At 42.0% G+C, this 71,809-nt stretch overlaps 2 protein-coding genes across 3 annotated transcripts; both read left to right on the forward strand.

Annotated features, from left to right (window-relative positions):
* The first annotated feature begins 4,269 nt into the window (after positions 1 to 4,269).
* Positions 4,270 to 34,411, forward strand: EXO1 (exonuclease 1). Of its 2 annotated transcripts, XM_066236368.1 has the most exons (14): positions 4,270 to 4,445; positions 4,757 to 5,231; positions 6,001 to 6,174; positions 10,037 to 10,156; positions 11,956 to 12,079; positions 13,417 to 13,554; positions 15,232 to 15,444; positions 16,819 to 17,006; positions 17,639 to 17,735; positions 20,435 to 20,660; positions 23,996 to 24,242; positions 25,578 to 26,307; positions 30,636 to 30,832; positions 33,832 to 34,411. In XM_066236368.1, exons 3-14 carry the CDS (start codon positions 6,014 to 6,016, stop codon positions 33,971 to 33,973), a joined length of 2,583 nt encoding a protein of 860 aa, XP_066092465.1. In that variant the 5' UTR covers positions 4,270 to 4,445; positions 4,757 to 5,231; positions 6,001 to 6,013; the 3' UTR covers positions 33,974 to 34,411. The 2 variants fall into 2 exon arrangements, with proteins under 2 accessions (XP_066092465.1, XP_066092473.1); XM_066236376.1 differs by lacking the exon at positions 13,417 to 13,554.
* A 19,012-nt stretch (positions 34,412 to 53,423) lies between these two features.
* On the forward strand, positions 53,424 to 54,731 carry BECN2 (beclin 2). Its single transcript, XM_066253497.1, has one exon. It carries the CDS (start codon positions 53,424 to 53,426, stop codon positions 54,729 to 54,731), a length of 1,308 nt encoding a protein of 435 aa, XP_066109594.1.
* The last annotated feature ends 17,078 nt before the right edge of the window (positions 54,732 to 71,809 follow it).

Below are 71,809 nucleotides of genomic sequence, written 5' to 3' on the forward strand. Positions count from 1 at the left end.
CTTGCCACACAAGGACAGCTCTTTTCAATCAATGTGACTTCTTTGTTCAAGCTGAGCCTCTCCATCTTGTATTTCTCCTCTGGCTGTTTTTTTTTTTTTTCTTTTTTTTTTTTTTTTTCACTTTATCAGTGTATTGATATCTGTTTCATTGTTCCAGGTTATATTTCACTGAGTTTTTCAACAGAAGTGTCCCTTCCGGCTATCTCGTGAATGGGATGTCCTCCAGCAGCTTGCCACCTTGCAACTATTATTCTGATATCTGATTACAAGTCACAGCTTGCTGCTAAAGTAAAAAAACCCATATCCATTTTGTGCCTCTGGTATGACCAATCCCAAGCTCACCAGGAAAGCAGATAACATTTTCTGAACTTTGTGTATTTTAATTAAAAAAAAAAAAAGTTGAAGCATTGAGATGAGGAAGTAGCTTCAGGCCATGAAAAATTGTGGTAATGCTGAGAATCAGTAAAAAGGCTATTGCTACACCAAAAGAAGGAGGCGTACCTTCCTCAGCCTGGACATTGGGCCCAGATTGTGGGACGTACTACAGATCTCATACAAAAATAAAGAGTTTGCCTGGCTGTGATTACAGGGGCCTTGCCCAGCCATTCACTGAGCACTCACCTGAGAATATAGCTGTGAAGGCCAAGGTTAGAAAAAGATATCTGTGGACCCAGAAATTCTCACTGGAATTGTATCTACTGCCTTCCTGATTCTACAGCTCCATCACAGCCAGCTCCCAGCTGAAACTGGGTGTGGCTCCTCCTTTCCTGGGTCTGCACTGTTCACTGGGTGACACCACTCCCCCTTATATGTCATTGAGAAGAAGAATACAGGCTTTTGGAGTGAGGCAGACCTAGGCCTGAATCACATGTGATCCCCATCACTGAGTAGCCTTAGGATATGATAAGCTTACCTACTCCTCTGGGCTTCAGTTTTCTCTTCTGTAAATGGGGTGATAAATTTTGAGGAGTAAATGAGCACACACACAAAACATGGTAGATTCTAAATAAAAGTTGTTCCTTCTCCTTTTTCTTCCCCTCCCCCCAAAAAATTTTTTTGAAGGAGACCAGTAAATTGATTACTTTGAAAATGTTAACATGATATTTCCCTATAGATAAACACATATAGTAGTCATCAAAGCACAGACTCAGAGGCCAAGCTACCTTGTGTTCATGTCCCTTTGTAGAGCAGCAGTTTGTTTTGTTTGTTTAGTGAGAGAGAGAAAGAGATAGAGAGAGAGAGGGACAGATGGGGGCAGACAGGCTGGAAGGGAGAAAAATTTCATTGGAGCATCTTAGTTGTTCATTCACTGCTTTCTCATATGTGCCTTAACTGGGGGGCTACAGCAGAGTGAGTGACCCCTTGCTCAAGCCAGCAATGTTGGGCTCAAGCCAGCGACCTTGGGCTTCAAGCCAGTGACCTTTGGGCTCAAGCCAGTGTCCATGGGGTCATGTCTATGATCCTGCACTCAAGCCATCAACCTCGGGGTTTTGAACCTGGATCCTCTGTGTCCCAGGCTGATGCTCTCTCCACTGCGCCACCGCCTGATCAGGCTGTAGTGCAGCTATTTTATTTGTAAAATAAGGATAATAAATTCATCAACCTCACAGTATTGTTCTAACTATTAAACAAGTTAATAGTTTAAAACATACAACAAAACTGAAACATACTAAATGCTTTCTAAGTGTTGTAATTCAGGAATCTCATAGTAAAAGTGATCATTTAGATAGTGATTTTTTTTTTTAGAGAGTGAATATTATTCTCATATATCAATCCCCTACAAGAGAGTTTTCTCAAATAACAATGCCAGTTTGTCCAAAATGTATATTTTAGGTCCAGCTTTATTATTTTTTAGAATTAAGTTTTATTATTTTTTAGAGATATCATACTGTGTAAATGAATTACATAGTTTTTTTTTGTTGTTTCAAAGAAAAAAAGAGAGGCTTGTTAAAATAATATTTCCTCTACAGTAAGGAATGAGAACCAACATATATTCTTTCTGCAACTTATGTCCTAGATTAATTAAAAAATTCTATGTTAATACCTTTTTGTTTGATTTGACCATAAAACAACTTTACAAATAGCTATATTACTCAGAGCTCGCTGAGAGAGAAACTCCAGGCAAAGGCCCGAGAACAGCAGAGAAGTAGGTCATGGGTATTCAGTAGAGGAGCATTCCAGAAAGAAGGAACAGCTCATGCAAAGGACTTGGGTTTGGAGAGTTCCTGGAATGTTTAACCAATGGCAAGGCACCCAGTGTGGCTAAGTGGAAAAAGAATCATAGGAGTTTGAAGAAACATTCACAAGAAGTTATAAGAATGTTCATGAAAGCACTATTAACAATGGCCAAATCCTGGAAACACAAAGTCATCTGTCAAGAGCAGAAAGGATAAATTATATTTCTATAATACAATTCTCCATAGACACAAAAAAAGGAAAAAGACTATAGGTTTTCTCAATAACATGGGTAAATCTTACAAACATAATGTCAGGTAAAAGAGGCCAAATGCTAAATAATGAAAACTGCATGATTGCATTTATACATACTTTACAAATAAGCAAAGCAGTTAGAAGATAGATTATAATTCCGGTATCTTTCAGGAGGAAAAAGACATTTGTTATTGGAAAGGGAGACGGGTCTTCTAGGTGAGCTGAGAGGAGGTAATGTGGTGTGTTCATTTTGTGGTCACTTAGCATCCGTGTACCTTTCTGTACATGTCTTACATATCTATTTTTAAAAAGAAAAAATATTCAACAGTAAATGGGAGAACTTGAGATGACAAGTACAGACAATTCTTTCAAGAAATTTTACAAGAGGAGCTGAGAAATAAGACAATAGCCAAACATGTATTTTTTTTTTTTTTTTAGTTCTTTTCCTTTTTCTTTGGGATGGTATCTTTTGTCCTTTTTTTTTTTTTTAAGAGTTATTTTAAAGATGAGAGAAATGACTGTTTTTGAAAACTCCACTTAGTCATATTTGGCATGAAAAAGAAACACCTGTCCCATTATTTATTTAACAGGTTTTCTTTACATTGACATATGTAGAGAGAGTAGTCAAAAGAGGAACATTTTTTTAAAAAGTGTGTTCACTCCTTCCCCTTCAATTCCTTAAATTGAGTCTTAATTTATCATCCCTGCCCATCTCTGGATGCAGGGTATATTTTGCAGTCTTGCCTAATTAAGGTTCTTGCCAAATTTTTTTCTTTTACCACAAACCCCTAAGAAAAGAGGATAGCAACTAGGTCTAGTGTTATGAGGACTGGAACCCTGGCCCCAAGTGGCCACCAAAGTCCAAGGTGGCTTTAAAGTCTGTGCACCTAAGAACCATTTGTAATATTTCCCCTGACTTATCTCAAAGATGAGCAAAGCTGCAGCCAAGGTAAAGGGGTGAGGGCAGATTTTAATCAGTAATGCTATTGCAACAAGAAAAGGGTCCAGAGTGAACTGAACTCAACTCCATTGTACAAAGATGAATAGGAGATTTAAAGACAGTATGAGGGATTAGGGGCTCAGTAGTTAGGGAAGTGAGAAGTTAGAGGGAAAAGTGAAGCCCAGCTGGTATTGCTAAGCGTCACTATGGGACTTAAGTTCCTATACTCTTTCTTACAGGAGACAAGAGCCCTATCTTAGGGTGTTGGCTGGAACAAACAGTAAATTCTTCTGTCAGCCTTGAGTTTTCTCCTGCAGGCACTGTAAGAGGAGGCTAACGTCATCCTAGGGATGTGGCTTTGAGCTGTTACAAATGATGTTGGTAAGCTTTTCAAGTCTTTATAGTCCATGGTTGAGGTGTAGTTGGGAAAGAAGAGGGCCCAGAAAAGCTGGGGCCAGGAGAAAATCTTTGTCACTTCTCAATTAAATTACTTACCAAGCGCAACCTCTCCTCCTACCCAAAGTTTACAGGAAGGGTGCAAAGACTATTACAACTCAGGCTGCATCTCCTGTTTCCCTGGAGCCCCTTTTATAGGTTTTAAAAACCCCAACACAGCTACCAAGCAGAGCTCTGTTCAGCAGCCCGTAAATTGAAACTGCAAGTTAGAAAAGAACTACAAGTTCCAGCAGCCCCGGCGAGAGAAAAAGCTCCCGCCGGGCGCCGTGCCCTATTAGCTATCTGCTTAGCTCCTCCCGCCGCTTCGCAAGGCTGCGTCCGGTTCCGGCTGGCCGCGCACTCGGATCTCAGAGCGGCGGTCGCGTCAAGGGAGGCAGGCGTTCCGGGAGGCGGGGTCGCGTCGCGGAGTTGCGCTGACGTCACACTTCCGCTGGCGAGCCTTCGGCTCTCCCGCGCAAATTGAAAGACCGGGCCTTTGCAGCGTTTCGTGGTACTCGCTTCCGGTGCTGCGGCCGAAGGGAGCCAGGCGAGGGGTTTCGGAGCCCCCATCCGCTGCTCTCGAACGGACGGGGCATCCCTCCTCGGGAAGTGAGCAGAGCAGGCTGTTCGGAGGCTGCAGGTGGGTTCCTACTGGTCCCCGCGGGGCCGGTGTCGCGGTGGTCTCGACCCTGCAGCAAAGCCCGAGGGAGCGCGGCAGGCGCCGCCTGCGTCGGTTCGTGGCGTGGGAGCGTGTTTGGTCCGGAGGGGACGTGCTTGGCTGGGCTAGGCTGCTGATCGTGAGCCGGGGGGCCGCTCCCGCTCCCTGCAGACCACCCTGCAGGGCCGGGCCCCGGTTGTCCGACCGAATCTTCCTGCAGAAGCTAGCAGTCCCGTTTTTACCCGCTGTCTCCCGTCTTTTAAACGTTGACAAGCGTTTTTTTCTTATTGCAGATCAAAGACAATGTGTTTTCTGGATTGGGCTTACAGGCCACTCCTGCACATCTCCGCGACCAAAGAGGACAACGCGGTGATGTGGCCGTAATTACTGTTACCTTGGGGGCTTCAGGGGATCTACTCAAAGGATTTGTGCCATGTGGCACTCGGTCGTGCTCACTCTGCTGAGATATTCGAGGATATTTTCCTAGCGCAGAAGATGATGTATTTCACGACATGTAAACGATGTTAGTTTTCCTGCGAGTGCAAGAATACTCTTTTTAGGGACATTATCGGAGAAGTAGAAGAGAAATTGTTTATTCTCGAACTGTGGCTTAAAGACCACCTGCGTCCCAGTTACTGACTGTGATTAAAATTCAGAGTCCCCCCACCTCACTCCACAACTTAGGCGTGGAGTTGAGAATTTGGGAACTGCTGAAATCTGAGAACTGCTGGACTAAAGCACCAGAACTTCTCTTCAGTTATCAACAGGGTAAGGCTGACTTCTGATCCTGTGCGTGTGCTTTCTTCCCCATCTCCCAAATTTATTTGTCAGCAGAGATTAAGGTTACAAGACGCCAAGCAACACTGCTCAGTGCCCATTACTGTCTCTTCTCATTGTGAGGCGCTAGGGGGAGCTCCACACTTTCTGTATACATAGAAAGGGCTTTAGGGGTTGCAGCCTGGATGGAAGGTGGTGGGAAGCCAAAGCATTTGTTCTGAAGCATTATACTTTTCAGGTTGAAATACCTACTTTTCTACAAACTGTTTTGAGTTTCCACTCCGGTGCTCATTGACATGTTGGCCCTTCTAATGCCTATTTAGAGAGGGTGTGTGATGTCATAGCAAAAACAGTTTTGCAGATTTTATCAATTTTTTTTTAAGAGAGGAGAGACTCATACATTTTTAGCACCTCCATGTATCTAGTACTGTGTTAAGGGCTTGGAATACTCATTATAATGCCAAGTGGAAAAATTCTTTGGAAACGATAAACATTAAGGAATGATCAGGTGGCATTAGAGGTAGTATTAGGGTTTGGTATAAAAATTCTAGACTTTGGAAATTGCTGGGCAGGGAAAAACTCAGTTAAAATACTTTGAGAACAATGATGCTCAAATATCTGAATAGAAACAGGTACTTTTCAGTTTCCAGGGCTCATTTTTTGAAAGAAAAAAAGATTCATTTTTTTTTCTAAAAACATGGACAGAAATATATTTGCTTTAAATATTGTTGCTTTCTGTTTCTCTTTTCCTATCTTGTAGTTAACTTGGCACAATGGGGATACAAGGATTACTGCAGTTCATCAAAGAAGCCTCTGAACCTGTCCACATGAGGAAGTATAAAGGGCAGGTTGTGGCTGTGGATACATATTGCTGGCTTCACAAAGGAGCCATTGCTTGTGCTGAAAAACTCGCCAAAGGTGAACCTACTGATAAGTAAGTGTGGACTTCATGGTTAATTCCTTGCCAATGAAGAGTGAGACTTAGCCCTGGCCAGATAACTCGGATGGTTAGAGCATCATCCCGAAGCACAGAGATTGCGGGTTCAACCCCCAGTCAGGGTACATACAGGAATAGATCGGTGTTCCTGTCTCTCTTTCTCTCTGTCTCTCCCTTCTTCTCTCACTAAAATCAGTTAAAAAAAAATAGAAAAGACTTACAATGCTTTATTTCAGAAAACAATGGTTTTCATCCAATGCCAGGTTTATCAAGAAGTGAGAGTATGTGTTTTGAACATTGCCGAATCAGGAATGATTTCCCTTTTGTGATATAGGCCTAGTAGTTATTTGGAATAAGCTAGACCAGTGGTTCTCAACCTTTCTAATGCTGTGACCCTGCAATACAGTTCCTCATGTTGCGGTGACCCCAAACCAAGAAATAATTTTGGTGGCTACTTCATAACTGTAATTTTGCTACAGTTATGATTCGGAATGTAAATACCTGATATGCATTATATATTCTCATTGCTACAAATCAAACATAATTTAAACATAGCGATTAGTCATATACATATTAATTATATACTAAGAAATATTTATTACTAATGGACCTCCTTACCTAGTGTATTGAGGCTACCATTCCGTAAATAGCTGCTTAACTAATGGATCTGTTTTTCCCAGATTAGTGGCAAGTTTTCTATATAGAACAGTGTGAACTACATCATAGGCTACACTGCAGTTTCTGCACAGCATGGTATCTTTCAGGGCTCTTTCACACTATAAAGCAGCGGTTTCTGCGGTAGAATCCACATCTCATTTACTTCAATGGGAGACCCGTGGATTCCGCAGAAGAGAGATCCCCTATATGGCAGAAATGACAGTTTCCGACACATTTCTTCCTCTCCTATTCAAGTCAATGGGAGGCCGCAGCAGATTCCGCTCAAATATAGAGCATGTTGCTTAATTTTTTCCACGCTAGAACTTTTCCTAGAGCAGAAAAATTCCAAAGGTGGAATCCGCCACCCCCAATAGACTTCTATAGGAGGCAGATCTTTTACACTGCAGAATCCGCACAGCAGATTCCTCAGTGTGAGGCCTCTTTCAGTCTATTGGGGGTGGCGGATTCCACCTTTGGAATTTTTCTGCTCTAGGAAAAGTTCTAGCGTGGAAAAAATTAAGCAACATGCTCTATATTTGAGCGGAATCTGCTGCGGCCTCCCATTGACTTGAATAGGAGAGGAAGAAATGTGTCGGAAACTGTCATTTCTCCGCCTCTTATTGAAATCAAAAGGAAGCTGCGGCGGATTGTGTGGTAACCCAAGATTCTCAGGAGCTCTCTTCCACAAAATCTGCCGCACTCCCAATGAAATCAATAGGAGGCGGATTTAATGCCGGAAACCGCTGATTTCAGCAGTTTCCTCATTCAGAATATGGGAAAATAGTGGGAGATATAGTAGATAATTATACATTGGGGAACAGTGTGAACTACATCTTATAGTGGTCTCTTATAGTATAAGACCGATGTAGTTTATACTTACACAGTGTTGTGTGTATGGTGTGTGTACTGTTTTTACATTATTAACCTTTTTTACACCAGCAGGCTGTCTCGCAGGCTGTCTTGGCTCTCCGCCTCCTAGGCTTCTGTCCTCCGGCGCTTGCTGCACCCGCCCACTGATGACGTCAGCAAGCGCCGGACACACGTAATTCGGACACACGTAATTCGCTGCTATGGAGGAGCAACCGCGCTGCTATGGACTGTGGAACGTGCCCCCGCACTTCCCCCGCCCCTGGAACGCAGGTCCATAACGGCGCTGCTGCAGACGGTAGCACGGCTTCTCAGCGGCTAAAGCCATTGGAAATATGTATTTTCCCATGGCTTTAGGCGACCCTTGTGTTTTGGTCGTTCGACCCCTGCCAGGGTCGCGACCCACAGGTTGAAAACCGCTGAGCTAGACTTTGCCAGTGATGGGCAAAGACTAAAGGTCTTTTTTATTCTTTGTCTAAGATAAACTTTTTAACAATATTCTGAAAATCCATAGTGAAACCAGACTACTACCTTCTTAGGTATAGACAACACTGCTAAGCCCTGTTATCAAATATGCCATTTGCTTCACTTGGGGCCAAAAACAGTGAGACACATTGATATCCAATTATAATTCTGTGACTTCATTTGAGGCAAAATTAATGTCCTCTTTATTTTTTTAAATAGAAACTTTAGAAAAACAAGCACAATTTTTGCACACATTTTCCATGGGGATTTGGGCACTAATTATGTATTTTCTTTTTTGCAAACTGTAATTTATCTTCTAGAAGAAAGGCTAGCTGATCTTAATGTGATTTACTTAAGCAATAGACAATAGGTAAAATGTAGTAATCATGTTTGTTTCTTAGAAAGAAGGGGGGAAGTCTTGAATATTTTGGGCTTTCAGGTCAGATTAATTTGACCAGTGCCCTGTGACAGTGTGAGTTCGATCTGAAGGTGTCCACATGTCTGCCTCCCCAGCCATTTTGTCTTTAAAATTCATTACAATTTTATATTTGCTTTCTCCTATTTTTGCATGATATTTAATCAGGCCACCATGGCTGCTCTGTAGACCAATGCAGGCTCATTGTTACTGGTTTACAATAAAAAGAAAAATGGGGACAACATGGTGAGTCTTTCATTAAGAAGAATATATTTGAATTAAGTGATTACTTTTTAAGATTATACCTTTTTATTTTGAGTTAAAATACCCTTTTTTTAATGAAATGATGGGAGTTGTAAATGTAGCTGCTTTTGTTAATTGCCTTGTCAGCATAAAAAACTAAATGTGATACATGATACTGATTTGAATCCTGGACTGGGACAGATTGTAGCAGTGCTGTGTTGGAGTTTATGGGACACCATGTCCTTCCAGTTCAGTGACCCCACATTGGAGTTTGTCCTTCATTACAGAATATTCATGCCAGGGAAGTTGACATGCTACAAATCAGGTGCTCCTTGCCCCCAAAATTGGTTATTGAACATTTACCAGGACATCATTGATTATAAGAAACATTTTGGGGACAGCTGGACAAATTTTAATATAGACTGTATATTAGAGGATATATATATATTTATTTATTTATTTTACAGAGACAGAGTCAGAGCGAGGGATAAGTAAGGACAGACAGGAACAGAGAGAGATGGGAAACATCAATCATCAGTTTTTCATTGCGACACCTTAGTTGTTCATGATTGCTTTCTCGTATGTGCCTTGACCGTGGGCCTTCAGCAGACCGAGTAACCCCTTGCTCAATTGAGCCAGCAACCTTGGGTCCAAGTTGTTGGAGCTTTGCTCAAACCAGATGAGCCCATGCTCAAGCTGGTGACTTCGAGGTCTCGAACCTGAGTTCTCCGCATCCCAGTCCGACGCTCTATCCACTGCCACCGCCTGGTCAGGAAAAGAGGATATTTTATTGCTCTTAAATTTCTTGTGTGTGATAATGGTATAGTTGGAGGAATTGGGTACTTACTGAACTATTCTTTCAACTTTTCAATAGATTTGAAATTTTTCCAAACCAAAAAAAGAAAGTGGGGGGAAAGGCAAGATTTTGAATCATAAAATGTTCCAATGGAAGGGCTCTCTAAGCCTTTTAATCTACAGATAAGAAAGCAAGGCTTTGAAGATAAAGTAACTCATTGAACGACATATAGCTCATTAGGATCCAAGGCAGAATTTGAACCCAACTCTAAATTAGTTTCCATTTCCTATGTAAAACATTTTCTTAAAAAAACAAACAACCTGTTTTCATAATTTGTCTCATCTGGTTTTAAAAAGAGCAAAAGTATTAACTTACAAGATGTAAAACACTTAAATAAGTTTTCTTTATTTTCATAGGTATGTAGGCTTTTGTATGAAATTTGTAAATATGTTACTATCTCATGGGATCAAGCCTATCCTTGTATTTGATGGATGTACTTTGCCCTCTAAAAAGGAAGTGGAGAAGTCTAGAAGAGAGTAAGTCATCCTCTGTTTAATCTCTGGCTTAATTGCATTGAGGTTTGATGCTGTAGTTTGTATAATACCAATTTTTAAAATTTTAAAAATTGGTGGCTTGTCCCATAATCTACTGCATGGACAGATTTTCTTAAATTTTCCATGTGTGCTATAAAGGAATGTGCATCCTCCAATTATTGAGTGAAGATTTTTCTGTCTAGTAAATCAAGACTATTGATTTTAGTATCCATATTTTTTATATCTTTACTGTTTTATTGGTGGGGAAATTTTTTTTATATGTGTCTTAATCAACTACTGAGAAAAGCATGTGAAAATTTCACCATGATAGCGAAATCTTAATTATCTTGTAGCTGTGCCCATTTTTTTGTTGTATTTTTATTGAACTTATTTTGGTGACATAGGTTAGTAAAATTATATAAGTTTCAGGGGTACAATTCTATATACATCATCTGTATATTGTATTGTGTGTTCACCACCCCAAGTCACCTTTCATCTCTCCGTTGTTTGCTTTATTTTGAATCTGTTTTATTGGTTGCATTCAAAGTTTAGAATCTTTATTTTTGTGGAAAATTGAAATAATATGTAGTGACTCTAGTTATGCTTTTTTGTTCTGAAGTCTGTTCTGTCTGACATTAGTACAGTCATAACAGCTTTCTTTTGTATGTTTTGACTGTCTTTTTTCTGTTTACCGTTGGCATTACTAAGTCATTAGTTTTTACATTTGTCTCTTATAAAGAACACATTACTGGCCCTCTTCCCCTCCCGCAGCCAAGGCTCCATTGGAGCAAAGATGGCCCGGGCGCTGGGGATGGCTCCTTGGCCTCTGCCCCAGGCGCTAGAGTGGCTCTGGTCGCGGCAGAGCGACTCCCTGGAGTGGCAGACCATCGCCCCCTGGTGGGCAGAGCGTAGCCCCTGGTGGGCATCCCGGGTGGATCCCGGTCAGGTGCATGCGGGAGTCTGTCTGACTGTCTCTCCCCGTTTCCAGCTTCAGAAAAATACAAAAAAAAAAAAAGAAGAACACATTACTGTATTTGTTTTTTATCCATTCTGTCAATCTTTGCCATTTAAAAAATCTTTTGAATGGAGAATTGTATTCCTTTTACATTCATCATTAATTACTAATATATTTTAATTCATTGTTTCTCTTACTTGGTATTTTACATTTGTCTTGCTCTCTTTTTGTTTTGGGGGTTGTAACTCCTATCATGCTCTTTTGCATATCCTCTCTTCCCATTTTAAAAATAGTGGTACTACATTGTCAGAGCACGTAGCTATATGGCTCTCTCTCTTATTTATAGTCTTGATTCTACAAATAACTGTATATTTTATGGTTATTAACAGTCCTTATGTCAGTGTCTCTCATGCTATTTTAGTTTTTCTGAAGTTTGTTCTTGAACAGATTTCACAGAGAAGCCCACAGAAGGGATATTCCTCGAGTTCTCTGTATGTTGATCAAGTCCCAGCCTTTGTACTTGAAAGTTTTGATGGTATAAAAACCATGACTCCTATTTTCTTCTTAAGTGTCTTACTTAATTCATGTTCTTTTGAGACAAAATGTTTTCGTGGGAAAGCCTGAGAAGCTGAGGTGTGTATTATAAATGAGTGTTCTTTTTGTCTGAGAAGCTGAGGTGTGTATTGTAAATCACTGTTCTCTTTGCCAATAAGCCCAAGGGATTCTCAGGGATCTGGTGTGCATGTTCAAATGAGTCAACATTTTTTTTTTATTCTAGGAAAATGTTTTGAGTTAGAATTTTATTATAGTTTCTTGATTCAGCCTCTGAATATTTTTCTCTTTGCAGAAGACGACAAGCCAACCTTCTTAAGGGAAGGCAGCTTCTTCGTGAGGGAAAGGTCTCTGAGGCCAGAGACTGCTTTACTCGTTGTGTCAACATCACACATGCGATGGCCCACAAAGTGATTAAAGTAAGTCAGCTAAAAATTAATACCAGAGTAATGAATGGCTAAGTTTATGTAAGCTGGTTAGAAGTTGGTTGTTAATGGGAGAGCAGGAAAATGATGGTAGACCTGACCTGGAGAGGGCTGATATTAGAGGAAGAAGGAATGGAGGAGTTGAATGGTTTCCAAGGAACAAAGCCTAAGGAAGAAGCTGAGCTCTCCCTTTTTAAAGAAACTGCATCTGCATGTCCAGTAGCAGGGAAGGGGGACATTGCTGGAGGTTCAGCCCCACTCACTCTCATACAGTCTCCATCATTTCCTAAACCTTCCGTCCTGGACGACTCGGGGATCTCTCGAACCAGCTTCACTGATTCAGGGACCCGACACACTTCCAGGCCACCTAATCTGCTCTGCTTAGAAACATCTTTTTTGTTACTATAAACATTAGTGTCCATGGGTCTACAGTTCCAGCCCTCACTCCCCTTTTCAGGCTTGTGTTCAAACTGCTGGACGGATAAATGGGAAGATAAATACAGAAATTCAATTCTGTGATTTATCTATGTCAGATAGACTTTTGTAGCCTGACAAGAGAACCTGTTGATTTTATGGGGAAAATTGATTGAGAAATCTAAACATTAGTCTTATATACTTTTGGAGCATAACCATTCTTAAGATGGAAGCTTTCTATAATTGCAATAATTAAATGTTGTAGCTTGAAGTTATTGCTCCTCCCCATCCCCCACCAATGTATAGCAGTATTTCTTCCCTTCAAATTTATAAATTGATTTTTTTTTTTTTTTGTATTTTTTCGAAGTTAGAATCCGGGAGGCAGACAGCCTCCCGCATGTGCCCGACCGGGATCCACCCGGCATGCCCACAAGGGGGCGATGCTCTGCCCATCTGGAGTGTTGCTTTGTTGCAGCCAGAGCCATTCTAGCGCCTGAGGCAGAGCCCACAGAGCTGTCCTCAGTGCCCGGGGCCAACTTTGCTCCAATGGAGCCTTGGCTGTATGAGGTGAAGAAAGAGAGAGGAAGGAGAGGGGAAGGGGTGGAGAAGCAAATGGGCGCTTCTCCTGTGTGCCCTGGCCAGGAATTGAACCCAGGACTTCCACACGGAGGTCCGACGCTCTACCGCTGAGCCAACTGGCTGGGGCCTATAAATTGATTTTTAAAAGACTTCTTAGTGGCTATATGATCCGTTCAGTACATACAAAGACTGAAAGTAGAGAAAAGCATGCTTCAAAGGAAATGATTTTTGAAAATAGTATTGTGCATGTTGAGGCGGGTAATGAAATGGATTTGAGCCAGAAGTTGAGTAGCTCTGTCCAGATGCTTTTCTGCGGGCTGATTGCTCCTCTCTCCCAGGCCGCTCGGTCCCAGGGCGTGGACTGCCTCGTGGCACCCTATGAGGCCGATGCGCAGCTGGCATATCTCAACAAAGCTGGCCTTGTGCAAGCTGTCATCACAGAGGACTCTGACCTCCTCGCTTTTGGCTGTAAAAAGGTATTTAGCCAATGTAAATCCGAGAGCTCAAGTTTCCCCTTTCCTGTTAATACCTGCAGTTCATATCTACTTACAATGTTAATTGTTTTTTCTAAAGTGAATAAAAAAGGCTTTGCCGCTTGGCATTCTTATAATATGGGTGCTTTTTCAGAGAGCCCTTAAGGTTAGAGTGTTTTGTTTTGTCCAAATTATTTATTGTCCAAAATATAAAATTACTAGTATTGGGCTTTTTTTGGGTTTTTTGTTTTGTTTTGTTTTTCTGAGGTGAGAAGTGGTGGGAAGGCAGACAGACAGACTCCCACATACGCCCGACTAGGATCCACCCAGCATGCCCACCAGAGGGTGATGCTCTGCCCATCTGAAGCACTGTTGCTTTGTTGCGGCTAGAGCCATTCTAGCACCTGAGGTGGAGGCCATGGAGCCGTCCTCAGCGCCTGGGCCAACTTTGCTCTAATGGAGCCTTGGCTGCAGGAGAGGAAGAGACATGCAGAGAGAAAGGAAAGGGGGAAGGGTGGAGAAGCAGATGGGCGCTTCTTCTGTGTGCCCTTACCAGGAATCGAATCTGTGACTTCCACACGGAGGTCTGATGTTCTACCACTGAGCCAACCGGGCAGGTCCTAGTTTTGTTTTTTAATAATGATAACATGTGCTTTATATTTTTTAGTTAGATTAGGTAAATAAATTGACTTAAATGGTATTGTGTATAAAACTATTTAATGGAAAGTTTTATGCTGTGTTAAGGGGGAAAATTAAGATACCAAAGTAGAGGGTGATCTCATATTTGTTAATACTTATGTTTATATTATCTATATATTTCATAAATGACTAGAAGGATCTATGTCAAAAGGTTAGTGCTGGGTAACAGTGACAGGTGAGAGATCTAGGGCAACTTCTGTTTTATTCCTCTTGAATTTGTGTTTTTCAAATTTTTTATAATGACCATGTATAACTTTAAAAATAAGAAAAAGGGTTACTTTTTTAAAAAGTAATGGTGGAAGGTAAGAGGGAAGTGCTTTTTATATGAATTGCTGTTGATCGCCATAACAACCCTGTAATGTATCATAAGTAGAAAGTCAGGAGGTACAGAAAGGGTGCTCCTAGGGCCAAGGCACAGCCTGTGCTTCAGCTGAATTTATCTGCAGGTTTTTTGTTTTGTTTTGTATTTTTCTGAAGTGAAAAGCGGGGAGGCAGAGAGACAGACTCCTGCATGTGCCCAACTGGGATCCACCCGGCATGCCCACCAGGGGGTGATGCTCTGCCCATCTGGGGCGTTGCTCCTTTGCGGCCTGCGCCATTCCAGTGCCTGAGGCAGAGGCCATGGAGCCGTCCTCTGCGCCCAGGCCAACTTGCTCTAATGGAGCCTTGGCTGCAGAAGAGGAAGAGAGAGAGAGAAAGCAAGGAGAGGGGGAGGGGTGGAGAAGCAGATGGTCACTTCTCCTGCGTGCCCTGGCTGGTAATCATACCTAGGACATCCACACGCCAGGCCGATGCTCTGCCACTGAGCCAACCAGCCAGGGCCTATCTGCAGATTTGATGGTAATTACCCACCCTTTGTGTCTCACCTCTCATTGTTATGATGAAGAACAAGAAAGATTTCTTAGAAGTACTGCAATGGATAGTATAATAAAAAATGAAAATGGCCCTTGTAGTTATTAAAAATTTCTTTTTCTTTTGAAGGTGATTTTAAAAATGGACCAGTTTGGAAATGGACTGGAAATTGATCAGGCTCGGCTGGGAATGTGCAAACAGCTGGGGGATGTGTTCACAGAAGAGAAGTTCCGTTACATGTGTATCCTGTCCGGCTGCGACTACCTCGCTTCACTGCGTGGGATCGGGTTAGCAAAGGCCTGCAGAGTACTGAGGATTGCCAATAATCCAGATATTGAAAAAGTAAAAGTCCTTTACCAAGTGTTATACTTGATTTCAGAAGCATGAAGACACTTAAGGGATGTTTAAAATACTCTAGGATAGAAAAAAGGCTAAAACATACCACCTTTTGATTCCTGTCGTATTACTCAATAGTAGTGGTTCTCAAACTTTTGGTCTCAGGATCCCTTTGTACTCTTAAAACCTGTTTGCGGTGATAGTTTTTATTTATATGGATTATAGCTTTTGACATTTCCCAAATCAAATTAAAGCAAAAGTTATAATTCACTTAAATTTAATAAATTCATTACATATTAACAAAAATATATTTTTATGAAAAATTGCCATGACTTCAACAAATGGAAATTGTGAGAATAATTGCACATTTATGTAAATCTTTCTAGTATGGCTTACTAGAGGACAACAACTGAGTTCTCATGTCTTACTTCATGCAGTCTGATGCAACATTTATGTGTCGTGGAGGCTCGGGCAGGTGCTGAGTTACCTTACATCACTGCTCATACCTTAGAAATGTCAGCGTACATTAAAGAAGCCTGTTGTCTCCACATTGGGCAAGCAGTCCTTTAAAAGCCATTGGAGTCTACAGAGCAGAATTCCATCTTCTGTTTCCAAAAGTACGAAGTGTGAGTCCTCAGGGCTAGGAGTGGTGTGGTATCGGAAAGAGCTCTAAATTGGGAGACAGTAGCAGAGCTCAGAATAGAGCAACATGCCTTGAGCAGTCTGACTCCACGTCACTTCAGTTCCCTGGGTCTTCCCTTTTCCATCTGTGAGTTTGATAAAAAATATTTAAAACCACTTCCAGCTGTAATTATGCATGACTTGGTTAAGTAGGAGTTAGATACCAACTTTGCTTTAGAAATACAATCTAAGAATACTTAGGGTTTTTTCATTCTCAAATATGTTGTTTGTTTGTTGCCTTCTGAATGAAGGCGACTTTGAGAGTGAAGAATATTTATCTTAAAGTTACACTTGGCCGTATAGCTCAGTTAGTTGGAACGTTGTCCCAATACGCAGAGGTTATTGGTTCTACCTCAGGTCAGGGTACATACAGGAACAGATCGATATTTCTGTCTTTCCCCCTTCTCTCTAAAATCAGCACATAAAAAAAATAAGTTACACCTAGAAATAGAAACTTGATGGGCACTTTTCATTCTTTTGTTTTGTAGTAGAAAAAACAGAAAATACTGTTGTAGAGACTCAGAACTTTAAGTGATGTGACAGTTATGTTTGCTGGTAGAGGTTTTTAATGTTGATAAAAGCAATTGGTTTTTCTGTTTTCTCTCATCCTTCTCATGTAACCTGACTGGTCCTTGGGCCAGTGCATTCTGTATTCTTTATTTGCAGATAACTTGTAAATATTTTTGCATTTATTATTAGGTTATCAAGAAAATTGGACATTATCTCAAGATGAATATAACAGTATCAGAAGATTACATCAAAGGATTTATTCGGGCCAACAATACCTTCCTGTACCAGCTGGTCTTTGATCCCGTAAAGAGGAAGCTCACCCCTCTGAATGACTATAGAGATGACATTGACCCTGAAACGCTAAGCTACGCTGGGCAGTATCCTTTCTGAGCCAGAGTGGTGGAATCAGTAAAAAAAAAAAAAAAAAAGAAAAAACTCACTAATTGTTTTTTGCTTTCTTTTTCATAGTTAAATGTGTATTATTAATTTTAATTACCATGCTAATGAAAATTTAGAGCAACATGTTGTTTATAAATCTGAGGCTCATTTGTTATCACTTGCTGATTACTTAGACTGACTTGATAGGAACACACTGAGAGCAGTCACTTAAGAATCTATCCCAAAGGCAGCACGTAAGACTTACTAGAGGGCATTCTGGGCATGTGAGGACTCCAGCGGGGATGCCCTTCCCACAGCTACTGCCACATTGCCTTGGGCAGGACATAGCCCTGAGTCACTCAGGTGGGGACCAGGACTTTCTTGTCCGTCTCTCTTAAGAGGGAGTAGTGATGACTGCAGCTTTGCCTTTGAAAACAGCCAGCTCCTGTAGTGACAAACAGATGAGTAAATACTGTGGTTTCAGTAATGCTGAGTGTGGAAGTAAGTAGGGTCCTTGGAAGTTATAAACCTGAAAATTTTCTATGACAATAGAATATATTTTTCTATCTTAATACAGTGTTATTTCTTCAGTTCGTAATAGAAGTATTTTTCCTTAATTTTACCAACCTAGGTATATTGATAATTCTATAGCTCTTCAAATAGCACTTGGAAATAAAGATATAAATACTTTTGAACAGATCGATGACTACAATCCGGACACTGCTGTGGTAATATTTTACTGGCCTCCTTTCTCAAAGCACGTTTTAGTTGTGTCTCAGGAACTGTGACAAAAGGCAAATCTCTCTTTAGTAAACATCTGTAAGCATTTCTATATCCAGGCGCTTTGCAGAGTATAGATTGAGAACAACTTGATGCTAGAGAAAATATATCTCTTAGAACAGGGGTCCCCAAACTGCAGCCCCCTGAGGCCATTTATCCGGCCCCCACCGCACTTCGGGAAGGGGCACCTCTTTCATTGGTGGTCAGTGAGAGGAGCACATTGACTATCTCATTAGCCAAAAGCAGCCCCATAGTTCCCATTGAAATACTGGTCAGTTTGTTGATTTAAATTTACTTGTTCTTTGTTTTAAATACTGTATTTGTTCCCGTTTTGGTTTTTTTTTACTTTAAGATATGTGCAGCGTGCATAGGGATTTGTTCATAGTTTATTTTATAGTCTGGCCCTCCAACGGTCTGAGGGACAGTGAATTGACCCCCTGTGTAAAAAGTTTGGGGACCCCTGTCTTAGAACATCGGTATTTTGGTTAATTTCCTTAAATTAAAAAGTGACTGCATTGTATATTATCAAACCTCTAGACTTGAACATTTCATTTGACTGTACCAAGCATTTGATGCCTTTTTTTCTCATCTCACCCTGTTTGGCCTTTGTCATTTGGTATTGGTGAAGACCCAGACCTAGAAACACTTTTCTTGAGATTACCAGTTGGTTTTCACTCATTCATAGTTCAGCAAATATTTAATGAGCACCCCTGCTGTGTTCTTTAAACCCTTTCCTGTTTTCTTCTACTTTTTCCCAATTGTATATATCCCTTGTGGTACACTCTTCCACCATTCCCTTTTCTGTTCATATTTTTATTCAGACTGTTCTCTCTTCATTCATATTTACTCCAGCCCAATCTTTAGGCTGTGTGACATCCACATCATTCTAAGTGTCTTTTTTTTTTTTTTTTAACAGAAAGAGAGTCAGAGAGAGGGATAGATAGGGACAGACGGACAGACAGACAGGAACGGACAGAGATGAGAAGCATCAATCATCAGTTTTTCATTGCGACACCTTAGTTGTTCATTGATTGCTTTCTCATATGTGCTTTGACCATGGGCCTTCAGCAGACCTAGGAACCCCTTGCTCAAGCCAGCGACCTTGGGTCCAAGCTAGTGAGCTTTGCTCAAACCAGATGAGCCCGCGCTCCAGCTGGCGACCTCAGGGTCTCCAACCTGGTTCCTCCGCATCCCAGTCCCACATTCTATCCACTGTGCCATCGCCTGGTCAGGCCGAAGTGTCTCTTGAATCTCTACATTAATAACTTCTGGTAATCTTAAATCTCTCCACAATCAGAGTAAACCTCATTCCTCATCAACTTTCCCTAATAACATTTCTATCTGTTTTGTCTTTTTAGCACTAACTGCTATGTAATTTTCTAATTTTTCCCAAAAGAATATAGTCTTCATAAAGGCAGGGGTTTATGGTCTTTCATTGCTAAGTTCTTAGAAGCAGGGAATATATTTTATTTTTCTTTGTACCCTGGAACACTAGCTAAGCTAACTATGTTTAACATGCTTAATAAATGATTGGTAAAGGACTGAATTAATGAGCAAGGGTGAGAAGCATGGATTGGACTGGGAACTATGAGAAAGAAGAAACTGCCAACCGGTATGACAACCGAAAGAAGCAGAAGGACTTAGCAGTGAAAGCAAGCCTGCTTGTTGCTAGCACTTCTGGTCTGAGAGGATGAAAGAGATCATATCACTCAGTGTTTTTCAGCCACTGGTCCTTGGACTAGTTCACCAGAAATCTTTTGCCAGTCTGCAAAAGAGTTACCCACCCTGATGTTATATAAGGACTATAGACCTAGTAATCTTAGTTGAGTTCGCTTATGCTCTGTGTGATTTGTCCCTTAGCAGTCCCCTAAATAATTCTCCTGTTTTCACCGGTCCTCAAGTATAAAAAGGTTGAAAACTACTGATGTAACCGACATTCATTTACTCAACAAGTAAAGATGATTCCAAGTATGGGTTCAATATAAACTCATGTTTTGTAAACTAGATTGTTTTGATTTGACTCGACCAATTTCTAGAGGTGAGATAGTTGATTACTTCAAATACATAATTTTATGGTTTTAATCTTCAGGGACTTTGTAAAGGGCATGTAAATGATCATTTAGAGCAGCGGTTCTCAACCTCTGGGTTGAGACCCCAGCGGGGGTCGAAGGACCAAAACACAGGGATCACCTAAAGCCATCAGAAATACATATTTTATTTAAAGATGTATTGTATAATAAATATGTATTTTCCGATGGCTTTAGGCGACCCCTGTGTTTTGGTCGTTCGACCCCCGCTGGGGTCGCAACCCACAGGTTGAGAACCATTGATTTAGAGGCTTATTGCCAGGTGATTGTTAAACTAATTAGTACTGTGTATTGAAATAATCACTTAAACTTTAGAAGTACTCTTTTTTATTTATTAGAAGTGAGCTAACAAGGTCATTTGACCCTCATTAGAAGACAAACCTAAGAATACAAGACACACTTAACAGAAAAGTAGAAAACATTATTAGAGGACAGATATTTCTTCGAAAAGCTGTTCTTTTTAAGGGTAGTTTAACTACTTGCTTAAACTTTATGTTAATACAAAGAGACATAAAGTGACTATTTTTCTTAAAGTAATCTTTATTCTTTTACTATTTTAGCCTGCCCACTCAAGAAGTCATAGTTGGGATGACAAAATATGTCAAAAACCATCTAATGTTAATAGCATTTGGCATAGGAATTACTGCCCTAGACTTGAATGTAATATTATCCCAAATGCTACAAGACTGAAGGAAAATTCAAGTACTATGGGCATCGAACAGGTGATTAATACTAAAGGGTTAAATCTACCAAGGAAGCTGACCGTTGTGAAAAGACCAAGAAGTGGTATGTATTTTGTTTTTGTGAAATACATTGAGAATTGGTCACATTGAAGAAATCTTTGCTAAACCCAAGGTCACTAAGACTTTTCTCCTGTTTCTTTCAGGGCTTTTATGGTGTTAATGCTTATATAATATTTAGGCTTTTGATTCATTTTGAATTGATTTTTTTTTTTATGTGGTGTGAGGTTAGGATCCTGGTTCACTTTTTGTATATGGTAATTCAGTTTTCCCAGCAGCGTTTGTTAAAAGGATAGTCCTTTCCCTAGTGAATTGCCTCAGCACACTTTTTGGCAATCAGTTGACCATTATGCATGTGGCTCTGTCTCTGATCTCTTATGCGGTGCCATTGGTGTCTCTTCTGTCTTTATAATAGACACCCTGTGTCAATCACTGTAGCTTTATAGTCAATATTTAAATCAAGTAGTAGAGATCCCATAGGGTTTTTGAAAAATTGTTTTGGCTAGTTCTTTGTTCTGCACATTTCCATTTAAATCTTAGAATCAACTGCCAGTTTCTCTCTTTTATTAAAGCCTGCTGTGATTTTGATTGGGATTCCATTTACTCTGTAGATCAATTTGGGGACAGTTAACATCTGAACAATATTGAGTTTTCTGATCTATTTATTTAAGTCTAAGTTAAGTCTTCAGAACTTTATAATTTTCTCTGCACAGGGCTTGCACATCCATTATAAAATTTACCCCTATATTTAAATTTTTTGATGCTACTGTGAATGGTATTTTAATTTTAATTTCTAGTTAGTCATTGCTAGTATATAGAAAGAATTGATTTTTGTATTTAATATATCAATCTTGTATTCTGCAGCGTTGCTAAATCCACTTTTGTAGACTCTCTAGGTTTTTCCATATAAACAGTCGTGTTACCTACAGTGAAGACAGTCTTGGTTCTCCTTTTCCAGTCTGGATGCCTTTTCTTTCTTTCTCTTGCCTGCTGGAACCTCCAGTGCAATGTTGAATGAAGTGCTGAGAATGGAATACTAGGTATTGGGAAAAGTTTTGGGGTTTTTTCACCATAGAACATGTTTAGAAATAGAATAATTGTAATTTCTTTCTTCTTTCCCTCAAACAGCTGCATGAATGAATACAAGACTAACAACAAACAACAAAACAAAAGCCTTTGTAAATTTGTAGTTAATGCTTTTATTTTTTAAATTTAGGTATAGATTATACATGTCATGTTCAGCCAAAATGTCCTGATTCCATAGGAACCTAAATATTTTTCATGCTAATATCTCTGAACCATTGTTCCCACTCCAAAATAGGAATGAAATTGCCTGTTTCACAAATTTTTATGTATGTGTATGTATAAGATAATGTATGAAAAGTACATGTACATAGCAGGTGCACTAAACATGCTCGTTCCTTCCTGCCGTCCTGCCACCATCCACATGGCCTCTTCTTTTTATGTAGGGGCTTATTAGTACGTTATGTCAGACTATGCTCTTTTACATTACAACTTTGCAATGGCTTGTGTCCTCTGGGCGTACACAAACTCAAAAACAGAACAGCCTGAGTTGAATCCCTCTTTTAGGGACAGCCCTTAATGTACTTAGAGACAGTCATTGTGACCCTCCTTTATTTCTTTTCAAACTAAAGTTCCTTAGCTCTTCCAGGGCGAGATTAATTGTATAACTCTTACAGTGGGTGACTGTGAGGAGCTGTCCACTTACCACGGAGCACAGTCAGTTTTTAGAATTGTGACCCTATTTCAGTCCTTTATCCAGAGGCTGATTTTATCATTGCAGGTGAAGATAGTGTTGGCTTTTATTTGCATTCTTGTCATTTTGCTGGCATTTACTAAGCTTATAATCAAAATTCACCAGTTGCTGTTAAACCGGGTACAGTGATGCTTTTAAACTTAAATGCAGGTGAAATTATTCCCATTGAGGTCATCTGATTCATTTGTATTCTTGTCCTGCCCACTAATTCTTTTTGTTTTTGTTTTGAATATTTGTATATCTTCTCATATGGGTATTACATATGTTAGCTAGAAATTTGAGAAGTGTCACTTTCTATGTCTTAAAGTTTTGGTTAAAATGTGTTTGTGTAATAAAGTTGAACTGAATCAGAGCAACTATGGAAATCTAAAGCACTATGGAGAGGAGACCTCCTTTCACACTAATAATCGCCAATAGTCTTTCAGGGCTGTCCGACTTGCTGCTGATCCACAAACTAATATACAATAGATTGTAGGACAATACAAGGGACCCTGAGTGTCTCACTCAACTTGGGATATACTAAATTTATGGAATTCCCCAGAATAGCTACTCTAAGCTTATCATAGAAGGAAAGTGAGCTTAGTCTGGCATGGCTTCTTGTTGAAGAGCTCCTACAATGCCCAGGAGACAAAAATCAAATTTACTGCTCTATAGCTTTTTAAAATTGGAGGTATCATCTTGTTTCTTGTATTTTGGTGCCCTCAGCTATTTTACTGACTTTTCAGAGTGATGAGCATTTACTCCAGTGTGAATGGATGCTGCTCAGACTAAGAGTTAGTTGAGCTAATTTGAAGCTCCTTATTGCCATCTCTAGGTTCTGGCCTATCTCAGGCTGGAGCCTTTGTATTATTCAGTGTTTGATTTATTCTAATACCACAGAATACAATTGCCACACGCAGTCTCCTAGGGCCCCAGAGCTAGGTGGTGAGGTAAAAGCTACAGCGCAAATTACTGCTATCTGATAATCAACATATACCTCAAAAACTTTATCACATAGTGGTATATATAAATAGCTTCTGGTTTTACTGGAGCGTTTTTAAATCAAACACTAACCCTGGCCAGGTAGCTCAGTTGGTTAGAGAATTATCCCAATACATCAAGGTTGCAGGTTTGATCCCCCATCAGGGCACACACAAAAATCAATCAATGAATGCATAAATAAGTGAAAACAAATCAGTCTCTCTCCCTCTCTTCCCTTCCCTTTCTCCTCTCTCCTCTCTTTCAAATCAATAAATAAAAGCATTTTTAAAAATCAGACATTAATTCATTATATATATTTACATGTAAAGTCCCTTAAAATTGTTTTTTTTTCTCTTTATATTCAATATTACGCCTTTAGTATAATGAGTATATGACACTTACAGAATTGATTGTGTCCTGAAATTTTGGTTTAGATAGTTTCATGTAAAATTATACAAATAACTGATATTAAATCATGGAAATTGTGAAACACACCTATCCTTGGGTTTCCTTTCTGATGCATAGTTAAAAAAAGAAAAAAGAAAGACTTCATCCTAGGATCAAGGACAATGGACTGTGAAGTTAAAGCCAAATCTCTAACTGTATACAAATAAAGATTTATTGATAATTTTGTTTTTATTTAGAGGAGCTGTCAGAAGATGATCTGATAAATCAGTATTCTCTTTCATTTACAAAGAAGCCTAAGAGAAATAGCTGTAAAAATAATAAACCACTGAACTCTTCCAAAATGTTGATGTCTGATCTGGAAGATGGGACTACTATTAAAAAATGTTTAAGCACACCATCTACAACAAGAAATAAATTTGCAGTATTTTTGCAGAGAAGAAATGAAGAAAGTGGTGCAGTTGTGGTCCCAGGGACCAGAAGCAGGTATGGTTATTTCTCTAGAATGCTATTTATTGTATTACATACTGAAATGTATTTTAATTGGCTTAAATAAACTTTGAATCTAGTTGGGGAAGGGGTGGAAGGACCTGACTTAATCTAGTTACATACAGTTTTTGTCATATCTTGTCTTAGTTCCAGCCCAAATGCACAGCTTTTCCTTGAACTTCTGCTACTTTTTTTTTTTAAGTGAGAGGGGGAGAGAGAGAGACAGAAAGGAAGAGAGATGATATCCATCAACTTATAGTTGCGTCACTTCAGTTATGCATTAATTGTTTCCTCATATGTGCCTTGATGGGCGTTGGGGGCATTCAGGTTGAGCCAGTGACCCCTTGCTCAAGTCAGCGACCTTGGACTTCAAACCAGTGACCTTTGGGCTCAAGCCAGTGACCTGGAGTCATGTCTATGATCTCACGCTCAAGACAATGACCCCACACTCAAGCTGGATGAGCCCACACTCAAGCCAGTGACCTCAGGCTTTTGAACCTGGGTCCTCGGTGTCCCAGGCCAACACTATCCACTGCACCACTGCCTGTTCAGGGCAATAAGTTTTTTTATGTTGCATATTTCTATATCTGTTTTAAGTATTCAGCTATCAGCTATCAGCGCTATGTTAGCCACTATTTTAGTATTATGGAGGATACAAAGTCATGGACAATACCTGTCCACAGGGAGCTAATAGTCTGTTTCAAGTTAAAAAGGTTAAAGAATATTTGCATAATGATTAGGTATATATAAAATACATATGCTCCAAACATATATATATAGATGACTGCTTTTAGATAACCCTAAACATTATTGTATAAATAAAATTTCTGAATGTGTGATTGGCATAATCCATATTGAACTGACAAGTTCTATTTTGTCTTTATTTATGAAATTATGTATTAATGAGATTTTTGTTTTAAAAAAAGAAACTGGGTCTGACGAGGCTGTGGCACAGTGGATAGAGCATCGGACTGGGATGCAGAGGACCCAGGTTCGAGACCCCAAGGTCGCTAGCTGGAGTGCAGGCTCATCTGGTTTGAGCAAAGCTCACCAGCTTGGACCCAAGGTCGCTGGCTTGAGCAAGGGGTTCCCCGGTCTGCTGAAGGCCCATGGTCAAGGCACATATGAGAAAGCAATCAATGAACAACTAAGGTGTCGCAATGAAAAACTGATGATTGATGCTTCTCATCTCTGTCTGTCCCTATCTATCCCTCTCTCTGACTCTCTCTGTCTCTGTTAAAAAAAAAAAAAAGAAACGGCCATATTCTGGAGTTTATCACCTTGTGAGAAAACTAAAATACTTATGCTTTCTTTCTCTTTTTTTTCTGTTAGGTTTTTTTGCAATTCTCTAGATTCTGTGGACTGTGTATTAAAGAAAGCAAGCAGCCAGCCTCTAGATGAAACTGCTGTCACAGATAAAAAGACCAATCTAAATGAATCAGATTGTCTAGAGGACACGAAGCCAGTTGATCTAAGTGAATCAGATTATTTAGAGGACACGAAGCCAGTTGATCTAAATGAATCAGATTATCTAGAGGACAAGAAACTAGCTGATCTAAATGAATCCAGTTATCCAAAGGACAAGAAGCCGGTTGATCTAAGTGAATCAGATTATCTAGAGGACAAGAAGCTGGTTGATAGGATTATAGCTCATAATTCAAGTGATCGGATTCCAGATGATGTGACTGTAATTGCTGATGAAGAATCTCTATCTTTTAATAAGACCAGAGAATTCACAAGGACCATTTCACCACCCACTTTGGGTTCACTAAGAAGTTGTTTTAGTTGGTCTGGAAGTCTTCAAGACTTTTCAAGAACTCCGAGCCCCTCTCCACGCACAGCATTGCATCAGTTCCGAAGAAAGAGTGATTCCCCCCGCTCTGTGCCTGAGAATAAGATGTCTGATGTATCTCAGGTAAAGAGTGGTGAGCCAGATGGTGAAGCACATCCCTTACATGAAGTGGGTTGCTCCTCACAGTCACAGGAAAGTGTAGAATTATCACCACACAGCTTAAGTACATCAAAACTTTCTCAGCCTTCTAGTAAGGAATTCAATTCAAAGGTAAGTTACATTATGAAACCTGCGTTTTAAAATCTATGTGAAACAAAATAGGATATCATATTTTGAGAAAATATGATATCATATTTATCATATAATTGAGAAAAGTTTTTTACATTATGGGAATGATTGGTTCTTAATTATTCATTCTAGATCTTACTTTGTAGAAAATTGACATTTTATTCATCAGAAGGAATTCGTTATATTTTTAATATTTTAAACTCTTGTACATTTAATCTAACTATATTTTTTGAAACACTGTGTGTTCCAGTAGGTGTCTCAAGTTGTAAAACATGAAGACCTAAGCAGAATGATAAGCTAGCTATGAGATGGAAAGTTGTTATAAATTTTTTTTTAATTTATTCATTTTAGAGAGGAGAGAGAGAAAGAAAGGGGGGAGGAGCAGGAAGCTTCAACTCCCATATGTGCCTTAGACCAGGCAAGTGCAGGGTATTGAACCGGCAACCTCAGCATTCCAGGTCGATGCTTTATCCACTGCGCCACCACAGGTCAGGCAAGTTGTTATAAATTTAATACTTATTTCTTAATTTACTCTTGAATTTAGAGAACATATAAAACATTATAAGGAAATGGCTCCAGTAAGGTGATGTGGTGTCCGTCTTAAGTTTTAGTACTGTAGAAGTATATTCATTTATTCTTGCTAAGCTGCACCTTTATAACATACAGAAACAAGTGACTTTATATTATTTTGTTTTAAATTAATAAAAGCATCCTAACCATTTTTTATTTACAAAATACCTTTTAGTCTGACTTAAATAAGATCACAACCCTAAATAAGTACTGTTCATAAGACCCAGTGATATATTTTAAAATGACATGATAATATAATAGGCTTTTTTCAGATCTTTGTGTTATCTCAGCATACTTCAATATCTCAATTTGAGATATCTCAAATAGCGTATTTCAATATAACATACTTTATTTTATATCTACTGTAAAATTACCAAGTTATAAGAACAATCACAGCCTTGGTGGTATTTGACAGAATTTGACGTTTGGTAATCCTGAATATTGAACAGCATCTAACCAGTTAGTATAGCTTATATTTATCATAAGGAAAATATTTAAGTTCCTAAAGGAAGCTTGAGTTGTATTTGGACTCAAATTGAAGAAAAGAACCAAGTTAAAATGTATGAAAAAGCTGTTTTGACTTGGAAAATACCAAAATCAGTGAATAGATACAAATCCTGACTCTGTCCCTTGAGGAGTTTCTAGGTTTTAGAGTAGGCTGAACCAAGCTCGGGACTGCACTTCAGACTTTTGCTGTTCTTTCCCTTTCACTCACTTGGCTTTGGTCCTTCCAGACTATTCTAGAAGACTTTCTGTTTCTTTTCATGTGCTCCTCCAGTTTAAGGTCATCTTTCTCATTTCTCACTCCATGCTGCATTTTCTCTTGGCTCCATTAGGGTGCCACCACAGTTACTTGCTCTGGAACATCTTTCATGAAACACCACAGTCTATTTGTGAGGGTCCTTCTCAGTCTGCTGAGCTCTTTGGGGGCATTCCTTTCCCTTTTTCCAGCGGAAAGCTCTGTTTTAACTTCCTTTGTAAGCTTTTAGCCATGTGTAACTAAGAATTCTGACCATCTCACAAGCTGTTGGTTTGTCATGCTGACGGAACTCTCATATTTTTGCTCTGGGTTAACCATTTGTTGTAGTAATCAGTTAGAGAAACATGAATCCTCTCCCCTCACCAAAAAGACAAAATAACCAGAAGTTATTACATCATCTTTGGCTTCCAGATACAACCAATTCCTGTTAGGATAAATGAACACTGGATAGCTTGTCTTTGATTCAGGAGATGTTTTAGAAAGTCACCATGCCCTCGGGGCTTTGAGAATAGTGTTGACTGACTGAAGAGAATGTTTCTCTATTGCAGATTCCGTTCGTTAGCCATTCATAGAATGCAGCAACCGTATTTTCTGTGTGTGTTGAGTTCATCTTAGGAACTTACTCATGATCTTTATTTTAAGAAATGGTTTAGCCGTGAGTCAACACTGCTCTTCGCTATGAATGAAGAATAGTTTCTATAAGTTACAATCTGAGATAATGGAGTATTTTTCACTTTTTTTTAAAACTTTTTTTTTTTTTAACAGAGACAGAGTCAGAGAGAGGGATAGACAGGGACAGAGAGATGAGAAGCATCAATCATTAGTTGCAACACCTTAGTTGTTCATTGACTGCTTTCTCATATGTGCCTTGACCGTGGGCCTTCAGCAGACCACGTAACCCCTTGCTTGAGCCAGCAACCTTGGGTCCAAACTGGTGAGATTTTGCTCAACCAGATGAGCCCACACTGAAGCTGGCGACCTCGGGGTCTCGAACCTGGGTCCTTCTGCATCCCAGTCCGACGCTCTATCCATTGCGCCACTGCCTGGTCAGGCTCTCTTTTTTTAAAACTATATAATACTGTGTAGAATCCCATGATAAATATTAAAAGAAAATCCTCATGAAAATTGCAGAAATGTAAAGTCTTCTAAATTCCCATTCGTTGTCCTTCCTATTTGACTTTAGTCAGAATACAGATTATTCTGTTTTGAGAAAGTCTTACATAATGGGGTAGGTGTGTAGAGCGTAGATCTAACAGTCATTGCTCAAGGTATCTGCATTTGATATGGTACTTTGTACTTGAAAGTAGATGCCTTTTTTCTCCTTTGTTGAACATGTTACACAATTAAGAGATGAACTATACTAATTTACTACTTTGTAGCTAGTGGTTTATGAATTCGTACTGTTACCCAGTCTTGCTTAAGAAACTTACTGAATTTTAGCATTTTGGCCAGCCTCTGAAACAATGCAGGAAAGCCTCAATTTTAAATATGTACTTTATTTTATAGAATTTATTCTCCAGCTAAAACATCTTGCTAGCTTCTTCAATGCAACTTGCTGTGAGACTGGCAAAGCTCATGCTTTGCAAACTAGGTTCATTTTTTTTTTTATTCTATCCCTAGCTTTTATACTTTCTTTTCTGAGAAATTATTTTATTTTCATTGATTTTCTCATTTTACTTTTTGTTGAATTTTTGTTGTCAAAATTCCATTGTAAAAATCTAATTTTATTTTACTTTTTGGTCTGGGGGATCTAGGAATCTGATTGCAAGTTTAAGTCACTTTATAATCAGGGCAATCAGAGATCCACACTACAATTATCTCAGTTTTCAAAAAAAGACACACTTCTAAAGAACAAGGTAAAACATTTTTTTTAATTTTAGAAGCAGTGTATTATCATTACCAGAGAGATATAAGTGCAATTAAAAATTAAAATTCTTATTTTATTTATACTGTCTACCAGCTTTATAAATTTTAAAGCCTTATTTTATATACCTTACTGTTACTATCCTAAAAAAAAAACACTAGCACTTTAATGGCCCCATTTTTCACCTAATAAAAATCAACCCTTTGGTGGAAATAACCTAAATGTCAAGAATAAATGTCAATTTACTCTTTAAGTAAATTGTGGCACTTTTATACAGTGGAAGAACAGGTGACCTATCCAAAACAAAATTTAGTTCTGTGTGTGAAATAGAAAAATCTCCAACATAGATAAAATCACGATGTATTAAGTGAACCCTGGCCAGGTGGCTCAGTGGATAAAGTGTCAGCCAGCACACCCAGGTCATAGGTTCAATCCCTAGTCGGGGCGCCTACGAAAAGCAAAGAATGGAACAACTAAGTGAAACAACAATTTGATGCTTCTGTCTCCCTCCCTTATCCTCTCTTTGTTTCTCTCTCCCTTCCTCTATCTCTCTGTTAAATCAATGGGGAAAAAAAAGTTAAAGAAAAGATATTGAGAAAAACAAAGTCACAATAGTGTGTATTATACTGCCGTGTGTGTGTGCGCACACATGCGTGTGCACATGTACAGTAGCCCCCTTATCTATGGTTTTACTTTCTGCAGTTCATTACCCATCTGAAAATATTAAATGGAAAATTACAGAAATAAACAATTCATAAGTTTTGAATTTCATGTCATGTTCTAAGTAAATGATGAAATTTCATGTCGTCCCATTCCATCACACCTGGGACATGAGTTTCCCCTTCGCTTAGTATATCCATGCCGCACACACTACCCACCCTCTGTTGCTTAGCAGCCGTGTCCATTATCAGATCGACTGTCATGTTATCTTAGTGCTTGTATTCAAGTCACTCTTATTTTACTTAATAATGGCCCCAAAGCAGCGTGGTGTTGCTACTACTGCAATTCAGATATGCTAAAGAGCACATTTGTTCTGGGAATATAAAGAATAGTTTGGAATGAACTAAAGACAGTCGCTTTAACAGAATAGTATTAAAAGGAGCATTTTCTCTTCAGGCTTCTGGGCTGTATAAATCTAGTTCTGTGGACAGTCTTTCTACAACCAAGATCAAACCTCTAGTACCTGCCAGAGTCAGTGGACTGAGCAAGAAGCCAGCAAGTGCCCAGAAGAGAAGACATCATCACAATGCTGAGAACAAGCCAGGGTTGCAAATAAAAATCAATGAGCTCTGGAAAAATTTTGGATTTAAAAAGTGAGTTGTCTTGTTACTTACTCTAAAATAGATTAAATTATTTTCTTCTGTGATTTCAGTCATTCTCCAAACTATTTTCATGTGAATCAATTTCTTTTCCTCATCTCTCAGGACTTTAATGAGAGTAAAATTGTTTAAGATGTGAGGGGTGTGAAGTTGATGGTCTTCCTGGATTTAAAGCAGTTTATTTTCCTAAATTTCACATCTGAAATGAGAGGAAATCATTGAATGTATGTGATGAATTGGCCAGATTTCTAATGTATCTGGCTAACACTGCTTTAAATGAATTGACCCTGCGTATATCTACATTTATTTGAACTACAGTACTTCTGTTAGACTACAAAATTAGTGACAGTGTAACACTGATTTATTTTCTTGGGTTTTCTTACATTTTTATTGTTCTTAATAAAGTGAATGTGCTAAGAATGAAAGAAGAAAACTTACTTGGGTGTGATAGGATTAAACCTTACCTAATAGAAATGTCACAATCAGGTGAAGTGGAAACACTTTGGAAATGAGTACCGTATTTTCCCATGTATTATATGCACCCTTTTTCAAAATGTTTGGGATCTAAAAACTGGGTGTGTCTTAGACAGGGGTTGTAGATTTTTTACTTGCATTTCCCGCTTTTTCGTGCTTGTCTTTTTTCATATTTTGGGCCCCAAAATTAAGGTGTGTCTTATATGTTGGAGCATCTTATACATGTGGAAATACAGCAAGTGCTGGACAGTGTTTTTTTGGTTTGTTTTTTGCATTGTGTAAAGTTGAGGATTAAACCACATAGCAGTAGTTCTCCAACTTTTTGCCTTTAGGAACTCTTTATACTCTTAAAAGTTATTGAGGACCCTGAAATACTTTGCTTTATGTGTGTTACATCTGTCAACATTTAACCATTTTAGAAATTTTGTTTTTTATTTTTATACAGAGAGAATCAGAGAGAGATAGATAGGGACAGGCAGACAGGAACAGAGAGAGATGAGAAGCATCAATCATCAGTTTTTCGTTGCTACACCTTAGTTGTTCATTGAGTGCTTTCTCATATGTGCCTTGACCGTGGGCCTTCAGCAGACCGAGTAACCCCTTGCTCGAGCCAGCGACCTTGGGTCCAAGCTGGTGAACCTTGCTCAAACCAGATGAGCCCGCGTTCAAGCTGGCGACCTCAGGGTCTTGAACCTGGGTCCTCCGTATCCCAGTCTGACGCTCTATCCACTGCACCACCGCCTGATCAGGCTAACCATTTTAGAAATTAAAATGGACACTTTAAAAATATTTATTTAGGCCCTTACCGGTTTCTTCAGTAGTAGAGCATTGGCCCAGCGTGTGGAAGTCCCAGGTTCGATTCCTGGCCAGGGCTCACAGGAGAGGCATCCATATCTGCTTCTCTACCCTCCCCCTCTCCTTTCTCTTTGTCTCTCTTCTCCTCCTGCAGCCCAGGCCCCATTGGAGCAGAGTTGACCCCAGCACTGATGTTGGCTCCATGGCCTCTGCCTCAGGTGCTAGAATAGCTCTGGTTGGAATGGAACAACACCCCAGATGGGAAGAGCATCACCCCCTAGTGGGCATGCCGGGTGGATCCTGGTCGGGCGCATGCAGGAATCTGTCTCTCTGCCTCCCCACTTTTCACTTTAGAAAAATACAAAAAAGTGTGTGTGTGTGTGTGTGTGTGTGTGTGTGTTATAATAATCAGCTCATTAAATGTTAAAATCAATAGTATATTTTTATTAAAAAAAATAGCTCTTTTGCAAAAGCAGTGAGAAGAGTGACATTGTTTTACATTTTTGCAAATCTTACTGTCTGGTTTAATATAACTGTGCTGGGTTCTTAATCTGCTTTGTGTCTGGTCTGCCATGGCATGTTGATTCGGTTGAAGTATATGAAGAAAATTGGTCCCACACCTATTTGGAGCTTGAAAAGGTATATTATAATAGCCTTCTTATTTCACTATACATTTTTTGTTTTGATTTTACATCAAATTCAACAAGCAGTAGTTTTTAAAGGTAAGTTGCAGGGCAGACTGTGAAACACTATCAGACTTTCCGTGCTCTCATCACACTGTGGTACATTGGTCCACATTGTACAGTGAATGTGCCTTTACTAGTGCTTGATTTCATAACCTGAATTGATCATTTGGAAATGCCATGCTTATTTTTCAAATATTGACACATTTCATTATACAGCATTGAAAAAGAACAATCTTTTCATCATAGTCCATGAGTATTTACTCGGAAGTTGTCAAGTGGCAAATTCAAGTTTTCCCAAATTCAGATTTCCACTTGAAAGCTTAAATGTTATAATTGACAACACCTACTTTTTTAAGTTGCTTTCTTTGAAATAACAGTCTCCCTTTGTTCATGTTAGAGCAACCCTTTGCCAAATACCTAAATTTGAATAACAATAGCTTTACCTTGAGAGTTAACTCAAGGTTCTTTGACTTGAGATAACTGTCTGCAACAAAAGTCGGTGTTGGACAGAAGTGCCCTTTTTGTCACAGAATATTAAAAAGCTGAGCAGCTTGAGATTTAATTAAATTAGTGGTTTTTTACTGCTTTGTCGAGAATGTTCTTAGGTGAAACTAGCTTTTTTTTTTTTTAACTATAAGTACGAGGAGGTGGAGAATAAAAATACCCACTACCAGCAAAAAAAATCCCCCCCACACACACAAAACAGGAGAGAGTTAAAAGTAGGGCTGAAACATTTGTTCATGCCTCGCTTATATTGGTTTTTAGCAAGACTTGAGAAAGATGCTGAGGAGAAAAGAAATAGGTTCTTTATTGAAATCATTCTGCCTTAGCTAGTATATCTATATTAGTGACCTAGCACCTCCTTTGAAAGGTAATTTAGAAAGCAGGAAGGGACACTGAAGCAGGTTTTATAGGATACTCTTAGAGAACTTGAATGTGCCTATAGTGGATTGAGCAAATTACACAATAGGGTGTCTTGTCCTCTTTGTATACTGCTGTTTTATACAGGTAAATCATCCATTTTATTCTATTTTGCAGAGATTCTGAAAAGGTCCCTTCTTGTAAGAAGCCAGATCCCCTGTCTCCTGTCAAAGATAATATCCAACTAACTCCAGAAACAGATGAAGATATATTGAACAAACCTGAATGTATGTGTGTTCAGAGAGCAATATTCCAGTAAACAGTAAACACACACAGCTGGGAAGCTATTGTCTGCAGGAGACTTTCTGTCAGTTTGAAATCTTGTTTGAAAATCAGTTACCAGTCTGATTTATTCTTAGATTGATGCCATTTTTTTAAAATAGAGTACATTTTGTAAATTAACTATGTCACTGTTTCTTTTGTTCAGCTTTTTATGTTTTCATAAGAAGCTAACTAGAGAAATTATTTTGACAGGTGTTCAATGTTTTCATGTTAATTAGTCTACTGGAATTTATAAAAATTTACTCTAAAGATTTCTGATATATTATCAAACGCAAGGATGGTAAATGGAATACCACAATTCTGTAATTATTTTATCCTATAGGAAATCACTGTATATCTCACAAGCTTTAAATTTTTCCACCCGCCTCTTCTATCTTTTAAGATTGAATTGAAAATAAAGTTGTTGGGCCCTGGCTGGGTAGCTCATTTGGTTGGAGTGTCATCCCAAGGTTGTGGGTGCAATCTCTGATCAGGGCACACAGGAGAAGCTACCATTGACTTCTCCACCCCTCCCCTTCTCATTTCTCTCTCTTTCTCTCTCTCTTTCCATCTCCCACATATGCACTCCTCCTCCTTCTCCCACAGCCATGGCTTAATTGGAGCAAGTTGGCCCTGGGCACTGAGGAAGGCTCCATGGCCTCTGCCTCAGGTACGAAGAAGAGCTCAGTTGCTGAGCGATGGAGCAATGTCCCAGATGGGCAGAGCATCGATCGCCCCGTAGAGGGCTTACCGGGTGAATTTCGGTCAGGTTGACGGTGAAAGTTGAGCCTTAATGTGAAAGAAACTACTGAATATCCTTAAACTTCAAAATAGCCTATTTTTTTAATATATTATTTGAAGTACAAACTAGAAATTTCTTAACATATTTAAAACTAGTGTCGTAGGTGTGATGTAAGATACTAAAATTGCCAAGTCTATAGTGTGTACAGCAGAGAAGTAGGTGCGTTCAAAGAGAAGCTTCTGTGTATGTGGAGATCTGATGTGCAGTAAAGGAATGATGAAAGTAAGAAAAGGACAGGGACCCAAGAGTATTTTAATTTCTAAATGAGATAATAGAGGACTGTCGGTTAAAGAGGTCAGTATGAAACAAAGAACAACATTGTAAGAAACAGCATAAAAAATTAAAAAGAACCCAATCTGAAAAATAATCCAAAGAAAAGCAAATTTTATTTTCAAGTCTGCACCACTGGATAGCAAATTAAAAACCTGTGGACAGCCTGACAGGCAGTGGTGCAGTGGATAGAGTGTCGGACTGGGATGCGGAAGGACCCAGGTTTGAGACCCCGAGTTCGCCAGCTTGAGCACGGGCTCATCTGGTGTGAGCAAAAAGCTCACCAGCTTGGACCCAAGGTTGCTGACTCGAGCAAGGGGTCACTCGGTCTGCTGAAGGCCCACGGTCAAGGCACATATGAGAAAGCAATCAATGAACAACTAAGGTGTTGCAACTAAAAACTGATGGTTGATGCTTCTCCTCTCTTTCCGTTCCTGTCTGTCTGTCCCTGTCTATTCCTCTCTCTGACTCTCGCTCTGTCTCTGAAATAAATAAATAAAAATTAAAAAAAAAAGAAAGAAAACCTGTGGACATTACAACACACCTAGGTGTCATGGTGTCCTGGAATCCCAAAATACAAGTGGTGGATGAAGACACTACCAGCAGCCATAAGACCCCATCCCATGAAGGTACTGGCATCTGTTCAGGAGCAGAGGAATGGAGCAGGAGGACATCTATCTACCGGACCCTAAGAACTTTTTAGAATAACCACCGAAATGAAGAGCAGGCAAAGCAGGAAATAGCACTGCAAACAGGCTTTGCCCTTCCTGATGGTGTGTGAGTGCAGGAGGTTGAAGGTAGTGTCTGAAGGACTGAAGCTATCTAGTTTAAATGAATTATTGAAGCTGACTTGCTAACCCTCCCTTCTAGGGGAGGGTCCTTTCTGGAAGTTAAACCAAAATCTAGCAGGACAGACACTAGAGACAGAGATTAAAGTAGAACACCCTGTTCTTGAACACAAAGTTCTAAAAGCTCCTATGGCCCATGCTTTCTTCTTAACCCTTTGAGTGGTGAGTTTTTTCATGCTCACTGACCCTCAGGAGTGAGTTTTTTTTTTTTTAATGAAATTACAATAGTTACAATTTTATTAACTTAAAATGTTTGATAACCAATTTATGGAAACAAGAAGAACATACACTTGCATTTTTTTTTTAATTTTTTCAGTGAAAGAGAGAGGGATAGACGGGGACAGACAGGAACAGAGAGATGAGAAGCATCAATCATCAGTTTTTCATTGGGAGACCTTAGTTCATTGATTGCTTTCTCATATGTGCCTTGACCACAGGCCTCCTGCAGACAGAGAACCCCTTGCTCGAGCCAGCAACCTTGGGTCCAAGCTGGTGAGCTTTGATCAAACCAAATGAGCCCATGCTCAAGCTGGTGACCTCGAGATCTCGAATCTGGGTCCTCTGCATCCCAGTCCGACGCTCTATCCACTGCACCACCACCTGGTCAGGCTACACTTGCCTTTTTTTAATGTTGCCTTACACATTTTTAAAACAATTTTTGTAGGATTGTACTCTGGATGGTCAGGAGGCACAAGGAAGTACATGAATGTTTTTACTACTCAAAGGGTTAAAGTTAAAATAATTTTACAGTTGTTCCTCATCTATCTGGAGGTTAGGTTCCCGAACCCCTGCAATAGGCAAAAATCCACGAAGTAGTGAACTTACATTTATTTTATTATTTATATTCAATATATATATTAAGGCTTTATAAACCTTCCCCATACTCTTATAAACCTTTCCCACAGTTACTAACCTCTCCCACACTTACTTCCTATGCTTTTAAACACTGTCTATACTCTTAAACCTACATAATTTTAACAACATAATTTTTTTTTTTTTTTACAGAGACAGGGACAGACAGACAGGAATGGAGAGAGATGAGAAGCATCAATCTTTAGTTTTTCATTGTGACACCTTAGTTGTTCATTGATTGCTTTCTCATATGTGCCTTGACCATGGGGCTACAGCAGACCCTTGCTTGAGCCAGTGCCCTTCGGTCCAAGCTGGTGAGCTTTTGCTCGAACCAGATGAGCCCATGCTCAAGCTGGCAACCTCGGGGTCTCGAACCTGGGTTCTCTGCATCCTAGTTTGATGCTCTATCCACTGCACCACTGCCTGGTCAGGCAACAACATAAAATTCTATATAAATAATATTCTTTTAATATGTCAATATTTTTAATTTTTTAGGCTAGAGAATGCTTATTTTACCGCAAAAATAATTAAAACAATAAATATATAAAAATACCTATATACTGCAAAATCCCACAATATAGCAAAAAAGCCCATGATACAAAATCAGATATATACAATTTAAAAATTTGTGATACAAGCCCTGGCTGGTTGGCTCAGTGGTAGAGCGTCGGCCTGGCGTGCAAGGAGTCCCGGTTCAATTCCCAGCCAGAGCACACAGGAGAAGCGTCCATCTGCTTTTCCACCCCTCCCCCTCTCCTTCCTCTCTGTCTCTCTCTTCCCCTCCCGCAGCCAAGGCTCCACTGGAGCAAAGATGGCCCAGGCGCTGAGGATGGCTCCATGGCCTCTGCCTCAGGTGCTAGAATGGCTCTGATTGCAACACAGCAATGCCCCAGATGGGCAGAGCATCGCCCCCTAGTGGGCATGCTGGGTGGATCCCGGTCGGGCGCATGCAGGAGTCTGTCTGACTGCCTCCCCGTTTCCAACTTCAGAAAAAAAATATATTAAAAAAAAAAAGTTGATTATAAAAATTTGTGATACAATGAGACCATGAAAAGTGAACCGTGAAATGGCGATGGATGACTGTACTTCTAAAGGCACCACAGACAAGTTTTTAGATCGACAAAATATTTTTTTTTAAAAATCAAGCAGCCTAACTTGTGGTCGCACAGTGGATAAAGCATCGACCTGGAATGCTGAAGTTGCCAGTTTGAAACCCTTGGCGCATATGAGAAGCAACTACATACTATGAGTTTATGCTTCCTGTCCCCCCACCCCTGTTCTCTCTTTCCTCTCTCTCTAAAATCAACAATTACAAGCTTTTTAAAAATTATTAAATTTTACAATTCACTACACAAGAAAAGCATTCTCTCCCTTTGTTTCTTACCTCCCAGCAAGATCCTGGCAACATGATCAACATTCCACATTCTACATATGAAATGGCTTCAGGCTACTAGGTTACTATATGTCAAATAGCATCAGAACTCTTTCTAAACACATTTTGGTGTCCAACACAGAAGAATAATTGGAAGAATTCCAGTTAGGGATTAGAAGACTTGATCTATAATTCTGATTTACCTAAAACTCCAAGTGACTCTGGATAAACCACTGAAAATTTTTTTTCTTATTTTATTTTCACAAGACAGAGGGGACAAGTTGACCTGTAACTCTAAAATTGTAACTTCAAAAATCTGTGAACCAGGCCCTGGCCGGTTGGCTCAGCGGTGGAGCATCGGCCTGGTGTGCAGGGGACCCGGGTTCGATTCCCGGCCAGGGCACAGGAGAAGCGCCCATTTGCTTCTCCACCCCCCCCTCCTTCCTCTCTTTCTCTCTCTTCCCCTCCTGCAGCCAAGGTTCCATTGGAGCAAAGATGGCCCGGGCGCTGGGGATGGCTCCTTGGCCTCTGACCCAGGGGCTAGAGTGGCTCTGGTCGTGGCAGAGCGACGCCATGGAGGGGCAGAGCATCGCCCCCTGGTGGGCAGAGTGTCGCCCCTGGTGGGCATGCCGGGTGGATCCCGGGCGCATGCGGGAGTCTGTCTGACTGTTTCTCCCCGTTTCCAGCTTCAGAAAAGAAAAAAAACAACAAAAAAAACCAAAAAAAAAACCCAACTCACTGTGTCACACTTGTGATCTGACTTTTTACTAGTGTGTTTATATTATTGTCTGTCTCCTCAGTACCTGTAAACTCCATGAAAACAAAAAGTAACTACAAAGCTACAATGGCTGGTTTTGCTCTTCTTTGTGTAGTAGGGTAGGTATCTAATCAATTTTTTGAGTGAATGAGTAAATTAATGAATGAAAGTATATTACTGTGAAGTAAAAAAAAAAATCTTCCTTTTTAGAGGAAATAGCAGCTCCTAGAAAATAACCCCTGTGGCAGCCAGCTTTCAGGGTGACTCCTCATGGTCCCTGCCTCCTGGATTTGTTCTATAGTTCACCAAACCGAATAGGGCCCACTTTTGTTAAAACAATAGGATTGTGTAGAAATCACAATGTGTGACTTCTGAGGCTATCAAGGAGTAGTGTATGACCTCAATTATATGTGAAACCTTAAAAAAGCAAATTCATAGAAACAGGAGAGTAAACTAGGGCCACCATGGTGGGGGAAATGGGTGAAGGTCATTAAAGGTACAAATGTCCAATTATAAGATGGAAAAGTTCTGTAGTTAACAATACTGTTTGTATATTTGGAAGTTGCCAAGAGAACAGAGCATAAAAGTCCTCATCACACACACCAGAAAATAGTAACTCCAGTAGGTGAGGGATGTTACCATATTTTTTGCTCCATAAGATGCACGTGACCATAAGACACACCTAGGGTTTTAAGGAGGAAAATAAGAAAAAAAAATATTTTGAACCAAATGGTATGTTAAAATAGTTAATAAAATACCATATTTTTCACTCCATAAGATGCACAGGCATTTTCCTCTCCACTTTTTTGGGGGGGAAAAGTGTGTCTTGAGCAAAAAATACGGTAACTGACCACATTATGGTAATCATTATGCAATATACATGTATATCAAATTACATTGCACACCTTAAATCTACCTATTATACCAGTGGCCGAGGCCAGGCATGTTCACATTGGATTCAGGGAGATGGTAGAGAAACTACAGAGCCAGAAAGCGTCGGGCCATACCAGTTTATTGGAGGCTTGCAAAGACAGGCGGGCAAATAAACAACAAAAGGGAAAGAACTAATAAACTGTTGTGGACTGTTAATGGCAAAAAGCCATTATAGATTCGAGGCTTAGCAAAAGGCTAAGTTCTCCCCCCTCCATCTCCATATTTGGCTTTGATGCTGAGTATTTGCACTCACTCCACTTGCTTCCTTGGGTTGCTGGAAGCAATCAATATACATGCCCTTCCTCTGACTCTGTTTGTTTCAGATGTTTGTAGATTTCACTAATGTATCCTGTTTTTGCCTTGGGAGAGTTCCTGTCTTAGCCTTTGATGTGCAACTTTATATCAGGGTCCTTGATTTGCATATGGCTATATAGTAAAGCAACTGGGGCTATGAGGCACTGGGATACTGCCAGGCAGTTTGAAGAGTCCTCCCGGCCCCATCATTTTTGTTTTGATAAGTGTATTTACTTAATTCCGCACCCTTATTAGGAGCCACGCTGGTTCGCAGCAAGAGGCGCCTGAACAGAAGACTTGAGTATGAGTACGAGGAAACTAAAACTGAAGGAAGGTGACGGAACTCCCCAAAGTGAAGTGCACACAGTGAGTAAAGAAAGTTTTTGGGGAAAGTGTAGTTGGGAGTAAAAGAATATGGGACAGATAGGGTCAAAAGTGAGGGACCTTTATGTAGGAATGTTTCCGTATGAAGACAAATTGTTGTCTGAAGAGTATCAGGGTGAGCTGGAAATAGAGGTATGTGAATATGAGGATAACTTGGAGTCTGAGGATGACAGGGGGGATGAAAAATCCGTGGCTATGGCTGCCTTAGCTGCGGGGCCTCCACTGCCCTCAGCGCCTTCCTACATTCAACTCTCTGCTCCTCCGTTCCCTTATTGGGCTGATTGTGGAGTCTATAGCTCAAAATCTGAGAAATCCCCCCTCCAACAATCTATAGACCAGGCTCATAATGTAGGGGAAACAATAAATGATGGCTTTACCTGTTTTCCTGCTGTAGAAAGACAGAATGATACAGGGAGACTAGTGCGAGAACATAAACCTGTACCTTTTAGAACTCAGGAAGAGCTTAAACTTGCTTGTGTTCAGTATGGGCCTACTGCCCCTTTTTCACTTGGTTTCTTAGACACTATTAGGGCAAAGGCTCTTCCCCCAAATGACTGGAAGGCGATTGCTTGTGCTTGTCTCTCTGGCGGTGATTATTTGCTGTGGAAGTTGGACTTTCATGAAGGGGCTGTTGAGGTAGGAGAAAAATCTCAGCATAGTCAACCTGAGCCGCCGGTTACAGCAACTATAGAATATGAGAATGGATAGGAGATTCAGGTATTAGGAAAATTACAGCTTTTCCTGACATGGTCTGATTTTCTTTAATGTTTTAACTACAATCTTCTGAACTATCATTTTGTTTCTTTCTTATTCTTTGCCTGGAAATTGAGGCAGGGGACCTGTGTTGGATCTGACTATAGAAAATATCCCAGCAGCTGCCGAGAACAAATTTTCTCAGGGAGATTTTGTTTAGTCACATCCTTCAGTCTCTCTGTCAAAAAATGCCCTGACTAATATCAGGCAGGCATCTTTTTAATCTGGATGTGCTCTGAAATCCCGGGTTTCTCTTTGGTTTTTCTCGTTCGTCTAATTCTTGTTTCTGTTTAGTCTTTGTTTATTGTTGTCTAAAATGTGTCTTTTTTAAGGCCTGAATTAAGGTTTTTTTGCATGCAAAAATTGGAAATGCTGACTCTAATATTTAGAAAAAATAAAATGTTTTTAGAACTTGTAAGGAGCGCTCATTTAAATTTAAATAGAATAGAATGTAGATCCTTAAGACTTACTGATTTGGTTAGTGCATTGTGAGGTGTGTTCAGAGTTAGGAGCCAAATAGCAACTTAAGTATTAGGAATCTAATACTTCTTTGTCATGCTCTTTTTACTTTAAATTTTCTGAATACTGATGTATAGGCTCATTCAGCAGCAGAGAGACTCTGGAATCCTTCAAGGAAAGCCTTCCTTGAAGTGTGATGGAGGGACTCACTCACAGGAATCTGGCAAGGGCCAGACCCTGTTCTCTTATGGGCTGAGGATATGTGTGTGTTTTTCCTAGGTCTGCTGAAGCTCCTCGGTGGATCCATGAATGACTGGTAAGACACCATGATTCTAGATGAGAGACTCACTTCACAAGAGCAATTGTATGAGGCTTATTTTACTATGCTCTCTTCCCTTTCTCAATTATTATTATCTAATTTTTTTAATGTTTTAGATCATTTTATTTCTTTCCTGCTCCATTGCCTGAAAAGAGGGTGAAAGGATGGCCTGATTTGGGTGTTGCTGAACAGAAATCTCATACGGCCATCTTGAGATTTTTCGAGAGAGATGTCTGTTTAGTATATATCCTTATTACGTTCCTATTAAGGTAGCCCTACTTAAGATCAAGCAGGCCATAGTTTAATCTCTAAAACCCCGGGTTTCACTCTTGATTTGTGTGATTATATGTGAAGTCTTTGTTTAATGTCTTAAGTGTCTTTGTTTATAAGGCCTGAATTAAGTCCTTACATGAAAAGTAATAATAATAATAATTTTGGAAATGCCAGCTCTAGTATTGAAAACAAAATAAAAATAATTTCATTTCCCTACATAAATATAATTTTGTTTGGAATAAGTAAAGCGCGCTCATTTTGGATCCAAAAGACTTGCTGGTTTGGCCAGGCTGCTCCAGGCCGCAAGTGGAAGGCTTGAAGCAGCATAGATTTACATAATAAAAGTGTAAAGATTTTTTTTTTTACTATAGGAGAATAATGAAGATCACACTGGGATTTTTCAGTTTTGATATGTACTCTTTAAGGTGCCTGTTAATTAATATTAAGGGGGTGTTTTGATAAGTGTGGGAATGTTGCTTGAAGGTGCATATACTCTATTTTTGTTAAAAGTTAACAAAGTCAAGAATTTCTTGCAATCTTTGAAGTAAAAATATTGTAAAGTGTGCTTAACATTTGCTTGAAGATTCAATTGTAAATAATATAAAAAGAAAGGGAGGGGGGCATCATGTTCTGGAGCTCCTGCAGGTCTACCCTGTCATGCTTTTTACTTCAAACAGTTTCTTTTGAATGCTGATGTACAAGAAATGCCAATTTTTTTTTCCTGCAAACTACTACCCCTTTTTTTATTTTTATTTGATTCAGCTAATAACACTGTTTTGTCCTTTTCCGAATAGCTCCAGATATATAGGCAGATAGGGACTCTCAAGCCCCTCAGCGAGATCTTCTGAGCATGGCTTTTAAGGTACCAAGAGGCTGAAAAAGCCCAAAGGAGATCAGGTAAAATACTAGCTCTTGGCATACACCCTCAGAGGCTCCAACGCTCCAACTGGAACTTCATCAGGGCCCTGCTTCAACAGTGGAAAGGATGGTCATTTAAGCCAAAGTCTGCCAGGCTTACATGCTTTTGCTGTGAGGAAGAAGGGACACACTGGAAGGTAGGCTTCCCCCTCACTCCTCTAAGGGAGGGTTCAGTCTCTTCCAGCCCTGCTTCAGCCACCTGTGACCTAACCTTGCCCAGAATTCTGGGATTTGCCACTGAAGGCTAAAAGGTGCCCAGGGCCGTCGGCCCCATCTACAACACTATGGACGAGCCTGGGGTATTTCTTACAAGTAGCCGGTAGACTGGTCTCATTTACACAAGGGCCACTTAACTATGTCTTGCCTGAATACTCAGGTTTTTTTATTCTTCCCTTGAAGATCTCTGTTGTGGGTATTGATAGTCCTGTTTTCTGCTGCTTTGTTTAATATATAGTCTTTCCTTTATTCCTCCTGCCTCAATTCCCCACCCATATTTTAGGCTAGGACCTACTCCTAATTCAGAGCTCCTTTTTTCCTTTTTTGCCAACTTACAAATTTACCTCTGCCACCCAGCTTAGTGTATCCCAAGGTTCTCCTCACCACCCCATGGCTGTAAAGCTCCAGTATAGGACCCCTGGGTTCATCTTTCCAGTTTAAAGAAAACAGAAGCTCCGTCTTCATGCGTGCTGCAGGTGGCTTTTCCAGTCTACCTGGGTCATTGCCAGCTGGGAAGCAGCGGTCATTGGGACTTTGATGCTAGCTGCAGAGTGTGGAAGTGTGACAGCAATTCCAGTGCCATGAGGACTTCTCCTGAAAGTGGACTTTTCCTGGACTCCTGCTCCTGTGACAGTTTTTGATAGACTGAACTGGGGTTAGGTTGCATTTGCAGAGATTTGGAATGGTGTTGGTGCGTGCCAACTTGGACTTGGTAAACACGTTAAGGACATTACTCTTTTATAGATTCTTGTTGTATTAGCTTAAAGAGTTTGCTCAAAGGCTTTAATCACTGTGATGTATTAGTATACTTGTTTTGGGGTATCTGTTAGCATTGGCTATACTAATTTTGTATTTGTTCTGTATTTTTTCTGTCTGCCTCCAAATTAGAATCTGGGAAACTAGGAAATCAGATAAGTGCAAATCTCAGCACACAAATTAAAAATAAAAAAGAAAAGGGGGATATGTTGTGGACTATTAATGGCAAAAAGCCATTATAGATTCAAGGGTTAGCAAAAGGCTAAGTTCTCCCCCCTCCATCTCCATATTTGGCTTTGATGCTGAGTATTTGCACCCACTCCACTTGCTTCCTTGGGTTGCTGGAAACAATCAATATACATGCCCTTCCTCTGACTCTTTGTTTGTTTCAGATGTTTGTAGATTTCACTAATGTATCCTGTTTTTGCCTTGGGAGAGTTCCTGTTTTAGCCTTTGATGTGCAACTTTATATCAGGGTCCTTGATTTGCATATGGCTATATAATAAAACGAACTGGGGCTATGAGGCACTCGGGTACTTCCAGGCAGTTTGAGGAGTCCTCCCGGTCCCATCATTTTTGTTTTGACAAAGTGTGTTTCCTTAATTCCACACCGTTATTTGGAGCGCTGGTCTGTGGCAATAAACAAAGGAACATTTGCTATTCACAGTAAGGGCAAGGGAGCAAGGAAAACCGCCCCTCACGGAGGTGGGAGAGCAATCTGGGAGAATCAGTGCTCAGGGGAAGCACCCACAGCCTTGAATAGGCTATGTACATGGGCCTCTGCCACGTGCTCACACACTAATCAAGCAAAATGCTTGCAGCTGGTAAACCTGTGAACAAGCCTAATACAGCTGCCCCGCACTACCCAATGTCAATTATATCAGTAATGCTGGGGGAGGTTGAGACAGAGATTGTGGCTTCTGCCTTGTCCTCTTTCTAGTTCATGAGGGAAGCCAGCTGCTGAGTCATGGGGACATTCAAACAGCATTTATGAAGAGGTCCATGTGGCAAAAAACAGGCCTCCTGCCAACTGCCAGCATTGAGTTCCCACCATGTGACTGAGCCATCTTGGAAGCAGGTCCTTCAGTCAATCTTTTAGTTCTTAAATGTTTACAGCAACCAGAAGAGAGGAAGTTGCTGAAACCCAAGCGAAGTCCCTAGTAAGGTTTTAGTGAGATTCCACTGCACTTCTTCAGGGGCCTGGATATCTTGTTCTTCGAAAAACACAAAACCCAACCAGTGACCACCTTCTTTTTTCCTAAGACACAGAGAACTGAAGGTGCGTTTTTAGGCACCTATCTCAGAAGAGATGCACACTGAAGCTCTCTACAGGTGACAGTGTAACACCACCTCAGGGAGAAGTTCCTTCCCCGCTGGACAAGACCAAGTTCCTGGTCCTGCAGGAGCTGATTATGACCTAGTTCCCCAACATCATTGGTAGGTGACAAGGTGCACATGGGGGCAAGTGCTGTTGGGACCTGAGATTTGGGGAACATGGGACCTGGCAGTGTGAGAAAGAGAATGTATGCTTCTTTATCACAATCCCTTTCGGTTGTGCCTTAACAAGGATGCTCTCACGAATAATCAGTTTTTAAAAGGTGGCAAGTCCTGCCTGACCAGGTGGTGGTGCAGTGGATAGAGTGTCGGACTGAGATGCGGAAGACCCAGGTTCAAGACCCCAAGGTTGCCAGCTTGAGTGCGGGCTCATCTGGTTTGAGCAAAAGCTCACCAGCTTGAGCCCAAGGTCACTGGCTCGAGCAAGGGGTCACTCGGTCTGCTGAAGGCCCGCGGTCAAGGCACATATGAGAAAGCAATCAATGAATAACTAAGGTGTTGCAACGTGCAACAAAAAACTAATGATGGATGCTTCTCATCTCTTCGTTCCTGTCTGTCTGTCCCTGGCTATTCCTCTCTCTGACTTTCTCTCTGTCTCTGAAAAAAATAAAATAAATAAATAAATAAAAAATAAAAGGTGGCAAGTCCCTTGCTAGCAAACCTAACGAAAGTGAGAGCTCCCTTGGAGCGCTGACCAACCAATGCAATATGCAGATGTTCTGTAGAATTGGGCACCTGAAGCCTGTGTAATTTTATTAACCAATATCACCCCAATAAATTCAGTTTAAATTTTTTATAAAAAAGAGTTCCCGATGGTGTGACAGTTGTTTTCTCTTTCATTTAACATCACATTGGTATTTTTAAGTTGATTTGAGAGAGGAAGGGATAGAGTGAGAGAGGTAAGGAGAGAAAAAAAAGAGAGAAGCATCAACTTGTTCTACTTCGTTGTTCCATTTAGTTGTGTACTTATATATGATTACCCTGACTGGGGATGGAAGCCAAAAACTCAGCACATGGAGGCCATGTGTTATCCACTCAGCAAACCAGCCAGGGCCTGGTACTGTTTTTGTTTGTTTGTTTGCTTGCTTGCTTTTTAATTGAATTTAGAGAGAGAAAGTAAGGGAGAGAGAGAAAGAGACAGAAACATCAATTTGTTGTTCCACCCATTCATGCATTCACTGATTGATGCCTAAATGAGCCTGGACAAAGCATCTAACCTGTGATCCTGGCATATTGGGACAATGCTCTAACCAACTGAGCTACCCAGCCAGGGCCAACTGGTACTGTGTTTTAATTTTTGGCTTTAAACTTCTCTAAGAACTTCCTAAAGGAAACTTTGGAATTTAGGCCAAAGAGCCCTCTGGTTCTGGATGTGTTTTTTTTTGTTTTTTTTTTGTTTTTTTTTTTATTCAGTGAGTGAAGAGGAGGCAGAGAGACAGCCTCCCGACTGCGCTCTGACAGGGATCCACCCAGAAAACCCACTAGGGGGTGATACTCTACCTATCTGGGTGGGGCATTGCTCTGTTGCTCAGCAACTGAGCTCCTCTTAGAGCAGGGGTCCCCAAACTACGACCCACGGGCCACATGCGGCCCCCTGAGGCCATTTATCTGGCCCCCACCGCACTTCCGGAAGGGGCACCTCTTTCATTGGTGGTCAGTGAGAGGAGCACATTGACCATCTCATTAGCCAAAAGCAGGCCCGTAGTTCCCATGGAAATACTGGTCAGTTTGTTGATTTAAATTTACTTGTTCTTTATTGTAAATATTGTATTTGTTCCCGTTTTGTTTTTTTACTTTAAAATAACATATGTGCAGTGTGCATAGGGATTTGTTCATAGTTTTCTTTATAGTCCGGCCCTCCAACGGTCTGAAGGACAGTGAACTGGCCCCCTGTGTAAAGTTTGGGGACCCCTGTCTTAGAGCCTGAGGTAGAGGCTATGGAGCTGTTCTCAGTGCCCGGGAATGGCTCGCTCTAATCGAGCCATGCCTGCAGGAGAGAGAGAAGTGAGGGGAAGGGCTGGAGAAGCAATGGGTGCTTCTGCGTGCCCTGACCAGGAATCGAACCCAAGATATTCACACACCAGACTGATGCTCTACCACTGAGCCAACTGGCCAGGGCCTGGCTTTGAGTGTTTTAAAAGCCCAAAGATAGACCTGGCCTGATAGCTTGTTTGGTTAGAGCAGCGGTTCTCAACCTGTGGGTCGAGACCCCGGCGGGGGTCGAATGACCAAAACACAGGGGTCGCCTAAAGCCATCGGAAATACATCCTGTGTTTTGGTCATTCAACCCCTGCCGGGGTCGCGACCCACAGGTTGAGAACCGCTGGGTTAGAGCATCCTCCCAAAGCACAGAGGTTGTTGTTTCGATCCCCAGCCAGGGCACATAGAGGAACAGATCAGTCTCTCTCTCTCTCTCTCTCTCTCTCTCTCTCTGTCTCCTCTCTCTCTTTCCCCTTAATCACCCTGTAAAAAAAAATCAATACATTAAAAAAAAAAAAGCCCAAAGCTAGCATTTTGGCTCTGAGCATTTTCCCCCTGGGGCAGGGAGGGACGATGTGGTACAGAGCACTTCGTCACCTGCTGGAATCACTGGGCAGAACACCAGGCCTTCCCCACCTCCAGCTGCCACCCACTCAGAATGAAGACAGGCAGAGGAAAGCAAATGCTGCTGGTGTTTCAAAATAAAGCTTAAAAGATTTAAGTTGTCACCTGCCAGGTGGACTCAATAAAAAACAACAGGGAACTAAAAGTAGCTGACTGGGGGTTCAGTAAACACCCTGGGTGTGTGAGTCTCCTGGTGCTAGAAACAACCTCTCCAAGTTTTTGGCTGATGCAGGCAGTTTCTTCAGAGCATTTGTTTGTTAGGACTTAGAATGAAAGAGAGGGAGAGAGAGGGATGGACAGACAGGAAGAGAGATGAGAAGCATCAACTCATAGTTGCAGCACCTTAGTTGTTTGTTGATTGTTTTCTCACATGTGCCTTGATGGGGGTGCTCCAGCCAAGCCAGTGACTTTTGGGCTCAAACCAGTGATCATGGGGTCATGTCTATGATCTTGAGCTCAAGAGGGATGACCCCACACTCAAGCTGGCAACCTCAGGGTTTCAAACAGGGTCCTCAGAGTCCTAGGCCGATGCTCTATCCACTGCACCACCACCTAGTCAGGCTTGTTAGGACTTTTTTATGAGCTCTTTGAGAATGTGCTGCATCCTTCTCTGACCTGCTGAGGGTTGGATAAATCCAGTAGAAAGCAAAGAAAATCCAAAATCAGGCTTAGATCCTCTCAGAATACACTATGATGGGGGATGTCAGTGGCTTCACCAGAAAGTGAGTTTTGACACCATTTCCCACTTTTTTCCATATAGGTGCACCTCTGATTTTCATGTACCTCCCACTCTCCATCACAAGAATTCTACATTAATCGCTGCATTTAAACACACTGAGCCCTGGCAGGGTAACTCAGTTGGTTAGAGCAACTTGATATGCCAAGGCCCAGTCAGGGCACATGCAGAAATCAACCAATGAATGCATAAATAAGTGGAACAACAAAGCAATGTCCCTTTCCCCTTCTCCCTTTCTCTTACTTAAAGAAAACCAAATCAATTAAAGAAAATGAAAGAGAACGGGAGGAGAGGAATTGGAGACATAAGTACAGACAAGTCTTTCCAGGAAGTTTGTGCCAAAAAAAGCCCAAGAAAATGACCAATGCTTGGAAAAGGAAGTGGAGACAAGAAAGTGATTCAGCCTGACCAGGCTGTGGCGCAGTGGATAGAGCGTCGGGCTGGGATGCGGTAGTACCCAGGTTTGTGACCCCGAGGTCACCAACTTGAACGCGGGCTCATTTGGTTTGAGCAAAAGCTCACCAGCCTGGACCCAAGGTCGCTGGCTCAAGCAAGGGGTTACTCAGTCTGCTGAAGGCCCACGGTCAAGGCACATATGAGAAAGCAATCAATGAACAACTAAGGTGTCACAACAAAAAGCTGATGATTGATGCCTCTCGTCTCTTCATTCCTGTCTGTCTGCTCCTGTCTATCCCTCTCTCTGACTCTCTGTCTCTGTAAAAAAAAAAAAAAAAAAAAAGTGATTCATCTAGTACTGGCGACCTAGCAGTGCTGGAAACCCATGCCCCAAACATCCTTCACGCCATAGAATTCTCACTCTTGGGCTCTGCTCACCCCTCACAAGTGAGATTCTGGAATGGGGAGGTAGGAAGTGGAGGAGAATCTCTAGAAATAAGAGAAGGGCTTTACTTTCCAGCTGAGTTGCAACACTCCAGCTCCACCCACCTCTTTATTAAACGCTGCTGGCAGCTGGAGTGTGGATCATTCTGGTGTCATTAATCTGTTGTCAAATAACCCAGAGTCTGAGACAATCCCCACTCCCCTTCCCAGCTGTGTTCCCTTGGCCTGCTTGAGACATCTTTCCTCTGGGCTGGTTCAAGTTAAAAGCCAGGCATGTGTGGGTTTTAGGGGAGGTGATTAAAATGAGGCTTAGCCATTGAAAGTGAGTTAGTTTCCTTTGCTGGTCTACTTTCAGGGATTGAATCAGGACTCAGAACTGATGGTGACATTGAAAGCTGCTTCTGGGGACGTGAGGGTATTAGGGTGAGGAAAGGAGATTTGTGTGATCGATCCCTGCCAACCAAGCCTAAGGCTTATATCTCAGAGGTATCATGCAGTACTTAGCAGAGTTGTGCAATTCTTTATTGCTAAATTTGTGGGAAACACTTATTGTTTTAGCAATTGACCCATCATCTGGTCAATTGTGGGGTTGACTTTCATTTTTAGCCCACTGGACTGATTCTGGGGAATACTGAGCTGCCTGTGAGGGGCAGCACTCTGCTGCCAACCTCTAGAGCAGTGGTTGGTCCCCAACCCCCGGGCCGTGGACTGGTACTGGTCCGTGGGCTATTTGGTACCAGTCCGCATAGAAAGAATGAATAACTTACATTATTTCCGTTTTATTTATATTTAAGTCTGAACGATGTTTCATTTTTAAAAAATGACCAGATTCCCTCTGTTACATCCGTCTAAGACTCACTCTTGACTCTTGTCTCAGTCACATGATACATTTATCCATCCCACCCTAAAGGCTGGTTCGTGAAAATATTTTCTGACATTAAACCGGTCCGTGGCCCAAAAAAGGTTGGGGACCACTGCTCTAGAGGATGATCCTATTATTTATTAAATCAGTGGAATTTCAGAGATGTCATGAGGGCTAGAGGGACTCATTTTTTTTTAAATTGATTTCAGCGAGAGAAGAAGGGAGAGAGAGAGACAGGACCATCTATCTGTTCTTGTATGTGACCTGTAGGGGGATCGAACCGGCAACCTGTGTGCTTCCCACCAATCCTCTAATGGACAGAGCCAACTGGTCCAGGGCTAGAGGACTCATGACTAGTTATCTAACTTCTCTTCACCTTAGTGGACTTCCTGCCTTCCCACCTCCCAGTCATTTTGTGGTTCAGATAGAACACTGGTGAGAACCTGCACAAAAAGCTGAGTGGGCCTGACCTGTGGTGGCGCAGTGGATAAAGCGTCGACCTGGAATGCTAAAGTCACCAGTTTGAAACCCTGGGCTTGCCTGGTCAAGGCACATATGGGAGTTGATGCTTCCAGCTCCTCCCCCCTTCTTTCTCTCTCTCTCTCCTCTCTAAAATGAAAAAAAAAAAAAAAAAAAAAAAAAAAAAAAAAAAAAATATGGTTGGTAATTAGCAGGGGTACATTGTCAATTTGTCCATGACAGTGACTGGAGGGAAGTGGATATAAAGATTGCAGCCCAGGCTGGACAGTAGAAAGTATGTTTCCTGCTCAAATAATGTACTTTGCATGTGGTGCAGGGATGCCCAGTAGCTTGAGGTGCGTAAACTTGTAGCCCAGGCCACAGCCCCGTGAGTCTGCAGGAAGCTTCTACCTGCTCTGCCAGGATACTGGGTGTGGCTGGCACACTGCCTCCTGCTGGACACTGAGACAGGCCCTGTGGCTTTCCACTGCTCATTGTCCCTGAGAAGTTGGGTTTATTTTTTGCCTTACTGCACCAGGTCAAGAAGTGCAGGTTCAAAGCTCATAGACTTTTGTTTTAGAGCAAGTATCTCTGGCTTTTTAGTCTGCTTAAATGGGTGCTTGACAGATGGAAGTCCATGTCTTTGTAAAGTGGTTTCTTTTGATTGTTATACAAATGCATGGTGTAGTAATCTTGTTATTTCAGTCTCTTGCTGACCTGACAGTAAGATGCATACCTACAGCCTGACCAGGCGGTGGCATAGTGGATAGAGCGTCAGACTGGGATGCAGAGGACCCAGGTTCGAGACCCCGAGGTCGCCAGCTTGAGTGCGGGCTCATCTGGATTGAGCAAAAGCTCACCAGCTTGAGCCCAAGGTTGCTGGCTTGAGCAAGGTGTTACTTGGCCTGCTGAAGGCCCGCAGTCAAGGCACATATGAGAAAGCAATCAATGAACAACTAAGGTGTCGCAACGAAAACCTGATGATTGATGCTTCTCATCTCTCTCCATTCCTGTCTGTCTGTCCCTATCTATCCCTCTCTCTGACTCTCTCTGTCCCTGTAAAAAAAAAAAAAGATGCATACCTACAAACCACATATTTGATTTAATTTGTTAATTAAATGAGTATTTTTTTCATGTATGCCCATTACATTACCATGTGATAAAAAAGAGTGTTAAGTGTGTCAACAGAGCACAGAGTCTAAATTTGATGGTCAGGGAAGACTTCCTGGAGGAAATGACCTATCCCTAAAGCAGGGGTCTCCAAACTTTTTACACAGGGGGCCTCAGACTGTTGGAGGGCCAGACTATTAAAAAAAACTATGAACAAATCCCTATGCACACTGCACATATTTTAAAGTAAAAAAACAAAACGGGAACAAATACAATATTTAAAATAAAGAACAAGTAAATTTAAATCAACAAACTGACTAGTATTTCAATGGGAACTATAGGGTCTGCTTTCGGCTAATGAGATGGTCAATGTCCAATTCCATATTTGTCACTGCTAGCTGTAACAAGCGATATGACACACTTCTGGAGCCGTGAGGCGTCCGTCCGGCATCACTGGAAGTAGTACTGTACGTGAACGACGCTGCGCTTTGCGGCGCCGCCACATACAGTGCTCCTCTCACTGACCACCAATAAAAGAGGTGCCCCTTCCAGAAGTGCGGCGGGGGCCGGATAAATGGCCTCAGGGGGCCGCATGTGGCCCGCGGGCCGTAGTTTGGGGACCCCTGCCCTAAAGGATGGGTAGGAGTTATCCAGGTAATGAAGGGGAGAAAGGCTGTTCCAATCAGAGGGAACAACAAGGTATGCTGGAAGAACTAAAATGCATCTAGTTTTCAGAAACACAAGAGAAGCCCATGGGTGAGGTTGGCAGGAAATAGGGAGAGAAACTGGAAATGTGGGCAGAGGCCTTGGTATCAGGCTAAGCTGCTAAGATTTTATCTTAACTTTTTAGGGAGAAAGAAAGGGAGGGAGAGAGTCAGAGAGAGAGGGGAACGCTGATCTGTTCTTGTATGTACGCTCACCGCTCACTGGGGATTGAACTGGCAACCTCTGCATTTTGGGATAATGCTCTAACCAACTGAGCTATCCTGTCAGGGCAAGACTTTATCTTAAGGTAAGATAAGGGCATTAGACATTTTAAGGAGGGGAATACCATGATCAGATTTTCATTTTAGAAAGATTACTTTTAAGATATGCCTTGAAAATGCTGAAGAAAAGTGAGGTGATTGTATTTTCCTTGATAAAGACTCACTTGTCTAAAACAGCTAAAGGAGGTCCACAGGATCTCAGGAGGCACCATCATAAGGTTCAAAGTGGGAGAGTGATGGATGAGAGAGGCATTTCCAGAGAACCAGTCCTGGAAACTTAGAGGCAACATTGCAAGTCAAAACCTGCGTCATGTCTGCCCTCCGCTTCCTCTGCCAATGCTGCCACCAGCCCCTGAGGCTAATTCAGTCCACGGAGACCCTGGGCTGTGACACCAGCCAAGAACCCGTGGCTTCTAAGCTCCCCTCAGCTCAACAGGAACCAGGAGAAACTCCAGAGCAAGGCTCTGCCTCCAGGGTGCAGACAGATGTTGGAAAGCTACAGGATGGAGCCTCTGGCAGGACCCTCCCTGGCCATGGCAAGATGTCCTGGTCCAGTTCCAGCCACTTCGCCCTGCTTGGGAAGCTAGACTCTGGGAGGACCCTCAGTAGCATCCAGAAGGCCACAAGGGGCATTTTTGACACCCTTGCTGGTGAAGATCTGGGCCACCCTTTGTGTGAGGACTGTACTGACAATCTTTTGGAGCAGCTGGACACCCAACTAGCTATTTCAGAATCAGACAGTCAGAACTACAGACGCTCCCTGGAGACCAGGGAAGGAAGTAGTGGGGATGAGAGGGAGGCGCTGCAGGAGGAGCTGAAGGGCCTGGAGATGGAGGAAGCGAGGCTGGTCCAGGAGCTGGAGCAAGTGGAGAGGACCCGGGCAAGAGCGGCCGTGGCTCTGCAGGCTGCCCAGGCAGAGACGGAGATGCTGGGCCAGCAGGAACGGCAGCACCACGCCCACTTCAGTAAGTCGCAGTGGCAGCAACTGGAACTGTGTGATGAACTGGGGAGCCTGGAGAACCAGCTGCAGTATGCTCAGACCCAGCTGGCCCGGCTGGAGAAAATGGATGCGTTCGGGTCAGCGTTTGAGATCCGCCACGATGGCCCCTTGGCCATCATCAATAACTTCAGACTGGGCTGCCTCCCCACTGTCCCCGTGTCCTGGGAGGAGATTAATGCAGCCTGGGGGCAGACGGCCTTGCTGCTCCTGGCCCTGTCCAACACAGTTGGTCTGCAGTTTCAGAGATACCAACTGGTCCCCTGCGGAAACCATTCCTACCTGAAGTCTTTAACAGGTGACGGCACCAAGCTGCCCCTGTTCTGTTCCAGCTGGCCATGTGCTCTCTTGTATAACAAGTTTGACCGGGCCATGGCGGCTTTCCTGGACTGTATGCAGCAGTTCAAGGAAGAGGCCGAGAAAGGTGAGCAGGGTCTCCGCATGCCCTGCAGGATCCATGTGGGGAGGGGTCTGATAGAAGCTGCTGGGGCTGGTGGTGAGCTGTACTCCATCAGAACCCACTCGAACACGGAGGAGCTCTGGACGAAGGCACTCAAGCTCATGCTCACAAATTTTAAGTGGACTCTCGCGTGGGTCTCCTTAAGGTATGGTCAAAAGTAATTTTCTTTTCTATAGGGGAGAAGGATCTCTTTTATCTTTAAAATATTTTACTTGTGAACATTTTATCGGACCAATTGTAAAACAAAAGAATATAACAGGTTTATAATTTTAATAATAAATGACCACACAGACATTTAAGAGGAATTAAAGTATTGCCCAGAGCAAACCAAAGCTTTTGTGGTCTTTCCAGGACAACTTTGTTCTCCCTTGTTACCTTCCTTTTCCTCTTCCCCACTTGGATACACAAATTCAAAATGACAGCAAAGGTTAAATTGCAAGGTGATAGGATAAAGGGTTGTAGAGGGAAAGAACAAGAATGGGGAGAGGGACAGAGAGGGAGTGGAAAAGAGACAAGTAGAAGTGTGCGGGTTGTTTTTTTTTTACAGAGACAGAGTCAGAGATAGATAGGAACAGACAGGAACAGAGAGATGAGAAACATCAATCATCAGTTTTTTGTTGTGACACCTTAGTTGTTCATTGATTGCTTTCTCATATTTGCCTTGACTGTGGGGCTACAGCAGATGGAGTAACCCCTTGCTCAGGCCAGCGGCCTTGGGTCCAAGCTCGTGAGCTTTGCTCAAACCAGATGAGCCGGTGCCCAAGCTGGCGACCTCGGGGTCTCAAACCTGGGTCCTCCGCATCCCAGTCCGACACTCTATCCACTGCGCCACTGCCTGGTCAGGCAAGGTGTTTGGTCTTATGAGAAAATAAAAGTAACTGGGCCACTGGTGTACGCAGAACTTTGGGAGAGGATATTCAAAGATTTTTTAAAATTAAATGTATTGGGGTGACATTAGTTAAGTATTGGTTTCAGGGGTACAATTGTATAACACATCTGTTTATTGTGTGTTCAGCAGCCCAAGTCAAGTCTCCTTTCATCACCATTTACTATATTCCCACTCTACCCTCTTCGACTGCCCCCGCCCGCGTTTCCTTCTGATAATCACCATACTGCTGTCTGAGGTTGTGTTTTGTTTTGCTTTTTGCTTAATCCCTTCACCTTTTCCATCCAGTGCCCTCGCCCCTACCCCCTAACAGCTATCAGACTGTTCTCTGTATCTGTGAGAGGCAATTGCATTTTTGATGGGATATATAGTGTCAACCCTTCTGCTCCTCCACCCCTGAGAAGCTTTAAATACATTTTTACACATTCTTCAATGATTTAAAGTGAGAAGTGTGTCACTGGGTGGTGAGACTAACCGGGAGGTGAGGGGGTGAGTTGGGGTGCCAAAGAAGACTGTTTGGGTTGATAGATCAATCCAGTGGTCAGTTGGGGTCATGAGGTGAACCCCTACAGAGTGCTAAAGCTGGGGCTGGTTTCACCTTTTTGTATTTCCACTGATGGTGTTTATTCCATTATAGCATATTTAACACTGGCTAAATCAAGCTTTAGAAATGTTTACTAATTTATTACATGTAAAAAAATCTGTGTTGTTTCTATTTAAATTTCCATAATGTTGGGCAGATAAAATGTATTATGCTCACTTTGTTAAAGAGGCTGTTGCCCAGGTGATATTAATGTGTGTTGAGAATTGTTGTAGCCTGAGGCTTGGTTTTGGGATTAAGCCTGTCCCACCCTTTTTGGCGTGAGGTGGTACAATCCTATCATGCCTCATAGAAGTGATTTTGTATTAGAGACTTCCCCATTATGTATATTGGATTAAGGGTTTGGATTTCTACACTATAAAATGGGAACGGAGCGGGAGTTTGCTCTTGGTTCCTGAGATAATCATTAGAAGAGAGAGCAGAGGAGAGCAGAGAAAGGCCACGTGGAGGAGGCCAGGAGAAGCAGCCAAGATGGCGGAGTGCTGAGTGAGATGCCAGTTTATGTAGACTTTGTATCTGGGATAAGGAAGGAAATGGGGAACTGAGGAGAATAAGTCTGGTGAGCTAGAAACCTTTGATTCTAGGAAACTCGGATAAGTCAGTGGCTTTGTGAGCACTGAGTGTGACTGGGTTTTGGAGCCCAGTGTGTATTTTTACTTGCCCGCCGGGTGCAAGCTAGATTAAAGACTATGGCCCACCAGTTTTTGGCTCCATGGTTTCTTTACCGACTGTCCGAATCCAATGTGAACCAGCATGGGCCAGAAGGCTGCTGTGATGGTGGCTCTGGCCCTGCCTGCTGGCTTTACACATAACCAATGCTAAACATTTGGTGTTTACAGACCATTGGAATTTCCAATCTTGTAACTTAAGACAATTTTAATGTTTTTACTTATGGCTCTATTTTTTAATTTTTAGTATTTTTTTCCTGTTGAATTGCAAGAGCTTTTTGTATATTTTGGAAATCAACAGTTTGCCACATGTGTTGCAAACACCCCCCACCCCAGTTTCCCTTTTATCATATTTATAATAATGATTGTTCCTAGTTTTACATTTCAGGTGGTCAAGATTGCTAGTCTTTTCCTTTAAGCTTCTGGGGTTTGTGTCATGGTGAGAAAGATGGTCTCCACTCCAAGATCATACGCCCAGACTCTTTCTTCTTGTACATTACAGTTTCATTGTTTTTGCATTAAAATATTTGATCCATCTGGAATTTATATTAAGTTTTGATTTAGGGCTCATGCTTCCCTTTTATTCCAAATGGCAAGCTCATTGTCTCAGCTACATTTGTTAAGTAATTCATCCTTTGGTGCGGATAGTCTGACTTGCATATGGTGTGATCATGTTTTCTCTTTTTTATTTTTGTTTTATTACTTTTTTCCTTTTTATTGAATTTATTGGAGTGACTCTGGTTAACAAAATTGTATAGGTTTCAGGTGCACAGCATGTCATATGTAAACTTATTGTGTATTCACCACCCCAAGTCAAGTCTCAGTCACCATTTATCTACTTATACCTACTCTACCACTCCCTATGTTAATTTTTTTTTCTTTAAAACACTCTATACTCCTCAAGGACAAAAATTGCCTTTCTTCTCTTCAAAATATTTTTATTTGGAGCATTTTGTTTTATGTATTTATTTTTAAAATTTATTTTGTAGAGAGAGATATAGGGAGAAAGAGATGTAAAGAGACATTGCTTTGCTTTGGCCTGATCTGTGGTGGCTCAGTGGGATAAAGTGTTGACCTGGAACACTGAGGTTGCCGGTTTGAAACCTTGGGCTTGCCTGGTCAAGGCACATATGGGAGTTGATGCTTCCTGCTCCTCCCCCTTCTCTCTTTCTCTCCCCTCTCTCTAAAAAATCAATAAATAAAATATTTAAAAAAAAAATAGAGACATTGCTTTGCTGCTCCACCCATTTATGTCTTCATTAACTGATTATTGTGTGTGCCCCTACGGGTGATTCAAACCTGGCATATGCAGGCCACGCTCTAACCAACCGGGGTTCTCTTTTAAATTCTCATTGCTTTTTTTTTTTTTTTTTTTTTTGAAGCTGGAAACGGGGAGAGACAGTCAGACAGACTCCCGCATGCGCCGGACCGGGATCCACCCGGCACGCCCACTAGGGGCGATGCTCTGCCCCTCCTGGGCATTGCTCTGCCGATCAGAGCCTGGGGCAGAGGCCAAGGAGCCATCCCCAGCGCCCGGGCCATCTTTGCTCCAATGGAGCCTTGGCTGCGGGAGGGGAAGAGAGAGACAGAGAGGAAAGAGGGGGGGGTGGAGAAGCAAATGGGCGCTTCTCCTATGTGCCCTGGCCGGGAATTGAACCCGGGTCCCCTGCACGCCAGGCTGACGCTCTACCGCTGAGCCAACCGGCCAGGGCTCATTGCTTTTTTTTAAGTTCTGAAATTCCTGTTTGAGAAAGTAAAATACATCCTCTCACGCTGGAGAGCAGGCCTGGTACTCCCAGCTGTATCGCGGTGCCCTCTGGGGACATAGCCAGCTTCACAGAGCATGGACACTAGGCAGGGCCCCTAGGACTGGCCATGATGGATCAAGACACACACAAGACCTCTCCATAGTTGTGACTGAGCACAGAAAAAAATGAGAGCATTGTCCGAGCCACAAAAAATGACCAAGTCACGCCTGACCAGGCGGTAGCACAATGGATGGATCATCGAACTGGGACGCGGAGAACCCGGGTTCGAGACCCCCAGGTTGCCAGCTTGAGCACGGGCTCATCTGGTTTGAGTAGGGCTCTCCAGCTTGAGCGTAGGGTCACTGGCTTGAGCAAGGGGTCACTCGGTCTGCTGTGGCCCCCCCCCAGTCAAGGCATAGATGAGAAAGCAATCAATGAGCAACTAAGGTGCCGCAGTGAAGAATTGATGCTTCTCATCTGTCTCCCTTCTTTCTTGTCTGTCCCTCTCTCTGATCTCTCAGTCTCTGTCACACAAAAAATAAAAATTAAAAAAAATAAAAAGACCAAATCACAAGAATGATCAAACTGCTCCTACCCTGGCAAACATGAATGACTGCTACACTTCGCTAGTTTCAGCCTCCTTTTGTTCTTCATCCCTTACAGATAAGATGTATTAAGATACCAAAGTATGGAATTTTTCCTGCTTCCTGACAACATCTGCTCTAGAGCAAAGCTATTCTTCTTTAAGCCCTCAAATCACCCAACATAAACCTAAACACTGTTAACACCTTTCTATCCCGTTTTATGGAGATGCCCCCTGGTGGCCCACGAAGTGTGTTGCCCTTTAATGGGTAACAATTTGCTAAGGATAAGGCACGTTTCTGGTGGCCTTTGGCTGAACAGCATTACATGTCAAAGCTAAACTATTCTCAGGAAAATTAACCAAATGACTAACGTTAAATGCTTTTTGTCTTTCACCAAGAAGCCCAGACAGAGACTTTTGGAAGCACTATTACCTTTATACACCTCCACAATATATATTTTTACTTTTTTTTTTTTTTTTTTTTTGTATTTTTCCGAAGCTGGAAACGGGGAGAGACAGTCAGACAGACTCCCGCATGCGCCCGACCGGGATCCACCCAGCAGGCCCACCAGGGGGCGACGCTCTGCACACCAGGGGGCAATGCTCTGCCCCTCTGGGGCGTCGCTCTGCGGCGACCAGAGCCACTTTAGCGCCTGGGGCAGAGGCCAAGGAGCCATCCTCAGTGCCCGGGCCATCCTTGCTCCAATGGAGCCTCGCTGCGGGAGGGGAAGAGAGAGACAGAGAGGAAGGAGAGGGGGAGGGGTGGAGAAGCAGATGGGCGCTTCTCCTGTGTGCCCTAGCCGGGAATTGAACCTGGGACTTCTTGCATGCCAGGCCGACGCTCTACCACTGAGCCAACTGGCCAGGGTATTTTTACTTTTGTGTGATGTCTTTCATCAGTGGTTATTACAATTATAGAGCATTTCACTTAGCTTCTCAGAATTCAGAAATATCCAAGCACTAATTGTGCAATACACATCACAGCTTGACCTGTGGTGCCCAGTGAATAAAACATCGACTTGGAACACTGAGGCCACTGGTTCGAGGCCCCAGGCTTGCCTGGTCAAGGCACATATGGGAGTTGATGCTTCCCACTCCTCACTCCTGTCTCTCTCAAAAAATCAATAAATAAAATATTTTAAAAACACATCACAAACATAAGAGGTTTTGAAAATCCTGAAGGGGGAATCTGAATGTTCTGAGAGCATCTGTCGGTCGGAGGGGGGGAGGGCAGTGTTTGATAGGGCAGTGGTGGAGCATAGAGCTAAGTAGACCGGACAACTCCAGGGGATTCCACTTTGACTTCCGTGAGAATAGAAACCCCTGGAATTGTGCAGCATGCCAATTCTGGATTAGATAAAGTGTTAGGTGAAAAGTTTCTAGGAACAATAAAAAGAGTTTCACTTGGCAGTGGTATTAACCAAAGGGCACCTGAATTGTCAATCAGCTCAGAATGCTTAACTGCTGAGGTGAGGAATGCAAAACAGTCTTTACAAAGGAAAACACAACTTTCAAATCCCTCCTGCTGCCATGGCAACCAGAGTTCGCAAATGATGCAGTTGTAAAGGCAGCTGGGAATGCGAATATTGTGATTGTCTGTTTAGAGCTGGGTTGGGGGTGGGCAGCGATGAGGGCCAGTTCCCGCCAGGAGGGAAACAGAAACCAAGCAAGGGAATATGTACTCTAACCCTGGTAACAAAAATAAAATCAGTCACAGTTGTTAGCTGTGAGAGGAGAGAAAAGGAATAAAGTACATTTCACTTTTGTATGATGTCTTTCATCAGTGGTTATTAAAACACACTTCACTGTCATTAATTCATTCTTAGAGCACCCCACTGAGGGTGCAGTCACTCATTTTAAGGGCAATATGGTCAGCTCAGTGACTCATGAGGAGGAGGAAAAGGAATGAAACATTCCCCAGCAACTGGCCGTGATACTAAATATTGAAAATTTGTTTGAATCTCCCAAATCCTTTACCAAAATTATTCTAAATTTATTCAATAAAGTTTAATAAAGTAACGTGTTTTTTTTTTCGCCCTGTCTGGTTGGCTCAGTGGTAGAGCGTCAGCCTGGCGTGCAGGAGTCCCGGGTTCGATTCCCGGCCAGGGCACACAGGAGAGGCGCCCATCTGCTTCTCCACCCCTCCCCCTCTCCTTCCTCTCTGTCTCTCTCTTCCCCTCCCACAGCCAAGGCTCCACTGGAGCAAAATTGGCCAGGGCGCTGAGGGTGGCTCTGTGGCCTCTGCCTCAGGCGCTAGAATGGCTCTGGTTGCAACAGAGCAATGCCCCAGATGGGCAGAGCATCGCCCCTTGGCGGACATGCCGGGTGGATCCTGGTCAGGCGCATGTGGGAGTCTATCTGATTGCCTCCCTGTTTCCAACTTCAGAAAAATACAAAAAGAAAAAAAAAAAAAGAAAACATTTTTCTCCAAATGGCTGCAATTAAATCAATTGGTGAATCTTGGTAAAGGGAACCAGGGAGTTCAGGTGCTATTTTTGCAATTTATCTATACACTTGAATTCTATTGAAATACAAAGTAACAACAAAATAATTAGAGCACCTGTGCCTGGTGATTTATGAGGGTAAGACTTTCTGGTTGTCGTGTCATTGCTATGGCCCAGTGCCAAGTCCAGGGTTTGGTCTACAGGAGGTGCTCAACCAGTGCTTGTTGAGTGAATAGTAGGCACTCAATGGTAGCAACTATTAGAAAGTGTAACCAGCCAATGCCTTCTCACTAAAAGTACCAACTAAGCAGCTCCAGCAAGTCCTGTACGATGGCACGTTCTCCAGTTGTTGTAAGGTATCAAAGGTTACAGAATTAATATTAATATTGTAGGAAGCTTAAAGAACATTTTATTAATTTGAGCTAAGTGTGCAGAAAGATTTTGTAAGTGTGATTTCTATGCTTGTGTGATTAGCATCAAAACTAAGATGGCCAATAGCATTGTATTGTAAATGCAGAGGGGAAGGAGATTTGGGTTCTCTGACCTCCCTCCACACCTATAAGGAAGCGAGTGAATGGCTAGCCAGGTGCAGGGAGAGAAAGAGTAAATTAAACCTTTTCTTATATTAATGGGCCATTGACAGGCATTTGTCCCCATGGAAACTGCCCCTCCTCTCCTGAAAGCATGTAGTTAATGTATATATTTCTGAACAAAGGAATGGAAGGTGAACACTGGAAAATGTAGGAATATCTTTTAATATGTAGAGTGACATTTTTACTATTGTGTTACCTTGTAAGTTTTAATGTATAGAAATGTTTTTATGAACCCTATAGACGAATGTTATAAACTTGCTAATGAATTGTTTCCCATCCCCCCTTCATCCTTTTCCCAAACCTGTATAGGTGAAAACAAAGGTTATAAGTTTATGCTGTGATGTCAGGCTCTTTTCTCGCCCACATACAATTAAGAGTATATAACCAGCCCTTAGAATATTAATGAGACACAATTTGGGACTGCTGCCCCTTGTAAGATATATGCGGCCGGCATGTTTAATAAATTTCCTCCTTTAATAAAACTCTTCAAAAACTTATCTGGGCTTGGTGCCTCTATGAAAACCCGTGGAATTGTGGGTTGGGTATTTTATAACACACTGACTTCCCTGGTAGCTAATATTCTTTCATTCACTCCACACATCTTACCTAAGTACCTATAGGATGCGAGGGGCTGTGCCAGATTCTGGGTTTTCAGGGTTGATTACTCTCCAGAACTAGCACTAGTTGAATTTACAATCTGATGGAGGAGACAGAAATGAGACACCTCACAAGTGGAAACTGACCTACAGTGCTGACAAGGGCTATGAAAGGAGTGTGCAGTGCACTCAGAGAGCCTGAGGCAGGGAAAGAGATGAGAATAGAAACACTGCCTGACCAGGCGGTGGCACAGTGGATAGAGTATCAGACTGGGATGCAGAGGACCCAGGTTCGAGACCCCGAGGTTGCCAGCTTGAGTACGGGCTCATCTGGTTTGAGCAAAGCTCACCAGCTTGAGCCCTAGGTCACTGGCTCGAGCAAGGGGTTACTCGGTCTGCTGAAGGCCCACTGTCAAGGCACATATGAGAAAGCAATCAATGAACGACTAAAGTGTCACAACAAAAACTAATAATTGATGCTTCTCATCTCTCTGTGTTCCTGTCTGTCTGTCCCTGTCTATCCCTCACTCTGACACTCTCTCTCTCTCTCTAAAAAAAAGAGAGAGAGAGAATAGAAACACTGAGCTACATGTAATGAGCAAAGAAGAGGGCAGGACAACACCAGCCTGGGAAGTGGATGGAGATAGGTGTAAGGGAGGAAAAATGAATTCCCTTCTATCCTTCTGAGGTCTGAGCACAGACACCCCTCCCCCATAATGAAAGATAGCTTAACAAGAGAAAACCATGTATACATGGGAGAAAACCTGTAAAAACAAGTAACTCAAACAGGTGGCTTAGAACTCAGGCTTAAATATTATCTTAGTAGGGAAGAGGGAGAGGGACTCTCCTCTCTTAGAGGAGAGTCAGTGGTTTTTAGGAAACATTACTGGTCCTTTCAAAAAACAGATGTGAGCCTGACCAGGTGGTGGCACAGTGGATAGAGCATCAGACTGGGGTGCTGAGGACCCAGGTCTGAGACCCCGAGGTTGCCATCTTGAGCGCAGGCTCATCTGGTTTGAACAAAAACTCACCAGCTTAGACCCAAGGTTGCTGGCTCGAGCAAGAGGTTACTTGGTCTGCTGAAGGCCTGTGGTTAAGGCACATATGAGAAAGCAATCAATGAACTACTAAGGTGTCGCAATGCGCAACAAAAAACTAATGATTGATGCTTCTCATCTCTCTGTTCCTGTCTGTCTGTCCCTGTCTATCCCTCTCTCTGACATTCTCTGTGTCTCTGTAAAAAACAAAAAAAACCAGATGTGAGGTATGATAGTTTGTGATGGTTGGTCAGGGTGTGGTGACTTCCAGTTTCCTCTCTTGTGATAAGAGTCAGTTGTCCCTGGTTGATGAAACTCCTGGGGAAAAGATTTATGACAATTGAGTTCCTTTTGGAGCATTAGTCTTCCCACAGATAAGAGGGGTTCCAAAAAAAGCCTCTCCTTGAATTTGCTGTTTTTCAAGTGCTCACAGCTCAAAATAATCAATATGCCAAGAGTCCTATGTTGAAATGACATATTCGGCTACCTACCACAGGCCACCTCAGGTCTTGCCACCAAAGTCATGGACTTGAGTTTTAATGTCAGAGCAGCAGGAACCTAAAGGATCCCAGTCTGAGGAGAGACCTGAATGGACTAGCAGCATTTAAAAATCTCTCAGTACCCTGAAGCTGGATAGCTCAGTTGGTAGAGCATCATCCCTGAACACAGAGGTTGCCGATTTGATCCCCTATCAGGGCATATACAGGAACAGATGTTCCTGTCTCTCTCCTGTTTTTCCCTTCCTTTCTCTGAAATCAATAAAATAAAAAGATCCCTCAGCTATTCTCAAAGTCCCCAGTTCTTTCCACTCAGCCTTATGGCTGCACTCTTTGGAGATAAAGGTAATAAATTTTAAAAATTTTTAAAAAAGAAAAGAGAATGTCAACTGTAATTGAAAAAATTTTAAAAATAAAGAATTAAACTATAAATAAAAATAATATGTTTGCAGTAATTTTAAAAATGTGCAAAATATTGCTGAGAGAAATGAAAGATTTAAATAGAAGGGAGATTTGTCAAAAAGATATCTTACCGGAAAATAAAGGTGGCCTCCGTCTATTATAGCTTTGTGAGGCTGTTATGTGCATGGAAGCCCATCAGACAACTGTCTAACAGTATAGTAGCTAATGTTTAGTTAGTGCTCAACCTTCCTTTATTTTTTTTATTTTTTATTTCTTTTATAAATAAATTTTTATTTTAATGGGGTGACATCAATAAATCAGGGTACATACATTCAAAAAAAACATTTCCAGGTTATCTTGTCATTTAGTTCTGTTGCATACCCCTCACCCGAAGAGAGATCGTCCTCCGCCACCCTCCATCCAGTTCTCTCTGTACCCCTCCCCCGCCCCCTCTCCCTCCATCCCTCCCTCCACCCCCTATAACCACCACACTCCTGTCCATGCCTCTTAGTCTCGCTTTTATGTCCCACCAATGTATGGAATCCTACAGTTCCTGTTTTTTTCTGATTCGCTTATTTCACCCCCGCACAATGCTACCAAGACTCCACCATTCCGCTGTAAGTGATCCGATGTCATCATTTCTCCTAGCTGAATAGTATACCATGGTGTATATGTGCCCCATCTTCTTCATCCAGTCTTCTATTTTTTTTACAGTGATTAAAAGCCTTTAAGCAAACTCTTGGCCAATACAGCAAGAATCCATAAAAGAGTAGTGTCCTTAACATGTTCACCAAGTCCAAGTTGGCCCCATCCCCATGCCAAATCCCTGAAAAATGCAACCCAACCACAGTTCAGTCTGTTAGGATCTGTCACAGGGAGCAGGAGTCCAGGAAAGTTCCCCACAGGAAAAGTCCGCATGGCACTGGAATTGTTGTCACCATTCTATACTTTGTAGTTCATGTCCAAGTCCCAATGACCGCTGCTTCTAGCTGGTAATGATTCAGGTAGACTGGAAAAGCCATTTGCAGCATGCGTGGATATGGAGCTTCTGTTCTCCTCTGCCTGGAGAGTTGAGACCAGGTTGCTTTTCCCTGGAGCTCTGTGACTGTGGCATGGTAAAGAGAACCTTGGGATACACTAAGCTGGGTGGCAAGGGTAAATTCATAATACAAGTTGGCAAAAGGAGGAAAGAGAGCTCTAAATTAGGAGTAGGTCCCAGCCTGAAATATGAGTGGGGCATTGAGATAGGAGGGATAAAGGAAACACTATATATTAAGCAAAGCAGCAGAAAACAGGACTATCAACACCCACAACAGAGATCTTTGAGGGAAGAATAAAAAACCTGACTATTCAGGCAAAACATAGTTAAGTGGCCCTTGTGCAAATGAGATCAGTTTACCTGCTTCTTGGAAGAAATACCCTAGGCTCGTCCACAGTGTCGTAGATGGGGCTCAACCTTCCTTTATTGGGCATTATTCAAGTTTACTACACCCATTAACTCATTAAATTTCCATTAAGTCTGTGAGGTAGGGGCTATTTTCATCTTCATTTTTACAGATGAGGGTTCTGAGGCTTAGAACATTTTCAGTAACTTTGCCAGAGTCACAGACAGAATCAGTGGGGAGACACCATTCATCTCCTAGCAGGCTGGCTCCCCAGCCAGAGATGATGGTAAGGAAGGGAATCAGGAAACGCCGCCCCCAAAATACACCATGAGGGTGACTGGTACGTGGATTAGTTTGAGCTGAAGGCAATTGAAAATCCACAGGTGCAGGAAGAGTTCTCTGCCCTTCTTTACCTGCCTAAAAGCAGGGCAAAAACTTTCCTTTGTGAAGGGGCCCCTGTACCATGAGGTGGGAAACCACTGATCACCCAAGTTGGGGAGAGGAGTTTGCATACAGACCTCACTACAATAACCTTGTCTACCAAGAGTTTCCCCATACAGAGTGGGGCAAGAGTAGGTTTACAGTTGCTTATATGGAAGATAATACAATAATTAGTAAGTAATAACACAAGAATAAACTCCATGTTTTATGTACTCACAACTGCAAACCTCTTTTTGCACCCCCTGAATTTCCTAGTCACTTATGATATATCATTCCTTGAAACCCAAACCCCTCTCCCTTGTTAAAATGTTATGTAAATCCTCAAGTCTAACCACTTCTTTGAGTTTCACTTCATTTCTGTGAACTCCTCCATGCATGCAAATAAGAATAAAAATTGAGTGCCTTGTCCTGGCTGGAGAGCTTTGTTGGTTAGAGCCAGTCAGAGCACATACAGGAACAGATTGATGTTCTTGTCTCAATCCCTTCCTTCCCCTTCCTCTCTCACTGAAATCAATAAATAAACATTAAAAGAATTGAACGCCTTTTCTCTTGTTTATCCGTCTTTAGTTAGTTTAATTAAAAGGCTCCCAGGGATTGAACTGCAGAGAGCAGAGGAAAAGGTTTGTTTTATTACTGTACTAACAGGAATCCAGATCACAGAGGGACTGGGCAGGTCACATAAGCATGTGTTGCTCCAAGATTCAGACACCCAGGTACCTAGATCCCAAACCACCATGAAAGCCTGTTGTTCCTGGCCAGGTGGCTTAGTGGGTAGAGCATCGACCCAGCAGGCCAAGGTCACAGGTTCAATCCCTGGTTAGGGCACATACGAGAAACAACTAATGAGTGCACAACTAAAATGGAACAACTAAGTGGAACGAGTTCGTTTCTCTTTTTCTCTTTCCCCCAAATCGATGGAAAAAAATTTTTTAAATGTACTTTGGTAGCAGAATACAGCCACAAATGAAAGCATACATCAAACACAATTTAAAGACAAACACCAACCCCCTCCAAATAGACTTGAATTCTGTTTTCACAACCTTGGTTTCTCTTGTTACAGTGAAGCAATTTTGGCAGAAATCAAGTGGGGTTCAGCCCTGCCTCCCTAGACTTGCTTCCTCATGAGGCCTGCTCTATCAGCCCCACACCAGGTTCATGTGGTCCCTTCCTAGGAACCTCAGGTTCTCCCGAGGTCTGTATCTTACTCTGCTTCTGCCAGCTGCCTGGCCTGGATGTCTTTTTGGATGTCTTGCTGCCCTCTGGCCCGAGGCACCACTGGGAGACCTTCCCCGAGTCCCAGACACAGTCACAGCTAATTCAAAATGTAGACAACACCTGTAAGCCATGACACAACAGTGACTGCCAGCAGGGCTGAAACTAGCAACCTCTTGGGGAAAATGGGAGAGTGGCCATTCTAGACTTCCAGGCCAATGTGAGGTCATCAGACCTGCAGCAACAGATCACCTGCTCTTTTGTTTACTTATCTTTTAAACTGGGAACCTGTTAGAAGTATTTCGTCCCAGTCCAGGTTGGTTGGCTCAGTGGTACAGTGTCCGCCCAGGGTATGGATGTCCTGGGTTCGATTTCTGGTCAGGGCACATAGGAGAAGCACCCATCTGCTTCTCCACCCCTCCCCCTCTCACTTCTCTCTCTCTCTTCTCCTCCTGCAGCCATGGCTCCATTGAAGCAAGTTGGCCCTGGTTGCCGAGGATGGTGCCATGGCCTCTGCCTCAGGCACTAGGAAGAGCTCAGCTGCTGAGCAATGGAGCTATGCCCCAGATGGGCAGAGCATCGCCCCCTAGTGGGCTTGCTGGGTGGACCTGGTCGGGGTGCATGCAGGAGTCTGTCTCCACCTTCCCTCCTCTCACTGAATAAAAAGAAAAAAAAGAGAAATATTTGGGCCCTTCCCTAAATTTTCTGAATCAGAGATCCTTAGGATGAAGCCTGTTAATCTCATTTAATAAACCCATCAAGAGAGGTTAATAAATGCTCAAGCAGAGCCACTAATCTAGCTCAGGTCCAGCAAACTGTGGCCTGTGGGCCAAACCCAGCCTGCCACCTGGTTTTGTACAGCTCACAAAGGATGGTTTTTACATTTTCCAGTGGTTGGGAGCAATAGAAAAAAGCATGATATTTCAAGATACGTGAAAGATTATTTTAAATCAAACATTGGTATCCGCAAATGAGGTTGTGTTGGAACATGGCCACACCCATTCATTCATATATTGAAACTGGAAATATCAGCGTTCGTGCTGTCTGTCACCATTTCAACCCCGTAAGTAGAGGCAGGGATTGAATCTTTTATGGGTGCTTTATTCAGGAGGCTGGCAATTTGCAGAGATTGGGTTATGTTCCCAAAGCTGGCTCCCTGTCCTATCCCAAGCCAACCTTTTTATAAGGGAAGGAAAGGGTAGGTGAAGAGTTTTGAAATTTCAAGGGAGAGCTAATTGGATCATAGTCAAAGTTAATTGGCTTATAGTCAGCTAAAGGCTTTGCTTGCAGACCCTGGTGGTATAAAAGTGTAGTCCTTGCACATCTTGCTAAATCATGCATGCCCACTCAGACATCCCAGCCCCTGGAACAAAATCTCTAGCTGCATTAATCATTAAGCCCATGGACCATCACCAAAGGTACTATTGCTCAGTATCAGCTTCAACTGCTTTGAACTATAATGGCAAAATGTGACAGAGACTGTGAAATCTAAACTGTTTGCTATGTGGCCCTTCGGGGAAAAAGTCTGTTGTGAAATCCACAGTGTTTGGTGAGGTACGTATGACCTCTGTCAGCTGTTCCCCAAACACAAGCTGGTTACAAAGGGGAAGTTCATTCCAGACTGCACTGCACAGAATCCATTCGTGTGCCATGCAGTTAAATTAGTTATGTCCTTAAAAGATGGTAAAAATGGCACCTGGCTTTTAAAATTTTCCAAAGGCCTATCCAGGCCCACATGCAAATAAATAAACCTGGTTTTTATGGTCCAAGATGTCTATTTTTGTTGCTAGAAATGTTGCCAGGTATGCTCAGCTGGTATTTACCTATGTCTATGTAGGGCAGATTTGGTGCAGGAGGTTGATTCTCTTGGGCTAATTAGGAATATCCACGGAAGAAGGGTAGTAAGGGTAGATAGAAATCCTGAGGGTCTGAGAATTGCGAAGACTGGCTTGAGCTAGGTAGGACCCAACTGTATTCAGCTTACAATGAATGAAAAGCCACACAGAGAAGCATCATTGACTGAAATGGGTGTGTACACAAGGCTTCGGGCACACGTGAGGAAACTTCATCAAATATAAATACCTTATCTGTCTACATCTTTCTGTATAAGGAGGAGAGTCCCAAGAAATGAGGCCAGGCAGGGAATTAGACCATGGAGGACTTTATATAATATACAGTGGTAGTGGAGATGTATCCGTGTCTAACTGAGAATCATGGTATAGTTGTGCACAAAATCATGTCAACACAATTAATTAAAAAATAAATTAAAAACTGACCTGACTAGATAGCTCAGTTGGTTAGAGCATTCCCCCTAAGCACAGAGGTTGCCGGTTTGATTCCCGGTCAGGACACATACAGGAACAGATTGATGCTCCTGTCTCTCTTTCTCCCTTCCTCTCTTTCTAAAATCAATAAAATAAACATTAAAAAGTAAATTAATTAGAAACAAAAAGAATGAGATGGCACACGTCTTTAGTGGCAAGTTGTATGAGGCTGTAGGGATACAAAATGTTCTTGCTAGTAAAAAAAATTATTGTTTACTGGTAGAACTGTTGGAATCCATGGAAGTCTAAAAGACCAGAGTAACAGGCTTTATTGAAAGGAAGAAAGGAACCCTGCCGGGCACTTCTCCAGGGGAGAAGAGCACCGGTTACAGACTAGGGAGGAATTATATAGTGTTTGGGAGAACCTGAGGGGATACTGAGGCAAAAGTTCTGGTATGTCCGAAATGCTCCTCCTTGGGGGCTTCGAGCATGTGGGTGTTGAATCAAAAGTTCTGGTGTGTCCAGAGCCCCTCCTTGGGGTGGCTTGTCAGCTTTTTGGAATTCCTCTGTCTCAGGGGCAATAGTCCAGTAAGAGTGAGGTCTGACAGATAAGCGGAACATCAAGAGGGCAGTTTGGAATACACATATCTATCAAGAACTAAATATATAAACAAACCTTTTTAGGATTTTAAATGTTATATTAAGTTTTTAAAGTTTGTGAATTCAGGAGCAAGACACCTCGAATTTGGACCTGCAGGTTCCCAGGCATCCCCACCCCAACCTCTCAGAGACGTGGGTTCAGCAGTCCTCAGTAGGCAGCACCCATGGGATGACGGGACTCAGGAAGTCTGGGCTGCCTCGAGGGGAACGCACCCTAGAGGAGGACAATGCAGTCACCTATACCAGGGCCAGTGGAGAGGAGAGTGAGCCTGTTGGGCGGATAAAATGTATTATGCTCACTTTGTTAAAGATGGCGCTGCCCACATGGAGGCTGTTGCCCAGGTGATATTAATGTGTGTCTCTGTGGGCTGTGAGCAGGCAGGATCCTTGTAGCCTGGGGCTTGGGGGTGGTACAATCCCATCATGCCCCAGATAAGTGACTTTGTATTAGAAACTTCCCTATTTTGTATATTGGATTAAAGGTTATGAATCTACACTATAAAATGGGGACAGAACGGGAGCTTGCTCTCTTGGTTCCTGAGATTAATATTACAGGAGAGAGCAGAGAGAAGAGCAGAGAAAGGCCACGTGGAGGAGGCCAGGAGAAGCAGCCAAGATGGCCAAGTGTTGAGTGAGAAGCCAGTTTGTGCAGAGTTTGTGCAGGGAGAAGAAAGGAGATGGGGAACAGAGGTGAATAAGTCTGGTGAGCTAGAAACCTTTGATTCTAGGAAACTCAGATAAGTCAGTAGCTTTGTGAGCACTGAATGAGTGGGTTTTGGAACCCAGTGTGTGTTTTTACTTGCCCGCCGGGTGCAAGCTAGGATTAAAGATTATGGTCCACCAGTTTTTGGCTCCATTGTTTCTTTACCCACTGTCCGAATCCAGTGCGAACCTGCATGGGTCAGGCTGCTGTGATGGTAGCCCTGGCTACTGGCTTTACAGAGCCTTTTCAGGATTGTGGTCGAATTGAAGACTCTTGCAGGTGCTGTTTGTCAAGAGAAAGACTGGGTTCTGAGTCTGACTGAGCAGTGTTGAATTCGAAGCATTCCCTTCCCTTGCACAGTGACCTTTCTTAACCTCCCACTTCTCAATGTTCACATCTCTAAAACGGGGATTATAATTTTGCCTAATTTGTAGGATTATTGTTATGTTTAAATAAAACATTTCATGGAAAGAGTTTAACACAATGGCTGGCTCATTGCTGTTAATTAATATTCCATAT

The sequence above is a fragment of the Saccopteryx bilineata genome, chromosome 1 (genome assembly GCF_036850765.1).
Source record: "Saccopteryx bilineata isolate mSacBil1 chromosome 1, mSacBil1_pri_phased_curated, whole genome shotgun sequence".
NCBI lineage: Eukaryota > Metazoa > Chordata > Mammalia > Chiroptera > Emballonuridae > Saccopteryx > Saccopteryx bilineata.

Bases quoted from the DNA above. Each gene is read 5' to 3' on its own strand.
- EXO1 (XM_066236368.1), top strand. From the start codon at position 6,014: ATGGGGATACAAGGATTACTGCAGTTCATCAAAGAAGCCTCTGAACCT. The intron at 6,175-10,036 runs GTAAGTGTGGAC...TTATTTTCATAG, and splicing joins AAAGGTGAACCTACTGATAA to GTATGTAGGCTTTTGTATGA. The intron at 30,833-33,831 runs GTGAGTTGTCTT...TCTATTTTGCAG, and splicing joins AAAAATTTTGGATTTAAAAA to AGATTCTGAAAAGGTCCCTT.
- BECN2 (XM_066253497.1), top strand. From the start codon at position 53,424: ATGTCTGCCCTCCGCTTCCTCTGCCAATGCTGCCACCAGCCCCTGAGG.